Raw genomic sequence first — 70,610 nt, forward strand, 5'->3', positions numbered from 1 at the left:
AGAATGGGAAGGTAGTAAAAAACACTCGAAATTGCTAGTTTGCCTTCAACTTTCCATACTTGATGGGTGTTAATTAATATAGTAATTTTATTATTATGGATAAAATTAGAAAATAAATGTTACCGCACCTTTCTCCTTTTCTGCTAGAGCAAGTCTAACGGGTGACACTTATTCAGGTGCTAAGTTGAGCCTCACACGTGCTACATTAGTGCTACGTTAAAAAATAAGGCACCAACACTCAATAAAAAAAAAATCACTTTAATGGTTGCTCCCACGTTGAACCGCCGATTTAATATTTTTTTCCTCTCCTTTTCTTTCTCTCTCCTTGTGGTGTTTTGGGCTGGGAGGGGTTTCTATTTCGTTTGATTTGTAAATAACATTTTAAAATTATGTTGATGTAGAGAATTTATTAATTATGGAATTGTATTATAATAGAGTGATATAAATATTTATGTATAGAGTTCACCCTTTAATTTTATATGAGTTATTTTATTTTGTTGTTGATAGAGTTAATTTAAAGTAAGATTTTAAAATCTTATTTACAAAACAAACGAGTCAGAAAAGACTCTAACATATGATTCATAGAGTAGATTTTTAATTTGTAAACCACAATAAATTCAATTTCATATATTTAAGTTAACAATACGCAATTTTTGCTGTGTCACGCGGCAGCACAAATGTTTTTCTCCATTAATAACATCTAACATTCAACAAGTAGTTGCATTAAATCTATAACTAAGTATATTTTCCACAGTAATTAGGTACATTTACTTAATTATTGTAATACTATGATCACGAATCGTCAATATATATCAACCGTGTGTTTTATGTAAGATACAATTACTTTAATTATATTCTAATTTTCAAATGAAGCTCGCTTTTGAATTACAAAGAATAATAAAAGTTTGTAGAATTTAAATTATACAAGAAAGATAAAAGAGGAAGAAGAAAGGTATCATAAGAAACGAACTAAAAATAAGAGTGACCAAGTGTCCTCTTGTTTAGATGGACTAATTTCAAACTAAAAAATATATAATACAAACTTATGATAACAATGTGTTTGAAGCTACTAATTCCTTCGTTTAAACTCTTTATCCGTTATTTATATTCTGGTGGTAAATAAAACAATAAAATAAAATAGCAAAATATTACTAATCTATCTATATATCTATCTATCTATCGATAGAATCTATAAATTTGTAAAATTTGTCCAGTCTATCTATCTACCTATAAAATCTATAATCTATAATCTTCTATAAAATCTGTTTCGTTTGGTTTCGCAGTTAAAATCACAAAAATTTTAATTTTAACTTTAACTCAACGCACTACACAATCATTTGTCATTTTCCAAAATCAAAATCCAAATTACTTTAACTATGAAACCAAACGCACTATTATAAACTGCATCCTTTAAGCATCTGATGGAGAATACAAAAAAAATTATAATCTCATCATTTTTTTTCATTTAACGTCACCTCAATAATTTGTTTTATCATATTATATACTTATTTAATCTTTATATAGAATAAAAATAAAAAGAAAGAATTTTCGTAAGTATTTTGTTTTATTAGTAGATTCAAAATATAAAAAAAAAATTATTTCATTTATTAAAAGTTTCGTTGTCTTTATTTTCCTATACTCGAGTTCCCTTATTACCTTTCTCATCAAAAAATATAAAATCAAAGCCCAAAAAGTCCGTCGACTTCTTTGCTACTTGTGTTCTTTAATTTTTTCAGTTTAATGTTTCCTTCAAATTATTTTCACTCATTTTCGTCAACTCATTGAGATCGTGGCCACTATTTTGTGGTAAAAGATAATATTTTTCATATTATTAACATGAATTTTCTAAAAATTCTTGAGCATACGACAAGAAAACTTCATTAGTAAACTAGCAAGATAAAAATAGATAATATAATATAAAACTCATAAGCGAAGTAAAAAAATAGCGTTGTCCAACCGTGACAAAGCATGGGCAACAATATATTACTATATATATATATATATATATATATATATCAGTAACAAGTTTTTGAAAAATCTATCATTTACATAATAAGTGGTAGGTTTTTAAATATTGTTTTCCACTCTAGTGCAATTTTATTTTTCATTATAATAATAACATTAATTATTAATTAGATACCGCACAAATCATAACATATTATATTAGTGCTACTTAAGAATTCCTTGTTCGATTGAACCTTGCCAGCGGTGACATTTACTACGGATATATGCAACCCTATGGCAGAATCCTGACTGTGGGCATGCCAAGCAGATAATGATAAGCAATTGACCCTATAGAAAACAGCATGAGATCGATCGATCGATGGATCTGTCCCGTGGTCAACCGGGATTATGTATGTGTTGGATTCAAACAAGCTGTTTGATCACGTCCTTATTCTTCATTAAATTACATAAAAATGAGATCCAATAAAGACAGCTAGTGTATCTTTACGTATTGTATATATAGGTGGTCGAGTAATATGACCAAAAATAGGTCGATAAAAAAATAATAATAATAAACAACGTGGCTCCAATTGAATTCCTATCACGACAAGATTTTTGATATGTTGTCTCTTAAATTCTATCAGTTCTTTGACTTTATTTTTCGGAGCAAATATAATATGCATCAGCACATTCTTATACATACGTGCCAAATGCATAGGCATGGTGATGGATTCATCTCCAAGGATAAACGATGATCATTTCCGTAATAAATAATATCAAAATATAGAATTTTTGGGGCAGACAGAGCACATGAGGTCACGTACTTTGCCTCGAGGAAGCATGAAGAGACAAATACAAATATGAAAATGGCAATGGACTTATTCATCTATTTTTAACTAGCGTATATTGTTACCCATGCTTTGCCACGAGTGTTCAACTCTTTTTTTTTTTCCACTTCAAGTATGAGTTTTTATTCTCTACTCTTATTAAGTTACTAATGAAATTTTCTATTATAATATTCAAAAACCTTTCGGGAAAATATTTGTAAATTTTCTAGGGATATGTTGGATAAAGAATATGTTATGATAAATTGCTTGAAATATTATGAACTTTCGCTCCTATCCCAGATCTATCACGTATTATTATTCAATTTTTTTTATGATAAAGATAACGAGGGAATCGAGCAAAAAAAAAAAGTAGTAGGACTTGTTATTTTATTCTCCCTTTTTCATGAATTAAATAATATATTTACTTTTAATTTTAAATAGTCTAATAAAACAAAATGTGTATGTAATAAAATTTCTTTCGTTTTCTTATTTTATTTATCAAAAACTAAATAAAATATATAATACAATAAAATAAATTATTAAAATAATATAATTTTTTTGAATATTGTGAGAGTACGAAAAATGTTCGTATTCTCCCTCGTATTGCTCAAAAGTATGCAAGTTTATGGATTTCTATAGAGTTTGTTCTCCGGATATTTCTAACCGATGTCCCAAAGGCACAAATAAAATATAAAACAATCCATTGCCTTCACGCTTTGGCCAATCAAGCGACATGATTTCCTTAATAAAAGTTCTAAACTAAAATTACCATAAAATTATGCTGGAGAATATTCATTGCTACATTTTTTTTAAAAAGAAAGGCATGGGAATGGCAAGGGATGACTTCAGACCCTCGCAAGTCAAAGAGAAGGGCCGCACACATTTGATTTTGTCGGGAGAAAATTATAATAAGTAAAGATCACAAAATAATACAGTGATTTTTTTTTGGGGGGCTTATTTTGGGAATAATAGAGCTGGCACCGACCTGACAACCTCCGATTATGTCAAGCCACGTGTGATTCTTTACCTGGTAATTAAAGAATTAACCGAAATTAAATTTTACTTGGTCCAATTAGGAAGATAAACATGAAATCATCAAATCCTGCGGCCAACAAGACCAAAGACTCCACCAAATCCGTAGAGAACGACCTGTCTGGAATTTAGGTTTCCTGGTGAAGAGGAAGAAGAAGAACGAATGTTCCTAAGAGGCAAATGAACCTGTCAAAGTTTTACTTTTACCAAACTCGCGATCGTGAGCAGGAGAGTCTCGATCGAGCACCGGAACCGGCTGGCTCTCCTTGATATAACGTTAATATAGCCACCCCCATGACCACGCTCATCAAATCAATTTTTCTTCCCCTAACAATAGGAGAAGATCAACAGCCAATATTATTTTCTTCGCCTTCTCAGTCGCAAATCGATGATTCAAAAACAGTCAAATGGTTGAACTGCTAATTTTGGTACATGCTTAATGGTAACCACTCAAATAGATAAATCAAATCTACGTGGTTAGAGTCACTATAAATTAAAAATGGATTTAATCAATATTGGAAGAATGAGAATAATCTTGTGCGCCTGAATTATAGTGCAAGTGAATATTAACGAATGGCTGATCTGATAAATGGTAATATGTCCGATCTAATCTCAATATATAGCCATTAAAAAAGAGTACAAGATGATACGTAAATAAATAAAATGGATTCATCAAATTTATATATATATATATATATATATATATAATGGTCATATTCGATTTTAAGTAATGATAATACTCATTATTGCTGAGAAAAAAAGAAAAAATATATATAGAAAATTAAGAAAAACTTATATTTACCTAAATTTTATTATATATATATATATATATAAGTAGTCAAATAATAAGCAAAAGTTATGTCTTAATAAATGAAAAGATGTAAATATACCAAAAAATAAAAATTAGTTAAGCTGCGTTCACAAGGTTTTTGAATATCTGCCGTGAATAAAGTTAATCTATGGGTCGACCATTAAAATTTCGAAATGAAACCATCAATCTTATCTAGTTTTTAAACAAACTTGATAGCTCGGTTGGGGTGCCAAAGGGAAGAGACCATTCAGTGGACGGGACCGGATAATTTTTGAAATTGAAGACGGCCCTAGAGTCTGAAATGGATCGATCAGTATATAGATTTTAATTGTCGATGGATGCGTCTGAATTCTAAAAACAAATCTATTTTCGACCAAATAATTTCTCGCTTTTCCAAGTATTACATAAAGTTCGGTGATAAAATTAAATTTGATTTAATTTGATCTAGTTTGATTTGAGGGGATGTTGATAAACGTAACTAGAAAAAGTATATGAGAAAATTTTAAAAAAAAGATAAAAAAGTAATGATTGTATTATTAAATTGAGAAAAAAAAATTGAATAATAAAAGAATTTAATATTAAAAAATGATTATAATAGTTAGTAAAAAAATATATGAAAGAATTTGAATAAAACGTAAAAAGTACTGACTGTACTATTAAATTAAAAGAAAAATAAAATAAAATAAAGTTAATTTTAGGGTGTATTTGATCTTGGAGTAATATATATTACTTCACTTCACTAATTTTTAATTCATAATTATTATTTTCTATAGACTATTTATTATTTTTTTGTATTTTTTACGTGATTTAATAATATAATTATTACAATCATAAATAAAAAAAAATAGAATGGAACCAACGACATAATTGCATCTTCCAAGGTGGGCCCCCGACGGATTTCAAAGTCCAAGTTAAATATAGTTAATTGCCAGAAAAGAAAAAGGCGAAAGAAAATCAATTGAATAAATATTAAACAAAATAGAAAAAAGAAAAAGAAGGCTTAGATAAGTAAAGGACAGAACAATCCAAGTAGATAGAAGTGTACGTGATGGGTTTTTATGCCTTCGCGACCGCTCCACACGCTCGGGTCCACTCCCTCCCCCTATCAATCTACTTTCTTTTTTCTTTCCCTCATGCACGATGATATACCGAAATTTAATGGATTTCAATTAATATGATTCGGCCCGATTTACTTTAAAAAAATTCTTTCGATATGAATATTTTTTCATTTTCAAATTTAATATTTTATTTAAGAAAAATAAATACCGAATCATTTAATTTTTTTTCTGAGATTTGAACTGTTGTTCTCACCTTTTTTTTTCCTTAATTTTTGACTGATTTATTTATTTTTAAAATTAAATTAAAGGGAAATGGGAAATTGAGAGAAATTGGAAGGACAACTTCGCCATAACACTTCGGTCCTATATATACCCCTAGAAACCCACTTTCCCCTCTCGCATTCACATATCACCTTTTTACCCCCCCTCTCTCTCTGCACTCTGGACTTTCTCTCTCATCCTCACTTCCTCTGTATGAATCTCCGTCCACCCGAGTTTGCCCTTCGTTAAACCCTTGATTATATCTCTCTCTCTCTAGACCGACCTGCCTCTCATTTGCCCTGTGGAGAGCTCTTTCATGGAAGACGGTAACGACAAGGAGAAGAAGCGGCCGCGGTCCGAGTCAGGCCTCGACTCGCCCGTGTCTGATCTGACCCGGGCGGACTCGTTCAGCTCGTCCGGACCGGATCCGGACTCGCCCGAGTCCAAGCGGCTGAGGGTCGAGTCCGATCTGGACTCGCCGGAGGTGAAGAGGATCCAGGACGACCTCCTAAACATTCTCGACGACTCCGACGGCACCGCGGACCGAGATCCGGCGATCCAGGGTCTCGATTCGGTCATCCGGAGCTTCGAGGAGGAGATACTCGTCCCGGCCCAGCCGCCAGTGGCGTTAGACCGCGCCGACGCGCAGACGGAGCTTGGCTACCTCCTGGAAGCCTCCGACGACGAGCTAGGCCTCCCTCCCAGCTTCGGCCCGTTGGAGGATGAGAGGAAGAGCGAGGCTGCCGAGGCTCCGGCGACATCAGGCTTTGGGTTTAATGATTCGTTAGGATTTGACGACGAGTTGCCTAACTACGACTCCTTCGAGCTCGGAATGTGCGGCGGGCCGGAAGTCGGAAGTCATAATAATCATGAGAACGATGGCCAGTTTGTGACATTAGGAGGTCTGTTTGATTTTACGGATGACGGCGGCGATGGGTCGGAGTTGTTGTGGCGGCCGGAGTCGCTGCCGGCTATGTGACGGAGTATGCGGACATTTCGGTGGCTGGTTGTTGTGTGAACCGAACCGGAATGTCTTCGGACTGTTGATAACATTAAGATTAGATTTGTAAAAAGATCGAAATGGAAAAAAAGAAATTACAGGGGAAGAGGAATTTGTCGGTGCTATGTGAAATTGCAGGCCCAGAGTTAATTACTGATATTATTTAATTGGAAATTGCACACTATAATATTCAATTCGGAAATTTTCTAAATTGATCTGTTACTCCAACTTGGTAGACTGTTGTGAAAATCTCGGCTGTATTATTTTTTAGCCGACAGATTCATAACTTGTTGGTTGAAAACTTATTTTTTAGGGAAAAAGACAAAACAACTCGATTGTGGTTCGGATTTGGGGTAAATTGTACTCTATTTTATTTGTGATAATTAGTTCTTTGTTAGATATATAGGTGTTAATTTTTTTTTATTTTTAATTATCAATCTTTAATTTTTAATTTTTTTGATTTTTAATTTTTTACTTTTGTCATTCTTATTTTTCATTATGTTTCATTTTAGTTCTATAAAGAAAATTGAAGGGAAGGGGGGTGGGGATAGCCAATCGGCGATTTCGACCCCGAATCGATCGATGACTCCGAGTTGGAGGTTTTTGGTTGATTCGCGACGACCTTGACCCTTTCACCAAGGCCGTCGGCATTCTCCATGGATACCGGCGATCTTGGTGGAGGGGTCGAGGTCGTTGATTGACGGTCTCAATCTCGAATCGATCGGGGACTTTCGATTCAGAGTTCTCGGTTAATTCGGGGTTGGGGCTGTCTATTGGAGATCTCGACCCCTCCACTGAGGTCGTCGGCGTCCTTCATGGGTACGGACGATCTCGGTGGATGGATCGGGGTTGTTGATAGGCAGTCTCAACCCCTCCTTTTTTTTAAATTTTCTTTGTAGGATTAAAATGAAAAGTTAAGGATGTGAATGATAAAATAAAAAAATTTAGAATTAAAATAATTAAAAAGATAAAGATTAAAGATTGAAAATGGAAAAAAATAATTTTGTAATCTCTAATGAAGTAAATTATAAAAAGTTAATTGTCCTAAACAAAAGAACATGATACAATTTTGTCCCTTCCCCCTTTTATTTATATGCTGGTGCTATTTCAAAGCTGAAACGGCTTTGATATTAAAATATTATATTTGAGCTGGATCTCTTCGAGTTGGACCACTCATTAAAGAGTTTTTTTATCGTAAATTTTATTCTATTTATGAAACATAAATTTTACATGCTTATTTGAGATTAGAGTTGAATAGAGTTGAGTAAAGTTTAATTTTATTCTAATTATAATTGAATTGAAATGATGGTGATGTTGAATTATGAAAAAAAAAGTGAAAAAAAATTTGGAGAAAGTAATGATTGTGTTGAAATGTAAAAAAAGTAATGAATAGTTAAAAGAATTTAATATTAAAAATTCAATTAAATAGTTAAAAAATGAAGAAAAAAAATTAATAATTATATTGTTGAATTGAATATAAATGAAGTTAAGTTGAATATAATTAAAAATATTCTTAATACCAAACATGGCATAAGATTTTTCATAAAGGGATAGATTTTGGTTTTGAATCACATGATGGTATATGTTGGCTGATATTTTTAACCTTGATACTATAAGCAAAATTCACCCACCAACGTAAATTTTAATCCATTTAGAGCATAAATTGTCAATTGGACTGATGCATGCGAGATCTCGCACAACACTCTCTGAAATTTTGGGAGAAGTTGCATATGTCCGGAAGGATTTTTTTTTCTTTTTTCTTTTGGGGTTACAATTGTCGTTTATGGATCTTCCAACAGGATGGTCAATAAACGGGCACAAAAAATTACGTGAATTTTTTCTTTTCTTTTGCTTTTTTTTTTGTATGCCTTGTCATTTGAAAATTCAAAAGGAACTATTTTATTGGGTTCCAACTGAGTAGATTCATAAGAAGACAAAACTGTCTCGGTTAAATTTTTTCATTTATAAGATTTAAATGCGAAATTTTATTCTTTTTAATAAATTTAAAATCGCTTGAATTAATTTATGTCGATTAAATTTTTTCTTTTAAATTCACAGGCCGTGTATGAACCGAGATTAATCCAATTCGAATATTGGTTATCGCGACGGGTATGTATTGTATACGGTTCTTTTTCTTTCTGTTTAATCGAGCATCATACATTTTGTCGTATATACTTTCAAAATTCCTCACTTTTGACGGAGGATTCTCGTAGCACTCTGTTGGTATTTTTCCCCTTTTATCTATGGTATTTTTCCACATTTTGTAACGGGAGGGTGACGTTTTCCTGGGGATATGGTGGAGCGTACGAAGTTTGGCAGTTTTTGGTACAATGTTACTTATTTGTCGTGCGATAGTCTGCCGCTTCAGGCCAAAGATTTCCAATAGATTTTCAGGTGTGTTCACTTGTATTTTCATACATCCAATGTTGATTTAAGCGGATTAATATTTAATTATATTAAATAAAATTTTATATTTAAATTTTATAAATAAAAAAAAATTTATGTGGAAATAATTTTATTCGTAATGAACCATCTCCGAACTGAATTAATTAGGTATTAAATTTCTGATTATCAAGTACACATTGTAAAAATACAGCATAGTTGAGAAACGGGGTGTAGTGCATTGGTTAATACCCTCGTCTGATAACCTAGAGGTTACAAGTTCGATTCTCATCAATGGAACTAACCGTGCCCCTTTATTTAAATTTTTTTTTCATTTCTTTATACTAGATCATGAACCTTCTATTATAATCGGAAAAAAAAATACAGCATAGTTTCGTATAGCTTCATGTTTTGGAATCCTTTTTGGACTGTGTATGAGTGTATGAAAAATTAAAGTAGATGATCCTTCTAGCTGGATCGAGGGATTAGTCTCGGTATTGTCGTGCAGGAAACTTTCATTGTCACGTAGAAGAAAAGTGCAGGTCATTTTCGAATTTTCGATATTGTGAATAAATAAACTCCTTTTATCTATTTCAAGAGTCGCTTTAAAATATTTAAATAATTTGTTCAAAAAAAAAACAAAACAAAAAACTAACTATATTAATAAGTTCAGTACATTTTTTGGATCGAAATACGAGATATTAATAGCCGTTTCTAACGGTTGTTTCTTAAAAAAGAAAATTTTATACTCAAATTTGAATTTGTAATACCTCTAGCATATACAAGTCAATTTCTAAATTCTCGTGAGATTTTAAAAACCATCACTTACTCAACCAACCGCCTTCAATGATTTGTGCGTGGAAGGAGTTATCAAGATTGTGTGATATGATTCTTCTAACGTTGGGGACACTCTGTATCTAATTGTGCGTTTTGGTAGGAGTTTACACATACATGAATTGTTGTCACATACAGGTCCATAGGATGTTAAGGCGCTTTCAAAGAGTCAAACATCAACTTGGTATGAGCGGCGGGTGGATGAGATAGTGTCACCTCGACCCCTCCCCGGCCACGATGTTTCGTGGTCTGACTTTAGCTAAGTCACCTCCTGTCCGAACCGGGATGTAAGAGGTTAATGACTGTCCATATTTGGTGGCCAAGTATGTGCCAGAGGTTGCTACAAAATCACGATCCATCCACCAAAAAGCGTAGAGCACAATCTTCTTGAAATAGATTCAACTGTTGAGTTATCTAAATGGATTCAACTGCCAGTTATGAGAACGTTTCTTCCTAATCCTTCCACGAGGAGACCTAAACTCATGTCCTATTATTATACAGTAATTTCGAGCCTTCTAATTTAACCACTTTCCTATGACAATTAGTTGGCAGTTTCGTTTGTCTTTATTTCTCCTTTCCTAGCTAGATCCTACTCCTAGTCCCCTCAATTAAATTAAGTGGCCACGTATGGAGAAAGAGGGCTATTGAGCTAACAAAAGGGTTTAAAGAAACAAGAAAAGATTAAAAAAAAAGGGTAGAAAATGAAAGATTTGAAAAACAGGATTATGGATTCACGGGATTTGATAATTATAAATGACCAATTGCTTCACTGAACCTATTTAGACTTGATCTGCTCCTACAGATTCAAACTACTTCCTGTTGCCCGTTGTCTTCTTTTTCTAATCCTCCTTTAAGAAGGGAGTACGTGTTTTCGAATAACTGTAATGACAGAGCGATGTTTGATTATTTAAATTACACATTGAAATTAAATTTTTAACTTTTAATTTAATTCACGTCTTAATAATTTTTTTTCTCTTTTAAATCGTTCCATCAACCATCTAGTTTTTAGAAATTCACAACAATGCCCCTCGATCTTTTACAATTGCAAAATTACGACGCACTTTTTTTTTTATTTTTGATTTAGAGGCCGAAGTCCTAAATTCGATAAAAAAAAAAATTCTAAGCAATACAATAGTAGGGCATTGAAACCCTAGAAGCATCAGCAAATAGCAGTAAACTAAGCCCAATTGGGCAAGCACTCAACCTATGAACTCTAATGGACAGAAAGCAAAATTAGATAGTCAGTTTACGCATGCTTTTCCTTCACGGTAGGTGTATCGTATGCAACTGTTTATTCATGCGTCAACAATTGATGAATATATCTAAGAAGAGCACCAGACCATCCACCTCCAAGCTGCCTCACGGAGAGTAAACGTGCCGCAACATCATAGTCCACCTCTAAGATTAGTCTCCGATGATCCTAGTCCCAAGCCATGTTGAGTCTAGACCTCACCGCCCACAGCTCAGTCTTCATGGAAGAAGTAAACCCAACATTCTGAACAAAACCACCTAGCCATAGTCACCATCCATCACGGATCAAGCCTCTTGCCCCTGCCATACCCGAGTTACCTTTGGATGCGCCTTCTGTATTTAATTTAATCCTACTGAACTTTAGCAGCAACCACCGAATATCCTTCCAAACATGCTGAATCTTGGTTTTAATCCCCCGTAAACCACATGTTGCCGTTAACATACCATATCAAGTTTTTTCTATTGAAATTAACAACTTGGGTCATGTGTGTAGTAGATGTGAAATCAAGCAATAGTTGAAAGAATCTCTCAAGTCAGAAGAAGTCCCAACTTCGCCGACAATCTTCGTCGAAGGTTGAATGGCCGACGGAGGCCCTCCCACCCCCTGATGTCTCTTGACTTTAGGAGAAGTCAGTGGCTGGATCACTGTACGGCAAGGTCACTTGAAACTTCAGAGTTCAATAGCGACCACGATAAAGGGCAAGCTAGTTAACAATTCGGAACCATCTTTAGCTTTAAAAATCATATTTTTAATTATAGAATTCAAGAAAAGAATATGAAAATAAAGAATAATTCTTCAACCACGCCTCTTTTATGCAAAGGCTAAAAATAATTTCTTTTGGCAATAATTCAAACATTATGGTACTTTTGAAATGAGAGTAAATGTTTGGACTTCATTCCCAATATCATCTTTTCGACATTTTATATGGTAAATGGGACATCTCAACTAAATGCTACTTGTCTACCAATCTAATGGGCTTCGAGTGAAGGAAATATAGGTTAGATTGGTTTGGAATTATAGGACCGTGGATGGGATCGAAGAATTTGGCACACAATAGTTTTGATTGATCGGTTCCATTATTCTTCCAAAGACCATCTCCGTTGGGCAAGAGACGTGCCTCTCCACGCCACGTGGCGTATGGAGAGACGCGTCGCATGTCTCTCCCCGGTAAAGCGATCTCCATGCACGCGTGCGTGGAGATGCGTCTCTTTGCAGAGAGACACCTTAGGGCCAATCTAGGGCCGCCACAATTTGATTCTTTTTCCTTGTTTAATCATTCTAATTCAATTAAAACTTCTTGAAGCATGCCATTGAAAGGCTCTATTGAAACAAAGATGGGCCATCAAGAATGTAGAGGAGGTAGGATGGGTAGTTGGTCATATCTAGTATGAATCATAGATGGACAATAGTTGGAGCCGATAGCTCTCCTAGGGTTTCCTCATTTAGGATCCCCGGGGAAGATGATCAAGTTGGCCCTTGCAAACAGCTTAATACACTATCTCCCTTCAATCCTTTGAGCGAAATATGGCAAAAGGAAGGAAAATCCATGGACCACCCCATTGTCTCCACCTCGGAGGAACTACGAGATCACTCCAAGAACGCCTTTGACATCCTGGGGTCGCAAAGCGACCATAAAATCATGTTCAATAAGTGGAATGCATTAGCCGTCCGCTCTTAAGTAGCAGCTATGCATCATTTTTTTATTTATTATTTTTTTGGCTCTTTTTTGTTATTGGGCCATTGCTTTAGATCACATGGTGGGCAGTGATTCACACATTTTAAAGCAATTTTGTTCCTTTTTTTTAAACAATTAAAAACTGTAGGGACCACAATAGAGGCCTGATGAGCGACCGATCATTAAAATTTCGAGTCTTTCATTTTCTTGGAAGAGTCTCTGTTTGACGTGACGCTTATGTGGTGAAAATTGGGCTCACTTAAGAAACCCATAGGGTCTCTGACGGTGAAGGTGGTCTAACTATAGCAAGGAGTCTCCATACATTAACTAAAGCTTACGTTTAGACCTAGCGAAAGTAGGAATGACAGTACATTAGATATTGACCTGAGGTCACCCAGTACAAATATAAGCCAACGGAAGATGGTGTTTGTTTACTTCCATTAAATAAATTAATTTTCAGCAGATAATGGATTTAGCTTTTTTATTTAGCACAAAAGAAATCAATTTCATTTAATAAATTAAGTAAAAAACAATTTAATTAAGTAACTAAAAATCTACTTATTCGCTCAGCCAAAGGGGCAATTTTTAAAATATTGCAGCAAGTGCCCCTCAACTTTCTTTGAAATACAAATAGATCCCACTCGGTCAGATCTAATAGGGGAGGAGAGAGGAAGGGCGGCAACATCTTAAGAGGGGCGGTGGGCTGCTATTGCCACAAACGAGGTCACCTATAGGCTCTGCGCTTGCTAGCGACTCCGTTTGGGCGGTGGCGGCTGAAATCGAGGACACCGCATGGAGTCCCTCCCTTTGAGAGAGTGAGAGAGAGAGATCCCCAAGGGGAGGGGGGTGGAGATTACGACTGGTGGTGGCTTGTTACAAACCACCATAACTCCCTCCATCATTGATATGCACTTTTTATTTGTAAATTACGTTAGACTAAATATATCATTTGTCTCCAATTTCGTCACGATTTCTGACATGATAATTAATGATTTTTGATGTGATTAATCCCTTTTCTAAGCGCTTTATTTAAGCTCTGAAATTTTACTTTCATATAAACACCACTGAGTCTATTATGATCGAAACGTGATTCCTCGTCCACGAGATTGGACATTTCTTGGTCCAAACCCTTATGATCATTGGATCTCCGCAGCCTTTCGTCGAGTATGATAACTTTTTGTTACTCAAACCCCCTTAGTCCATGGTTTCCTTGGGTACCGATCGAATCCTCATGGACCGTTCCTCTATATCCCCCGACCGATCCATGGGTAAGGACTTCAATGGATTGGATCGGATCTGATCCGGTCCAACAACGTGAACCGCAATCCTTTGGATAGATAAATAATGAGAACATAAACAATTCAATCTCCTACGTGCATTATACCTACTCCTTCACTTCTTTAATCGAAGAGACCTGCAGCATAACTACATGACTTTGTCATCAGCTGCTGAGATGTCCTGCTCTTCCCTCTCGTGACCTGTCGTCTTCTCCATTTTTCGGCATTACAGGTCTAATCTCTTTGTTGTTGTTGTTTTTATTCCCTTTAAATACAAAAAAATTATTCTCCCCATCCCATGAATATCCACAAATCTACTGTATAGCTGACTTATTGTGTGGGTAGCACGCACTAGGTGGCTTCGACGGTGTCCATGTTGGGGGAAATTAGGAGGGTTTCTTTATCCCATGTCACTGTCTGCTGCTAGCTTCCAAATTTAAAACCTGCACTTGACTCAGCAACCTGTACCCAACCGACATGCACAGTGCTTCATAATTTCTTTCCAATATCCCCAGCTCACTTTATCGAACTCCTGATTTTGATAGATGCAAATTAGAACTCGCCCCCCCACCCCAAAAACAAATAAATAGAAGAAAAGACGAGAAAAGGAAAAAGCATTTCTTGACCAACAACAGAAATTTTTTCTATGGAGTTTTTCGGCTCGGGTACGTGTTCACCTCTCGTCCGTTACCATATGATACTTTCATAGTCCAGTTCGACTCGCTCCTACTCTCAGTCGATTACGTTCTTTCGCTAGTTCCTCGCACTATTCCGACTCATATGCAAGGGTTTGTATTAAGTAATAAAACGCTTAATAAAACAAAAGGAAACACGGAGTGATTGGACAGCGATATGATTCCGATTAAAATGGGATTCTAACATCATCAATCCCAATCACTAGGATCTTCAATCGCACTCAAAAGCGTCGGCGAATCCCTCACGTTAGGTTGGAAATATCATGTGAAGCCGGACGGAGCAACGGTCCCAGTCCCGATCCTAGCTCTGGCAAAGCATACAAAACCCAATCAACTCCTCCGTTTGTCTCGGTATTTTGTTCTTCTTGCCAAAAAGCAGCTTGGAAAAGAATTTCGTTATACTGGGCCCATAAGATAATATGCCGGTCCAAAGGCCCAATGGGATTATGGGCCTAATAGTGGGCCCACTCTGGATTTACCGATTCGGCCTGGTGTTACCCTTACTGGGCTAACCGGTTCGGGTCGGATGGGGGAAAAACCGGGCACGCGGGGTTCCGAATTCCCGGCACTGTCTGTCTCCTTCCTCGGCCGTAGATTTCCCGTCATTTGAATCATTCAAAGCTCTCAACCTGAAATCTGCAAATTCCGATTTCCAATTCGCAGATCTCTCTGCTCTGGGCACTGTCCGCCTCACAGATCTCCGTCGTCCGGCCATTTACTGCTCCGGCGAGGTACGATCTCGGTCGGCCGATTCTCCATTTCCATTCATTTCCCATGTCTTGATCTGTTCCCTCATTTGCATGAATCTATAGATCGGTGCGATGCTGTATTTGATCAGTATCCACGACTGTGTCTCAATTATGCATCCCTTAATGTCCGATCTATAGAAATTTCGATATTTGGCGTCGGAAATTTGGAAACTTCCCCGGATTTGTTATGAATTTGAGTTCTCCGTTTAACCCTAGATTCAATCATTGATGGGGGCAATTCTTATACTTTGAACTTGGGAACCGAAATTAGGGACCCCTTTTTTTTGGGGGGGGGCTGAAAGAGAGTGCCAAAACCTTGTGTTCAAAAGAATGCTGGTTAAGGTCTTCTTTCTTCCAAGGCTGTAAACATATGCCCGGAGGAGATCTAAGATTGTGACGTTACGTATGCATTGCGGTGAATGCTTTTCCTGTTGTACTCAGTAATTTAGTTAGAGAGCTGTTTCTGGCTTACACATCGGCAGTGTTATTTGAGAACCTGTTCTTGGCTTGCAGCTTGAGTGTTTGTGTTAATTAAGATGGCCATGGTTGACGAGCCATTATATCCAATTGCTGTGTTGATTGACGAGTTAAAGAATGAGGACATTCAACTTCGCTTGAACTCGATTCGCCGCCTCTCCACAATTGCCCGTGCCCTTGGTGAGGAAAGGACGAGGAGAGAGTTGATTCCATTCCTTAGCGAGAACAACGATGACGATGATGAGGTGCTCCTCGCATTAGCAGAAGAATTAGGGGTTTTTATCCCCTATGTTGGTGGTGTTGATCATGCTAATTTTTTGTTATCACCACTGGAAACGCTTTGCACTGTCGAGGAAACCTGTGTTAGGGACAAGGCAGTCGAGTCCCTCTGTAGAATTGGGGCTCAAATGAAGGAGCAGGATGTTGTCGACCATTTCATTCCGATGGTGAAGGTCAGTGGATCTCGTGCTACCGTTTTTGCTTAAATAGGCATTGGTAGTTGATTTTGTTATGCTGCTTTCATAATATGAATGTGATTAGGTGGAGTTGGGCCCTTGTGTGCGGATGTGATTGATAATGAAGTAAGTGTCTAGGCTGTTTGAACACCTATCTGCTGCTCAGTTTTGTATGTTCTAGATTAAGAATTAACTCTGTATGGTCAAGCAATGAATATGATATTCTATGGCAAAGCATACCTATTGATGTGGATTTCCTTTAATATATCATACGACGCATCTATGCTGTATCCTGTTGCACAACCATAACGGGCTTTTATTGTTGTTTTAAACATGTAGAGACTGGCTGCTGGTGAATGGTTCACAGCTCGTGTTTCATCTTGTGGCTTGTTTCATATTGCTTACCCAAGTGCCCCAGAAGGACTCAAAACTGAACTGCGAAGCATATACAACCAATTATGTCAAGATGATATGCCAATGGTTAGGAGGTCTGCTGCTTCAAACCTGGGGAAATTTGCTGCTACAGTTGAAGCTGCCCATCTAAAAACTGATATCATGTCTATATTTGAGGATCTTACTCAGGACGGTATGCAAACTTTCACTTGCAAACTCCATATTGGGGGATAATTTCTAATAGCTTTTTCTTGCCATTCTTTTTTCCAAAGAAGTCATCTAAGTAAATCTTATTGGGAACTTTTATCCTTTTGTGCTTTTACTCACTAGTCTGTGGTGTTGCAACTGATAATATTACCTTCAGACTACTGGAAAATTACTCATTTGTCTAAAGTCATACTGGCACTATTTTCCTTTATCCTGGGGAATAAGTAATTTTTTTTGAAAACTTTCCCTATTGCAGACCAAGATTCAGTGCGTCTATTGGCGGTTGAGGGTTGTGCAGCTCTTGGGAAATTATTGGAGCCACAGGATTGTGTCGCACATATTCTACCTGTCATTGTTAACTTTTCACAGGTATAATTAGTTCAGCAAGATTATCTACATTTACATTTTCTGTTTAAAACCACATATACATGACTTAAAAAGGATATAACCTTGTAAGGAATGTATTTGCTATACAGAAATTATGCATTTACAGTTAATTAGTCCCCACAAATTTGTGATATGGTTGATAGAGCAACTATTTTTATCTGAATATGAGCTAACTTGATATTTTCTCTTGAACAGGACAAATCCTGGCGTGTCCGTTACATGGTTGCAAACCAATTATATGAGCTATGTGAGGCTGTTGGTCCTGAACCAACCAGGTACTTTTCTCCCAGCTGCCAGTGTTCTTTTTCCTGTGATTCTTAGATATTAGTCTTCTCTTTGAGTCTTGATGAGAACTTGACCGGATTTTCTACCAGCGGTGGTTGGTATTAATAATATCCTCTTTCTTCCCTTTTTCTCTTTTAATTGGAAAACTTGCTGCCTGATTTCTTATGGCTTGTTACGGGAATTCTGGTTGATGTAGATCAGAACTAGTTCCTGCATATGTTCGCCTGCTTCGTGATAATGAAGCTGAAGTACGGATAGCTGCCGCTGGAAAGGTGACAAAATTTTGCAAGATTTTGAATCCAGAACTTGCAATCCAGCACATTCTTCCCTGTGTCAAGGTAAGCCTATACTATAAGTTTCTTCTTGTGAATATGTGGCTGCTATTATGCGATATAATTCTACTTGTGCATTAGATGATACATCTATTGCTGCACTTTATCCTTTGTTCCTTTACTTATTATCTATCTCTGCTTTATCACTGGGCTATCACAGGAATTGTCCACAGATTCATCACAGCATGTTCGCTCTGCTCTGGCCTCTGTGATAATGGGAATGGCGCCAGTTTTAGGAAAGGTGTGTATCTTGTTAGAGCAGGCAAGAGTAATACAACTGGAAGAAGAATGAACCGTGAATCTTCTCTATAATACGTGGTGGTTTTCACTTGTTGTATGTCTATTTGTTTAGTATTCTAATTGCATGGTGAGCTCACTCACATATTGATAGTATGTGCCATGTGCCATGTTATGGGAAGCTTTGATGGCTGATAGTCCTAGCTGATAACTGTAGCAATCTTCTGCTGCAAAAGGATTTTTGAACCTGTTTATACTGAGAAAAGATTGGAATATTATAGTGTCAAGTGAATAGGGATCCCTGAGACTATTAAATTATCTTTATAGACTGTTAAATGTGTCTTCATTCGTCAGTTGCCACGAAAAAAATGGCAAAGGGAAGAGAACAGAGCATATTACCTTCATTTTCTAGCTATCTGGGACTTTTGCTTGTAACAACTCTTCTAGTGTTTCACCAAATACCGACTATTTTTTATTTTTTGTTTTTACATCTTCTAAGCTTCTCTCTGAATATTAAAGCATTTTTATCCAAGGCATTATCTCTTCCATCATAAAATGATGTGCTTTTGTTTTATTTGCTGCAGGAAGCCACAATAGAGCAGCTGCTACCAATCTTCCTCTCTCTTCTAAAAGATGAATTTCCTGATGTTAGGCTGAACATCATTAGCAAGCTCGATCAAGTTAACCAGGTCGGTGGCTGTTATTAGACACAGTTTTTTTTCCGATGTTTGAATATGACATTAGATTATATATGAAATGAGCAAGTGCGCATCTGCTGGCATTTTCTTGTATTGGACCAATGTTTGCTGGTCTCTTTTAACATTCTTTCAATGTGAAACTGTGGATGCAGGTAATTGGAATTGATCTACTTTCCCAGTCCCTGTTACCAGCAATTGTTGAGCTTGCGGAGGATCGACACTGGAGGGTTAGGCTTGCAATAATTGAGTACATACCATTGTTAGCGAGTCAGTTGGGCGTGAGGTTTTTTGACGATAAGCTTGGTGCGCTTTGCATGCAATGGTTGAAGGATAAGGTTTATTCATCCTCTTTTTTTGGAATAACTCTTCTATTTTTTACATGTGAATATTAATTTTATACTGCCCTTCTGATGTAATGTTTCTCTCTGTTAATACTATTAAATTAGGAGCACTATCATGTTTTGCATTTAAATTACATCCTCCTTGGTTATTGCAGGTTTATTCCATCCGTGATGCAGCTGCTAATAATGTGAAACGCCTAGCAGAAGAATTTGGTCCTGACTGGGCAATGGAGCATATAGTTCCTCAGGTATCTTTGATTTACTAACAGTAAGTTTTAGGTTTTCTCAATTAATTTGCAAGTAACTGATCTAGTGTGATAAAGCTTATTATGCTTAAATTCTTCTTTCCCGTTGCTCGTAATTTAAACATTTCCCCATGTGGTGATATATTTACAGGTTTTGGATATGATAAACAACCCACATTACTTGTACCGGATGACCATTCTCCACGCAATTTCCCTGCTTGCCCCAGTTATGGGCCCAGAAATTACTTGCTCAAAACTTCTTCCCGTGGTCATTAATGCATCAAAGGATAGGTCAGGCTTCATTCGATTTGGGGAAATATAATTTCCATATCAGTTGCATGTCGGGGTTCCTTTTAGCTTTCCTTGAGATTACTTAGAGGATGAGACTGAAAATCATTGATGTGGGCTTTTATACAGGGTACCCAATATTAGGTTTAATGTAGCCAAGGTGTTGCAGTCTCTTATTCCGATAGTTGATCAATCTGTAAGTCAACTATCTATACTTTCTGCGTATGAGCATCAAGATCTATTGAAATCAGAAGACATGAATACTTGTTGGAAAATTGCAGGTGGTGGAAAAGACAGTTCGCCCCTGTTTGGTGGAGCTAAACGAGGACCCAGATGTGGACGTAAGATTTTTCGCAAGCCAAGCACTGCAGTCGAGCGATCAGGTCATGATGTCTTAGTTAGAGAGATCGTTAATCACTGGTTCGTTTTCATTCTGTCTTCCCCTGTTTTGATATCATCACGTCTGTCCCTCTTATTATTTCTTTTTGCATTTTTATCCCATGTTTGAACTCAAGGTGAGCTTGAAACTCAGTGATCCACCAATGTTTGTAAAGCCGTCAGTTTCAACCTTAGGGGCCAGAGAGTCCTTCCAGTTGCATAGCAGTTGCGTTTTCTGTTCAAGCTTGATCGAGTTTGCTCAAATACTGCATGAAGTTGATATAGTTATCGATTAACATCAACAGTGTTCTGTTTTCCACCCTTTTGATGTTTTACCTTCCTATACGGGCTCTGGATTTTGCTGTCTCTATTGAAAAGGCCATTTAGAATTAGGTAATCTCTGATATCCAACCCAGTCATGCCCTGGTAAAACTCTTCAATCATTATTACTGCAAAAAAATCCGTGCCAATTGATCTAATGAAGGACCTGATTTTATATAATAAGAGAAAATTTGACATAGCGAGGGATCAAATTGATTTAGTGAGGAACCAAACTGATGTAGTGAGGAGACGAAGTACGAAGTTAGAGACAATTTGATGTAGTGACGGATGAAGTACGGAGTTTGAGGTAAAATTTGACGTAGTGAGGGAACCAATTGATGTAGGGAGAGACGAAGTACGGAGTTAAACGGTATATAAAGACTCAACCTGGTTCAGAGCGGACTTTCTGGGCCAGCAGTTTCATCCCAGCCATTATATTTACATTGCAGTATCGCACCGCAATCCCATCAGATATCATATATACTTTTCAACTGAGCAAAACATCCCCGGGAAGTACTCTACGGCAGGCAGGGCCTTCCCTCTCGGGACTGGAAAGACTCAATTTATGCTTTTCAACAGAGCAAACATCCCCGGATAGTATTTTACAGCAGGGCCTTTCCTCTCGGGACCGGAAAACTTATTAGGTTCGTTGTATAGAACAAGATTTAAAGACATAATAATCACAACAAAAAGTTCTCGTATATATAGCCAGCCAGGCACGAGGATGTAAAATTACATGCCAACAGGCAAGTCAATATAGTGTACGCATTACGAAAAACCATGGTAGGTATACGTTTGATAAAGTAATATAGCTGGTAAGTTACTGCGATTTCAGCAGAAGAGGGGATAGAGTGGGATGAAGAAAAGGGTTATTCACAAAGCGGAGAGATACATCTTTATATGCATGTGAACTAAATAGAAAAATTCTGATCACGTGGAGAAGAGCGGTGTCTTGTACCTCTGGGGCTTGATACAATCTGAATGCGCCCAACCGATTCTCTCGTTCACGTTATTGTACACAACCAGTTTCCCCCGCAACGATATATCTGAAAATGGCCATAGCAGTATATCACAATTAGGCACCACAAGAACTGGAGGAAATAGCCACCCTGTCCAGGTTCTGATGTTTGTCAACGGGGTAAATAATTAAAGTTTACTCTCTAGATTGGTCATTCCGTACAATTTCTTAGCTGGCAGAAGACAAAAACAGTAGGACTAGGAACGACGCCGAAAATGCTTATGATCAGCGGTCTGGGAAACAAAAACGGAATGGAAGTGTTACCTCCAATTACAGTGGTGGATCCATTGAGCACTTCACTGCCATCAAGGATACCCAAGCACACATTGCCTTTGTTCTGTAAATATCAAAATTATCCGTTTTAAGGGATTGAAGATGCGCATAACGTTTCCCCTGTTTCAATATGGAATCTCATAGAGCCCTTACACTAATGATCAAATAGCCTTCTGGAGGAATGTGAAGTTTTGTGGAGAGAATCCACCACCTGCTCCCAAACTGAAGAGTTATAGTCTTGAAGAAATGCTTAACATCTTTCACTGACCTGCACACCTCAAACAGAAGCTTCATTAACTACAGCCTCGATAAAGTAAAATTACTTTCTAATGGAGGAGAATGTCTATCAGTTCTTATTTCATGATTTCTTCACATTAAAAATGCATACAAATTCTTTCCTGTTACTGATCCATAGGGGGGGAAGACATGTCTTGTACAGTAATACCTCAGAGGGAGCTCAGATCTCCAGCAAATGGGCAATGTATGATCGGACGCATCTTGAACAAGTCCCGAGTCCAAGACTTCTTCGAGCTGCATCAATGGTTAATATTTTCAAACCACGTTAGATATAGTGAACATATTAATTGATTAACTATGGTCGAAGATTTTGACGAGTAGTTACCAAGGCAACCAAATGGGAATACGCTTGCTTAGTGAAGTACGTATAAGAACTCCCACTATCAAAGACTACCCGACCAACTTCTCCATCCTGCTGACCAAAACTGAGGGGGCTGCTCCCATATTTCATTCTCACAATGTTTGAGTGGTAGAAGTTCCTGCATGGACGAGGTGTGTACTAAGTCAAATTGTACGCAAAAGAAGATCAGAGGAAACAATATTTGAGCTGTATAAATGATTAAGTAGCTGTTAGCAATGAAACATTTAAAGATAAAAGTGATGGAGAGCACATGGGTAATCGAATATTTAACAGAAGATTCCTAGAAAATAGAAAAATGGTTGACGAACAAGTCCACAATAGTATTCAAAGACCTTCTACACACGATCAAAACAGTATTCACTTAGAAAACTCAAAAGATGTTTTCTTTTTCTTTTCCAACTGTAACAAGAAGTTGGGTTAAAAAATTATTGTATTTTTTAGCTTTCAGACTAAATAAAACCATTGACAAAAACCTAGATACAAAATGTAGAAGCATTGAATATAGCTTTTTGGGGGAAAAATTTGGGAAAGAAAAACAGCTTTCAGAAAAATGTTCAGAAAAGGTGCAGCAAAATGTAGCAGAATAAAGAGAAAAGTTAAAACTTACACAGAAGGGCTGTTGAGCATAGGTATCCATGACATGCCCCGGTTAGGTACGAAGTCATCACCCAAGAACATATAGCCCCCTCCGATGGTATCTGAGGTGAGACAATGGCCTACAACATTATTAATCACACCAAGGCTCGCCAATTGAGAAGGCAAGCTTACTGGGGACCTACTTAGACCCAGTATGCCATCTGTCTTTGCAAGAGTATTCAGAAGCAGGCCTTGCTGGTCATAGGCACACCTTCGAATCAAAAGCATGTACTAATCAACATTTTTATTTAAAATATTATGTAGAGGTCAGCTGCCTATTCCTGCCGGGAGCCAACCAAACCCAAGCCTAATGGGCAGGGAGATTTCAGGGCCATGCTTAGGAACATATAAGCTGAAATGGGGGAATGCTCATAAAGAAGACTGAGTTTGGACTTGCCTAGTTAAAGAAACTGAACTAGCAGAATATGTAAATTATGAATTGTATAGAATCTAATGCATTTTCAGAAAATCCTAATTTTATTAAAAGTGGCTTGAGATTAAAAATATTCAAGCCTGCTCAACAAGCTAGGCATTGCTTGGGTTGGCTCTGACAAATTTGGGCTGGACTTTAGCTTTGGCTAAATGATCAATTTTACTGCTAGCAGCATTTTATATATAATCAATGCAGAATTCCTACCCGAAAACAACATTCAACTTGGCCAACGATCCATTTGCAGCTCTTAGATGAAGTTCGTCTCTTGCAAGAACCCCCATAGAGGAACTATGATCTGCATATTCAATCTCATAGTCACACTGCCGGCATGTTGGGCAGTATCCGGTCGTCTGAGTCCTTTGAACTTCTTTGCACAATGAGTCCTTTGGTGGAAGTATTTTGCTACTTTTTGGCTTGTACAAAGGGTTGGCACCCTATAGAAACTGGTTGTATCAGTGTGAATTTTAACATCATTCCTCTTAGAGTGAAGGCAATCGTCATGAAGAAGACTTTTTCTACTCTTCTTTCATGATCCTCTTACCAATTACTTGTTTCTTGAGGATTAACTTTTATCATTCGCAAGTCTAATGCAAGATAAAAGGGAAATACTTATATTAAACAATGCTAAAGATGAAAAATAGAATATGAAAATGGAGATGCCAATCACTCGATGGAAAATTTCTGAAAAGGAAACAGTTGAAAATATCATATTACACACCCAAAAAACAAAAACGTAATACTCAGAAGATAAAGCCACAATAATCTAGAAGATACTGCTCATAGGTCAAATGTGCACATAATAGAGAACTATGGCTTCATTAGGGGCAATTAATTACCCTAGAAATGCAAACGAAATAATATCAGAGTCTGATGCTGTGAAACTGCATTCCTTTTATAGCCTCGTTATACCAAACAAGTCATTAGTGTAATAAAAATCCGTGACAGTGAAGCAACAAGCAAACAACTTAAAATGCAGGGATGAGGGACATAGCATACCTTGCCACAGCTTGTGCATGGAGCATCGCACTGGATCCATGTTAAGTCGCTCCCGGTATCCATATCTACATGATACCGTCTTGGTGGACTCCCCACAAGCATATAAGTGTAATACAGTCTGTACCAACAACAATAATGTCACTTGAGTCTTTGTAACTAACCACTGGATGAAGGCAAGAATGAACTCATGGAAAACTGTACAGGATACTTCATTTTATCTTTTTTTCATAACATACAAGATCATCCAATTTAGCCCATGTAATTACACAATCAACGTGCTTGCTTCCTACTGAACACGGGGTTGGTGCTGGACTTGAATTACTCTCTCTGATACCAGTTTGCCATCCTAGTTTCGCTCTCACGACAACTTAATATTGAATATAATTCACTATAACCAATGACCTAAAGAGTAACATCAGGCAAGCTATCCATCGATTAGAAAAGGAGATTCCCCACCAATCTTCCTCAGCAAGAATCCCCAGACAACAGATAGATAAAAGAAGGAAGATAATGAAAGAAACCACTTCTATTGAATTTAGTGGTTCTTCACTCAGCAATCGAGAAAGGTATGTGCTAAAACTCCAAATGGACTGAACAGAGAAACTTCGTAATGGCATAGCAAGAAACCAAATTTAGCAATGCGTTCGGCACATACCCGTCAGGATACACATTACCCCGAACCGGCAAAACCGTAGAAGAATCAGCCATATTGTTCTTGGAAGCAGCCAATTTATTGAGCTTGGACCCTCGGGCATCTGTTAAACCCCCGCCAATTGCCTCCGCAATCCTCCGGTGGCTTTCAAACCCCACAAACCTCCCGAGCTTGAGCTCCACGTCCCCGCCCGACACAGCCCCATTACCTGATTTCGGGAGCAGCGGGAAGATGAACGACCTCGGCCCGTCCTCGTCCTCGCGACCCCGCAATTCCCGAAGGGCACTCGAGAAGACAGAGGAGTAGAGGATGAAGGCGAAGAGCGAGATGCCGAGAAAGCCGAGAATAGCTCTCGGGTTCCCGAGGAGGAGCCTCCGGAGGGAGAATCTGATCGCAGGGTTATGCGGCAGGTGAACCGGGAGATGATTCCGAGGTTCAGGACTGTGGGTCTGTGGGGTATGGGCAATCGAGGGGAGGGCGGGATCGGAGACAGTGAAGGCCGTGATGGTCTTGCCCAGAGAAGGGTTGTCCGGTGGCGGGAGAGTGATGATCACTACGCCCTTCAACGGAGGTGGGCGATCGTCAGACTCCATGTGATCTCTCAACTCAAGTGAAGAAGGCTTCTCCTCTGGGCAGTCTCCTCCTCCGCCTTCTTCTTCGTCTTCCACTGCGATGGTGCAGTGTGGAATGGAGAGAAGAGAAGAAGGGAGGGAAGCTTGGAAGTCAAGTCAATGGATTGATGGAACGAGTCGGAGTCGTCGCCGGAGAGATTTCAAACAAAGGGAAAAAGCTCGGAACTTTGCTCTGATCACTGTCGACTTCTTCACTGCTGCGGAATCGTTGACTTTGTTCGGCCCGGTCCAATCTTATTGGTCCGGTTGGTTCGGCTGAACCGAGCTTGAACACTCGGCCCAATTTGGAGGAATGCGCATTCCTCCGTTTGGTTGTCCTTTTGAGCTCGGATTCGCAAATCCGACGCTCCCTTGTTCTCTTGTCCAAAAGCCCATAACAGCAATCACCACTTCCCCCCATCGATTTGCTAATTTTCGTCCAAACCAAGTCTCCATCATCGCCGCCGTGCCCTCTGTGACCCAATACTTTCCTCGAACCTATTCCCGATTCCATCATCAGCACGAGAAGGAGATTGTTAATTAGATATTATTGTTCAAGCTTGTTCTTGTGAGGCTAATTAAGCTAAGCTAATGCATTGCTTTCAGGTTGTGGGATGCTGACCGCTACTTAGATATGGCATAAAAGTTTGGCCTATCGAACCCTGGCTTGGTGTAAGTGTTAACTGATTATATGCTCTTGATCGATGACCACTCAAAAAAGAAAGATTTAATATAAATCCTTAGTTTCATAAAGAGTATCAAATCTGAAACCTATTGATTATCAGGCGAAGATGCGCGCCTCTACGCTAGAATTCTCATGTTTTCAGTATTTATAACACATGAGACCATGAGAATTAGGGGACAAGTATATGCGCATGCAATTTTCATCGGAACTGTTACAGTCCTTTGATGTGGTCTAGTTTGCATCATCAGACAGATTTATCCATTAGTACAAATATTGGTCGGAAAAGAGTACGTGACAACAACATCAAATAAAACGTGATAAACCACACGCACGGGTAAACATTTAAGCCTTATATATGAATTGTAACTCTCGTCTTCTGTGTGTATATGTACTATTCTTATAAGCCTTTGAACGTATTACACTATTAGGAACAAATAAAAAATCGACTGAATAAAAAATTCGATTCCCTTTTTAGCGTGTACTCTGGTATCCGGGAGTCCATTGAACTCCGACTAATTCAATCTAACTAAATCGGCCCACTAAAGAATAAAACTCTTATATGGTGGATTCCCTCCATCTACTGATTTGGTTTGGTTTGATTCGGTTCACAAAATTCCCTTACATATAATTTCCTTTCTGATTTCGATTTTCTTATATGCTCTTGATTGATGACCACTCAAAAAGAAGGACTTCATAGAAATCCTTAGTTTCATAAGGAGTATCAAATTTGAAACCTATTGATTATTAGGCGAAGGTGCGCGCCTCTGCACTACATTATCTTTGATAAAAATAAAGAATTTCGATTCCCATGAACCAAACATCCGAAGATATTACATTGTAAGAAAGTCGGCACGTTAATGATCAATTTTTCTTAATACAAGTCCGGGATTTCGTGTGAGATTTATCAATGAAAAACTTATAATTACCATGAAATTAACCTTCTGTAAATCTTTTTTCATGTCTATACACTTCTTTTATCAACTTATTCCTTTTAGTTTTCTCGAAATCTAAGAATAAAATCATATCATAATATATGTCGAGATCAGATCATATTTCTTAATACCCAAATGGATCTCATGATGAAAACTTCTTTACTTTGGAATTCATTAAATGCTTGTAGTTGTGGATTACTTTCCTCTAAGCTAGCCTACGGTTTGAGAGATGAAATTTATAATAACTAATATTCTTGTCCGCTTTTTTGTGATTTAGAAATGCAGTCAAATGATAACTTATAATATTTTCAGTTGCATTTTTATAAATTACATTAACAAATATATTATTGATCATAGAGAACATGAAATATGTAATGTTTTTCAAATTAGCCATATAGTCTCTACAAGTTGTACGAATGTTTGTATTTCTTTGCTTTATTTTCTCATCATTATTACTTTGTGAAAAGAATTTGCATAGCCTATCGAAAAAAAAGAGATTGATTAACTTAATTCTTTTTCTTTGGTAGATAATCTAATTTTTTATTTATTTTTTGGAGAATATGTAATCGTGAAACATAGAGAGTGATATTTGATCAATTTATTACATCAAAGAATTATTAAATTCATCCTTTCCCTTGTTTATGTCTCACGATAAAGAAGGTGAATGAAGAGACACTCGATTAGGGGTCAGAAATGGTAAAAATTCTATGTGGCAATTTCTCATCGAACAAACAGAGGTCTTTTATCGCACAAAATGAAAGATTATGTTTTAGTAATATATATATATATATATATAGAGAGAGAGAGAGAGAGAGAAAGAGAGAGAGAGAGAGAGAGAGTATATAAAGAAAAGGCAAAAACAAAGTTGCAATAATAAAGCAAAAGAAAAATTTGAGGGGAAATTCGATGTATTGACATGCGTGTGATACGTATCGGTAGGTCCGATACATACACACACATATATATATAATGTGGCACGGGCCCCAATATAGTAAATTGCGGTAAGGACCTCAACTGTTGTTCCATGGAGTACCAAAAAGTAAATGGGCAATTTAGCCTAACGAGTCATGATATTTACGTAGCAAAACCCCACCAAATACTAGCTAGAAGACCACCAGATAAATGAGTTGGATCTATACATATATATACACATGGCTATATATTACCAAAATGACAATAAAGAGTTGTCCATATATATATATTTATTTATTTTGCTATCAATTCTTTTTTCGAAATAAATTTTCTTGGCTGCATGTTCAATTTAATCCAAAATGCATTTGGATTATAAGAGAGGAAGTAGCGTAGTAAAGTATGATTTCGCTTAGTAATTAAAACATTTCAGATTCGATACTCGTTGTAAGAAAATATGTGTTCTTTTATTTTGACCTATTAAAAATTTCTATTTCATTACATTAAATTCAAGAACTTCCCTTGTAATTAAAAAAAAAAAATTTTGGCTTTCTTTTCCTACTTCCATTATTAATATACTAGTATATTGAACTCGTGCGTTGAATTGAATTTGTAAAGTTCCCTTGAAAATATGTGTTCTTTTATTTTGACCTATTAAAAATTTCTATTTCATTACATTAAATTCAAGAACTTCCCTTGTAATTAAAAAAAAAACTTTTGGCTTTCTTTTCCTACTTCCCTTATTAATATACTAGTATATTGAACTCGTGCGTTGAATTGAATTTGTAAAGAAAATTTTATGATGAGAAGTATATGAAGACGATAATTAAAATCAATTTGTAGTTATAGAAAAATTATTCTTATGTATTACATAAACTTTAGTACGGAAAATTTCATTGTCATGTTGGATAATAGTTATTCAAGAGCTCACAAGCAAATAATTCATGTTAAATATTACATATACATAATCTCGATTCTCAATCTAATTTATAAACAAAATTTAATATCCTAAAATTTCAAAATTCGTAACTTTAGTTAATGAAAGAATAAAAATCATATCTTCTATAAAATTTATAGTTACGTATTATTTTCACTCACATTTTATATAATTAGTTTTGTGTATCATTTAATATTTGATTGAAGTCACGATGGATCATAAGGTGCAAGTTGCCATGTATGAATAAGCCTCGACTGATTAACTATTGTGAAGTCATTTGATTCTACTTTAAAACTTGTGAAGAGTAAATGTCAACCTAATTATATATATATATATATATATATTTTGGACACTATCTGTCAACATATTCCCAGCATGCCAATACATATTTGGTTGGATTTCAAAATTTTGGTCGGGTGAGAAATTTCCCGTGCGACTTTTTTTTTTTAATTTAAGATTTTGCGCACATGGAAGTTTCAAACTAAATTAGAAAACATATTTTTGCACAAAAATTAGTACACTGCATATATGTCATCATCGTGATGTTCTTCGAAATGGGCTTCAAATCCGTTCATGTACAAATCCATTGACTTTTTCGCCATAACATGATGTCATCCCGCGTTCTTTGCATCTTTCTTATAGAAAACTTGTTATACTTGTGAAGTAAATAAAAATGGATCATAAGATGCAAGTTTCTATGTGTGAATTAGCCTCGACAAGTTAACATTGTGAAGCCATTTGAATCCCAGCTTCTTCACCTTTAGACGAGTTGATGTCAATCCAATCCTCATAGACATTCATATTGAACACGAACTGGCAGTACGTTGACAGCTTGTTGTCAGTACGCATTTGGTTCATGACCACAAAGATTTAATTTGGGCTTCAAATTTTTGGCTCGGGGTGAGCGAGAAATTTCCCACTCAACTGGCAGCACGTTGATAGTACCTCTCCCGACCCATACGTATCGACGTTTTCGTAAGCATCGGGAGAAGGTCAACCAAGACAACCCATAGCGAGACGTCGCTGAAGACTCCAACCTGCCTTACCTTAGTTGACGCTTACCCAAACGTCGGCAAATATCCGTCGCACTAGGGTGTTTTTTTTTTTTTGTGGTGTGCTTGTCCATTGTCAACTGAATGGCCAAAATTATTTAGCTTTGATTTTTTGCTAAATCCCCCCGGGAATGGCAAACATCTCATGTGATCAATAACCTGAAGAGACAAGGAGGAGTGGGTTTTAAGGAAAATAGATGAAATGCAGTGTTTTCATTATATTAGATTTATGAACTTTTTTTATTAAAAAGAAAAAAAAAGTGAGTTTCCACTATTAGGAAATTTGTATTATACATGCATAATTTGGTAACGTCACATGTTACGCGTGTCCTCTGAGCTGGATGTACGGGGGGACAAGCATTAATCTATTCGGCACGAGCACAATAATTATCATGTTTTCGGTATTTATAACACATGAGACCATGAGAATTAGGGGACAACCACACTAGGGGACAAGTATATGCGCATGCAAGGTGTTTTTTTTTTTTTTTTTGTGGTGTGCTTGTCCATTGTCAACTGAATGGCCAAAATTATTTAGCTTTGATTTTTTGCTAAATCCCCCCGGGAATGGCAAACATCTCATGTGATCAATAACCTGAAGAGACAAGGAGGAGTGGGTTTCAAGGAAAATAGATGAAATGCAGTGATATACACTTTCATTATATTAGACTCATAAACTTTTTTTTATTAAAAAGAAAAAAAGTGAGTTTCCACTATTAGGAAATTTGTATTATACATGCATAATTTGGTAACGTCACATGTTACGCGTGTCCTCTGAGCTGGATGTACCGGGGGACAAGCATTAATCTATTCGGCACAAGCACAATAATTCTCATGTTTTCGGTATTTATAACACATGAGACCATGAGAATTAGGGGACAACCACAATAGGGGACAAGTATATGCGCATGCAATTTTCAACGGAACTGTTACAGTCCTTTGACGTGGTCTAGTTGTGCATCATGGGACACATTTATCCATTAGTACAAATATTGGTCGGAAAAGAGTACGTGGCAACAACATCAAATAAAACGTGCTAAACAACATCAAATAAAACGTGATAAACCACACGCACGGGTAAACATTTAAGCCTTATATATGAATTGTAACTCTCGTCTTCTGTGTGTATATGTACTATTCTTATAATCCTTTGAACGAATTACACTATTAGGAACAAATAAAAAATTTGATTCCCTTTTTCGTGTGTACTCTGGTATCCGAAAGTTTATTGAACTCCGACTAATTCAGTCTAACCGAATCGGCCCACTAAAGAATAAAACTCTTATATGGTGGATTCCCCCCATCTACTGGTTTGGTTTGGTTTGATTCGGTTCACAAAATTCCCTTACATATAATTTCCTTTCTGGTTTCCATTTCTAATATTTTGAAACCGAGCCGAACGGAAGACCGAGTTTTTAAAACACATATTAAGCCCAGCAGCCCTTTAGTCCAAACGCAGCCCCTTCAATATTTTGCCTCAATCACTACCCGATTGTTTCAGCAAAGCTGGTTCTTTTTTGCGGATAGTCTAGAATAAATGCCACTATACCAATAAACGATTAAAGCGGTTAGGTGTTTATTTTCTTTAAATAAAATTTTGAGTTTGCATCTTATGAATGGATAAAATTCTTGACTTGGAGAGTTTTATTTCTTAAAAGGCGATTCGACTCGAACTAAATTAGTCAATAATTTATTAGACTTTTGAATACATCAGGGTAGACACTAGAAAAAGAGAAAAGAATAATACCCCAGGGAGATGGAAAATGTTTCCTACTCAAAACCTAACTTTTGGGGGAAAAATTGGTGCATATGTGGTACTTCTAATACGAAATTTCCTCCTCTTCTTTTCACCAAAAAAATATTTCTTCTAATTTTTCATAATAAAAATTGTGAAAAAAAAATATTTTTTTGGAAATAAGTGGTCTTACTGTAATGATCAGATCATTTGGCCTAACGGATTGACCAAACTACCTAATATCTTATTTGGGTCGGATTTGAAAAAATGAGAAAGGGAGATAGCAAAAGAGATAATAAATGGCGTACACTGAAATAAAAATATATATCAAATGGTAAAGAAAAAAAGAGTCCAAATGAAATAATGTGAGTTAGTTCAAGTGGTGGGACACTTTTTTCTTTAAATATAGTTTCAGGTTTGAGTTGGTTCAAGGTTAAGAAAAAAAAGTTCAAATGAAATAATATTAGTTGGTTCAAATGATTTGACTAGTTTTTTCTTAGGTTTAAGTCTCATGTGAATGGAGCCAACGATTTGGAGAGGTTTATCATTTATTGGGCATCGGGTTCATTAGTTTCTAAATAATAGGTGATAATAGGTGGTGCCTGCCGAAAATAAAATATATTCCAAAAAAATGGGAAAAGTAAAAAAAAAAAAAAGAGGTGTGCGTTTGTAAATGGTGGCCAGCCACCTGTTTCACCACTTAGTTAATAATAATACTATATTCAGCAAAAAAAAAGAGTTAATAATAATACTAGTATGAAGACCCGCACTACGTTGCGGGTTTAGTTTTTATTTTTTATTTTTAAGAACTATAGAAAGTAAGATTATATCTTTAATTACACTTAAATGTTTAATGATGATTTTTTATATGAAAATCTTCAACTTTATATATATTTATACAGTATCTTATATAATTTGTTGTAAACTACTAAAAAATAATTTGTCATATAGTCACTCTCAAATTTTTCGTGCCGTTCCCTCTTTTTCATTTAAAATTTTACTATAATATATATATGTGTTATATGTATGTTATATATCTATATTATATATACTAGTAAAAAAGACATTTAAAATAGAATAATAAATAAAGGAAAAGAAAGATAAGGATTTAAATGTGGGAAAGATAAATAAATAAAAAAAGAAAGAAGGATTTTTTTTCCCCGATAGATAAGAAGGATTTAAATATGATCATTATAACTTGTAGGAGAAAAGATCTTTTTCTTTTGATATAATTTGCGGGATAAAAGGTCAAAAAGAAAAAAAGAGAGAAAAGGGGGAAAGGTCGAAGGAGTTTCGAACCTAGAAAATGAAGGTGAAAGATAGATTATGGTGTGATGAAATGAATCTGAATTTTGTCTTTATGGATCACTTAATTTCTATTTGTCAAAAACTTGACAACGAAGACACAAAAATGAAAACCAAAAAAGCACCAAAAGCATGCGTCTGTGTAAGGAAAATCTTCACACTTGCCAGAAGCATCATATGGACGAGTTTTTATGTATTACTATATAATAATAATGATGATGATGATGAATTTATGTGTGTGTGTGTGTATATATATATATATATAATAACACTTCAGAGCTCTCAAACTGAGAGTCAATTGCATATAACCAATTTTATAAATGGATCTTTATACATCAGTGGCCACCCTCTTTGCTATCCTCGGAGCTCTTCAATTGCTTCTCCATTACTTCTGGCGAGCCAGGAAGCTGCCGCCGGGTCCTTGGCCGCTTCCGGTGATCGGAAACCTCCACATGCTGGGCAAACTGCCCCACCAAAGTCTGCGCAAACTGGCCAAGACATATGGCCCCATCATGTCCATCCATCTTGGCACTGTGCCTGCCATCGTGGCCTCGTCCCGTGAAGCCGCTGAGCTATTCCTCAAAACCCATGACCGGGCCTTTGCAGGCCGCCCTAAAACCCTAGCCATTGAGCACGTATTTTACAGCGGGAAGGGCATCGCCTTCACAGACTATGGGCCCTACTGGCAGAATGTCAGGAAACTATGCATTTCGCAACTCTTTAGCCCATCGAAGATTGATCGCTTTGGGGCGATGAGGAAGGAGGGGCTCTGCCATATTGTGAGGAAGATCAAGGAGGCTGCTGTGGCGGACCAGGTGGTGGACGTTAGCGCGCTAGTGGAGGAGCTTATCGGAGACATGTCCTTTAGAATGATCTTAGGGAGCAGTTTCAAGGACAGGTCCAATTTGAAGGCTATTATTCATGAGGGACTACGCTTAGCTGGTACCTTTAATCTTGCTGATTACGTGCCATTATTCCGGGCATTTGATCTTCAGGTACTAATTAATTTTTCGAATTTTTTTAAAATTGTGTCTATATCCTGCTATGATCTCTCCATTTCGATATAGCGTGTCCCTTGCTCTTTCTCTACAGTTGATAATTCAGATTTTCATTCTGAGTATACATGGTGTTGCTTCCCCAGGGAATAACTCAACGGTCCAAGGAAATCCATGTGAGCATTGACAAAGTGCTGGAGGAGATTATTGACGAACACGAAAGAAATGATGTGGAATCAGAAAGCGTCGGAGTCTTTGTGGACGTGTTACTCTCCATGATGAACCAGTCATTAGATACGGACAACAATAAACTTACAGTTTCACTCAACCGAACCAACCTCAAGGCTATCCTACTAGATATGATCACAGGTTCCTACGAGTCCTCGTCAATCGCGATCAACTGGGCATTCTCGGAACTCCTGAGGAATCCACATGTGATGGCTCAGCTCCAGGAAGAGCTCAATACGGTTGTCGGGATGGATCGGATGGTTGAGGAAGCAGATTTAATGAAGTTAAACTATCTAGAGATGGTAGTGAAGGAAACCCTGAGACTTCATCCTGTTGAGCCACTGCTACTTCCCCACGAATGCAAGGAGGATACAGTAATCAACGGATATCATATACCCAAGAAGTCGCGGATCATTGTGAATGTTGGGGCTATCGGGAGAGACCCAAAAATTTGGTCAGGCAATGCTGAAGAGTTTATTCCTGAGAGATTCATCGACAACGATATAGATCTCAAAGGACATGACTTCCAGCTCATCCCGTTCGGATCCGGAAGGAGAATTTGCCCTGGAATGGTGCTAGGGTTAATAAATGTCCAACTCGTTGCTGCACAGTTGGTGCATTGTTTCAAGTGGGAACTACCCCATGGAATGTTGCCGTGTGAGTTGGATATGACAGAGGAGTATGGCATGTCATGTTCTAGGGCTAATCATCTTCTTTTGAAGCCTACTTATCGTTTGCTAGTTTAAATTCAGACATTTAAAGGAAGATGTTTTAGTGCAGTCGCAGAAGATGTCTACGACTCAGACACCAAAAGGTCTCAAGTTCGATCATCACCAGTGGGTTCTATGTATCCTATATTTCGCTTTGATTTCCTATCATTATTAGCTCATCGGCTCCCTCATGACGGGAAAAAATAAAATTAGGACATTTATTTTCAGTCCTATTACTTATACAAATATATATAATTCCGTAGTAGTAGTAGTCAATATGATGCTTGGCAAGGTATTCAAAATATATTAGATGTAAGAAAAGATTCTGCAATGCAAGTCGATATATATCTTTATATATATATACACACACACACATATAAAGATATTGTGCAATATAATTTTTATGTAGTTTTTCACCCCAATCCACCTCATACAATCATCTGTATCAGCCCTCGGAATAACTAATGTAGACCCGCCGCGCATCGCTATGGCCGCATTAATATAATCAGTGCTACATTAAGCACATTGATGGATTAGTGTGTATTTATAACATTATCATATTTACATTATCATTCAAAAGCATAGATGAAAATATCAGGTTACATATCTCAAATCATTTAGTCTAATGACATGGCATTTGTTTCTTATATTTCCGTAGAACTACAAATATATAGAAAATCAGCAGCATCAGACAAAATATATCAACATATTCTTGTATCTTAGACTATCAGGAAATTCATAAAATACAAAAAAAGAAAGAAATAAAACAAAAAACATTCGCACTCCTCCTTTGTAATAAAAGGTTGAAACCTCCAATGGACATGTAAAACACAAAAGCACTGGCAATATTCCATATTCATCAAAATCTCTCATTCGACTCGAATGTTTGCTTTGTGACTCCCTACTTCTCTTCTTTGACAAACCTACCAATAATATAGAAGATACGCAATTACTGAATTCGATAGCAATAAGAGCATGAGCTAACTCATACTCTATTTAGGGTAAAAACAAATGACCAAATCCCTCAAATCCGTGGAATATTTTGAAAGATTGACTGAAATGGTTGAAATTCTGATTTGGTAGAAGAAAAAGATATGATAGGTGACGGTCAAATTGCATAGAGAAATACAGTGTCAAAGATTGTAGAGAATGTCATTTCTTTGGTCACATGGAGGAACAGTGAGAAGCAAGATAACGGGAAATAGTAGAAAAGTAAAAAAGAACCAACTTAAAGATCATAAGTACAGAGAGTAAGAGTTGGGGATATTAGCAAATTCATAAACTTTGCCCATCACATATCTGAGTTATTTGATGTTTTCTATTAGATAAATATAATTGATAGCAAATTAAGAAAATTAGTAATTAATAAATTCATAAACATATTGAATTTTCAAGATTGACCATGTATTTTTCAGGAAGGATTCACAGTCAATTAAATTACCAAGTAAAAAATAATTCCAATTAAAAAGGAATAAAATAAGGAAAGATTGCAATTTAAATTATCAACTCATTGAAATTCTAAAATGATAGAAGCGATTGTTATAAATATTACCATAGTATTATCAACTGCCAAAATAGGTTGATTTGATAGGAAAATATGTGTGATATAACCAAACCAGGTGATCACAATACAATTGAAGTAGTTCATCCTTCACTGTAAGCCTACAAGCATTCTATACAGACCCCAGTTAAAAAAAAAATGTGAAGGGGATTTTCAGTCCAGTCCATCATTCATATCGAATTCTACTCCTCTGTGGTATCGGGAGGAAATCACAAAAGAGTAGTGAAATGAGGGATCTTGGGCCGGTAACCAGGCGCAGGAGCTCTTTATAAAAGAGTAATGAAAAGGAAAGGAGGTCGGGATGTCGTGCCCAAGCCGATGGCCCTGCTGACCAGGTGGTCCGACCCAGTCCGGTAGGGTTGAATATGACCCGAGCGACCCGAATCTGGATCCAACCAGATCTGGTCGGGTCGAGCAAGATCCGACCATATCTGGTCAGATCTTGATCAGCACTGATCAGATCTGGGCCGGCTCCCGGAGAGGTTGCGCCAAGCGGTGGTGGCACAACAGTAGCAGCAGTGGCACGCGGCGGAGCAGCAACAACAACCACAGACCACAAACTGCAACGAACGGCAGTCGGACCAGGTGAAAGATATAAATAAATAAATATATATATATATGTATATGTATATATTTATTCTACATGGAAACTAAATAAATATGTGTACAAGTTCTAGCCACTAGGTGACTTGGAGCACCTAGCTTGAAATGGACCAATTATTGAAGATAAAAGATGTGGTGATGATCAAACAAACTATTCCATCTGAGCAGAGATGTGGTGATGATTATTAATACACAAGGTGCTTCATAGTTTGTCAAATTTTATGGATAAATATCTTATTTTGGTAGATAAAATATAAATTAAATGATTGTATCTTCGAGGTTATATCATTCATATCTATTTCTTCCGCAACTTAATTGTCTGAGGATTGTTGCTTTTTCAATCATATACGGGATCACTAAACACAACGATTATTACGCGTATGCATGCTTTTTTTTCCTCGATTCATATCAAATCACCCATGAATTAACCTATTGTATACTTAGCTTGGAAGATACCTTGTCGCGAAAATAATTGTGTAGAATTTGACTCATAACCATACGAAAAGTCTCTTTTGCATTTGCTTCATAGTTTGAGAAGATTCAGACTCCAATTTTTCCATTCATCGAGCACACTTTCCAACAAAGTTTAAATCCACATCGGGCCAACGGACACAAACTTCCATTGGCTTATCCGTTCCGTGAATTCGCAAGTGTTTCACGAGGCCAAGTAGGACGAAACCCGAATATTCCCGTTTAGAAAGGGAAACAAATATATATCTTTTATTTTATTTTTTAACAAAAAAGGCCTCGATTTCTTGAGCACGAGGGTAGATAATTCTTTGACCAAAAAAAAAAGAGAGAGTAGAAAGTTCATATATAAATCATTAATTTAACATTTGGCCCGACTATAGTATACAAAGTCACATGTCACCATCAATTTTATTTTCTCTATTTTATCACCTGACTTCCAAATTTCTTGATGGGACACGAGCAATTTAATTAATGCAATCAGATCTCCATGCTCTTGTTCTCTTGAGAGGTATTCTACTATAAATTTCTGTAGATGGAAAAGATTCGAGTATGGGCCCACCGATTGATGCTGTAGTTTCTGATATCTTAAAACGTTGTCGCGAATACGTATGAAATATGTAAGTGAAAGACAATGGAAGAATTCTTTTCACATTCATCAAGGAAAACAATACACGTATATGTACAAACTCTGCCCAACTAAAATACTGTCTTTTTATTTTTTATTTTCCCTTTCTCGACAATGACAAAAACGAGTACGAGGAAAAAATGTTTAAGAGGGCAAATTACAGCAATCCACCCAGATCACCATGCTGCCTAAAATACTCTGTCTATTTCCTAAGATGAATGGCAATGGAATAGAAAGAATTGGTACGTAGTATACATAGAATATACATTCGATGATTGTGCCCCGTAGATATAGTAATACTCCCCTCAAGTTGGATTAGGAATGGCAAGAATGCTCAATTTGCAAAGAAGAAACTGGAAACGATCACGACCCAAGACTTTCGTAAAAATATCTGCGAGTTGGAGGTTGCTGGAGACATGAAGCATAGAAATTCGACCCTACTTGAAATGATCGCGAACGAAATGGCAGTCAATCTCGATGTGCTTCTTCTGTTCATGAAACACCGGATCGGTGGCAATAGGAATAGTTGCCGGTTGTCACAAAATAGGAAAATGATTGGCTAACAAGTCCACAATAGTATTCGAGGATCTTCTGGCTTCTAGACATCGATGAAATAAGTACTCACTGCTTAGAAAACTCAAAAGATTATTTTTTTCCCAACTGAAACAAGAAATTGGAAAAGCTTAAAATGTTACTGTATTTTATTAGCTTTCAGACTAAGACAGTGAGATGAAAACCATTGAAAAAACCTAGACACAAAATGTGGAAGCATGGAATATATAGCTTTTGGGTGTTGGTTTAGTGTTTTGGGTTGGGGGGTGGTGGGAATTGGAAAAGGAATTCAGCTTCTAGAAAAATGTTCAAAAAATGTGCAGCAAAAAACGTGCAAAATAAAGAGAAAAGTTAGAACTTACACTGAAGGGCTGTTAAGCATAGGTATCCATGACATGCCTCAGTAAGGGACAAAGTCATCACCCAATAACATATAGCCACCTCCGATGGCATCTGAGGTGAGACAATGGCCTACGGCATTATTAATCAGGCTTAGGCTCGCCAACTGAGAAGGTAAGCTTACTGGGGCCCTACTTAGACCCAGTATACCATCAGTCGTTGCAAGAGTATTCAGAAGCAGGCCTTGCTGATCATAGGCACACCTTCAAATCAAAAGCATGAACTAATCAACATTTTGTTAAGAATATTATGCTGAGGCCAGCTGTCTATTCCCGCCAGGAGCCAACCAAGCCCAAGCCTTGCAGGCAGGGGGCTTCAGGGCCATGCTTGGGAACGTATAAGCTGAAATGGCGGCATGCTTATAAACGGAACTAGCAGAATATATAATTATGAATTGCATAGAATCTAATACATTGTCAGAAACCTCTAATTTTAATTATAGTTGCTTGAGATTAAATATGTTCAAGCTTGCTCACCAAGCTAGGCATCGCTTGGGTTGGCTCTGGCAAATTTGGGCTGGACCTTAGCTTCAGCCAAATGATCACTTTTACTGCTAGCAGCATTTTATATATTATCAATGCAGAATTCCTACCCGAAAAAAAACATTCAACTCGGCCAATGATCCATTTGCAGCTCTTAGATGAAGTTCGTCTCTTGCAAGAACCCCCATAGAGGAACTATGATCTGCATATTCAATCTCATAGCCACACCGCCGGCATGTTGGGCAGTATCCGGTCCTCTGAGTCCTTTGAACTTCTTTGCACAATGAGTCCTTTGGTGGAACTATTTTGCTACTTGGTTGGCACCCTATAGAAACTAGTCATATCAGTGTGAATTTTTACATCATTACTCTTAAAGCTAAGGCAATATCCTCATGAAGAAGACTTTTTCTACACGTCTTTCATGATCCTCTTACCAACTACTTATCTCTTGAGGATTAACTTTTAACAAGTCTAATGCAAGATAATACTTATATTCAACAATACTAAAGATGAAAAATTGAATATGAAAACGGAGATGCCATGTTTCTTTTAATCACTCATAGGAAAATATCAGAAAAGGAAACGATTAAAAATATCATATAAAAAAAAGGTAATATTCAGGAGACAAAGCCACAATAATCTAGAAGATACCACTGAGAGATCAATTACCCCAGAAATGCAAAAGATATAATATTACATTCAAATGCCGTGAAACTGCATCCTATAACCCGACTATACCTAACAAGTCATTAGTTTATCCTAAACCCGTGACCGTGAAGCTACAAGCAGACAACTTAAAATGCTGGGTTGAGGGGTATAGCATACCTTGCCACAGCTTGTGCATGGAGCATCGCATTGGATCCATGTTAAGTCGCTCCCAGTATCCATATCTACATGACGCCTTGGTGGACTCCCCACAGAAGGACTTAGGTGTAGCTACCTACGTGCAAGGTATCGGGATCTATAGAGATAGATCCACGAGAATGCTTAGCCAAAGTCAAAGTGCATACATGAACAAAGTGTTTCGGCGCTTTAGCATGCATGATTCTAAGAAAGGATCGTTGCCTATATTGCATGGCATAAGCCTTTCAAAGGCTCAGTCCTTCTACTCAAGAGGAGAGGGACCACATGATTAGGATTTCATATGCATCAGTTGTTGGATCCATCATGTATGTTATGCTATGTACTCGACCCGATGTCTCGTATGCTTGGAACATGACGAGTCGGTACCAATCAGATCCAGGTGAGAGACATTGGATCGCTGTAAAGAACATCCTTAAGTACTTACGAAGGACTAAGGGAATGTTCTTGGTAAATGAAAGTGAAGAAGAGCTCGTTGTAAGAGGTTACGCCGATGCTAACTTCTAGTCTGATAAGGACGATAGTAGATCGCAGTCAGGGTATGTGTTTTGCCTGAATGGAAGTACTGTCAGTTGGAAGAATTCCAAGCAAGAGACAGTAGCCCACTCTTCCACAGAGGTCGAATATATTGCTGCCTCTAATGTTGCAAAAGATGCCGTTTGGATCAAGAAGTTCGTAACAGAACTTGTCGTAGTTCCTAGCATTGCAGATTCAATGGATCTCTATTGTGACAACAATGGAGCCATTGTGCATGCTAAGTAACCCAAGTCTCACCAGTGATCCAAGTATATACTCACGCGCTTCCATCTCATCTATAGAATTGTTGACATAGGAGATGTGAAGGTATACAGAATACCAACGGATGAGAATATTATTGACCCACATACGAAACCTCTTCCACAGCGCAAGCTTGAAGTGCACACTAGGTCTGTGGGCATAAGTGAGATGCTAGATTAACTCTAGTGCAAGTAGGAGATTATTGGGATTGATGTGTGCCTTAGAGATAATATGTCATCAATTCTGTATTATGACATTTATATACCATGAGACATTTTTGTGATCGTGTGGTTGCATTTTCATTTTACAGGATAACGTCCTTGGATAGTAGGTTCGATAGGTATCAAGTATGACTTAATTGTGAGATCCTATCAATGATGAACAATATTCCTAAACGTCCATGGTCGAAGTATTATTGTTAATTAAGACGACGATAATGCAGCAAGGCTAATGTGATGGTGATTAATGACCAAATCTCACATATCATGGATATAGAGACATCAATTTACACCATAGGTATGCATTAAAGGTAATGCGTACTGGACTGACTCGCCACGAGACTACTACATGGTCGTTACAAGATTGTGATTAACAGTTCTCATAGTGACTATGGTGTAGAGGTCCTTTGACTTGAGTTCACCATGGATTCCTACATGTAATATCATATACTTTGATGTTGGCAAACGCCACCATAACAGCTTGGTTATAAAGACAGTTATTGGGTATGCCACAGAGCATGGAGCGGAATGTGAGTGACCAAGATATGATTTGTCCATCCTTCGTAATGGGAGCGATATCTCATTGGGCCATTTGGTGGGAGAAGTCTGGAAGTGTATGCGCACACCCAAATGAGTCAATGTAGAGATATCAAGCTCATTTGCTCTGACAGACTTACCCGAAACTAAGAAAAGAGATTGAGCCATACAAAGGATGACATCGACCATGCCTTGGGCTAGATTGAGGTATAGAGGACAAAGGGACATTGTTGCACGGTAACATAGTCCATAGGTTCATCCAACAGTTGACTTTCCGATTGCTTGGATAATAGTGATGCATTGCTAGATACCGCTCACTGTTTGTAATGTCGAAATGGAGATTTCGATATTATTGCCAATATAATTGGGAGCCTACAAGGTCACATGCAACGACCGAATCAGTGGATGATGAAGGCAACATCATCTAATATAGATTGGATAAGGTTAAGCACAAGACGGAAATATTAGAAGTTTAATGAAATTAAACTTCTCGATTGATTGGATTTCGATTATTAGATTAAATGGATTGAATAAGGGAGCGAATCGGGTAACAACGTTTGGACCAATCATGTGATGACAAGTGGACCGATCATATGTCAACATGTAGCATAGTCATGCAATGATAAGTGGCCAAATTATAAGTTGATACTTGGACAAATCATATGACGACATGTGGTCCAATCACATGATGACAGGTGGCCTAACAAGTTGTCGACACTTGGTGCGATCATACGATGATATGTGGCCTCATGAGAAGTCGACACGTGGCATGGAGGGAAGCCGGCCGCTTGGCCAAATAAGGATGTGACAAATGGCACATAGAGAACTTACTCTTGGCAATCTTACATCGATTTGAGAACCCATCCATCCCTTTTCCAAAGCTCTATAAATAGGCACCTAGGTCCATGCTCTAAGGCATCAATATTCAGGTTCAAGAATTTCCCAATTCGATCTCAGTAAGTTGTAATATGATTACAACTTGCTCAAGGGCCATATTTGGGTTCATTAGTCTAAAAGTTTTATCTTGTGCGAGGCCTTCCTTCGGGTATAGGCCGCTAGCAGCGCTACTCCTGGAGTTCCGTCAATGCAGTTGGTGTCGATACCGGTAGAGGCGTGACATATGGAGTTCTTGGTTTGGTGAGCCGATATCAGTTCTGCGCGATAAGATCACGCCCAGGTACGCTTTTCTGCCTCTATTCTTCTAGTATGATCCTGTTCATAGGTTTCGTGCAGTAGAAAATTTTGAATTTTCTACTTTCCGTTGCTTCCGCTGTTGCTCTGTTAGGCGCGCAAGTCCTACACTTATTCCTTGTAGTTTTCTCGAAATTTAAGAATAAAATTTTATCATAATATATGTTGAGATCACATATTTCTTAATACCCAAATGGATCTCAATGATGAAAACTTCTTTACTTTAGAATTCATTAAATGCTTGTAGTTGTGGATTACTTTCCTCTAAGCTAGCTTATGGTTTGAAAGGTGAAATTTATAATAAATAATCTTCTTGTTTGCTTTTTTGTGATTTAGAAATGCAGTGAAATGATAACTTATAATATTTTCAGTTGCATTTTTATAAATTACATTACCTAATATATTATTGATGATAGAGAACATGAAATATGTAATGTTTTTCAAATTAGTCATATAGTCTATGCAAGTTATACGAATGTTTATATTTCTTTGCTTTATTTTCTCATCATTATTACTTTGTGAAAAGAATTTGCATAGCCTACCTGAAAAAAAGAAAAGAAATGTAGATTGATTAATTTAATTCTTTTTTTCTTTGGTAGATAATCTAATTTTTTATTTAGTTTTTGGAGAATATGTAATGGTGAAACATAGAGAGTGATATTTGATCAATTTATTGCACCAAAGGATTATTAAATTCATCCTTTCCCCTGTTTATGTATCACGTTAAAGAAGATAAGTAAAGAGACACTCGATCAGAGGCAAAAAATGGTAAAAATTCTATGTGATAAACTCTCATTGAACAAACAGAGGTTTTTCATAGCACAAAATCAAGGATTATATTTTAGTAACACATATATATATATATATATATTATATAAAGAAAAGGCAAAAAAAGTAGTAATAATAAAGCAAACGAAAAATTTGAGGGAAAATTTGATATACTGAGATGAGTGTAAAATGTATCATTAGGTCCAATGCATGTGTGTGTATATATATATATATATATATATATATATATGATGTGGCACCCAATATAGTAAATTGCAGTAAGGACCTCAACTATTGATCCATAGAGTACCAAAAAGTAAATGGGCAATTTAGCCTAACAAGTCATGATATTTACGTAGCAAAACCCCACCAAATACTAGCTAGAAGACCATCAGATAAATGAGTTGGATCTATACATATATATACACATGGCTATATATTCCCAAAATGACAATAAAGAGGTATCCACATATATTTATTTTGCTATCATTTTTTTTTTCGAAATAAATTTTCTAGGTTTTAGGTTCAACTTAATCCAAAATGCTTTTGAATTATCAGAGAAGATGTAGTGTAGTAGCGTATGAATTTGCTTAGTAATTAAGTGACGCAGCGTACACGCGAACAACCTGTCACAAACCCGTTGATTTCGCAGAATACCGGAACTACGACTTTCAATCTTTATTGATTCTTCGAATTCTTAGGAAATTAGCATCCAATTCGAATCGAATCCGAGAATGGGCAAAGAGCACGGTAGCTCCAAACTTTATTGAATGATAAAAAGACAACTATCTAAACCCTAGGGCTTACATCGCTTAAATAGAAAAAAAATGAAATTATAACGAAGGAAATAAAATATTCTCTAAAATAAATTATTCCTTAAAAATTGTAAAAACGCACAAATAATATAAAATTGCCTATTTGAGGCCCTAAATGATGGAATTTGGCATAAATCTCGTCTTGTCATAGCTAAAGGCAATGAGTTGTGCTCTGAAGGTCATTTCCCTTGAGACAAGGTTGTCATAATCTATTTTCTCGAAATACTGATTTGCCACTTCTTCTGTCGCATCATTCTCTCATGGATGGAGAAAATTCGCCATCGAATTGTCATCGTCGGAGCTATCACCTTGATCTTCACGAATAGAGAGATTAATATGCTTATGCTGCTTTCTCATTTGCCATTTGAATGCCTTTTTTTCTTTGCGAACTCTTTCTCTTAATTCGTTGCACATAAAATTCCGTATACCTCTTAGCCAATAAACACTTTCACTGAATCTTTACTTTCTTGATCAAGTCCTGTGCATTTCGACCAACTTTGGCAACTGAATAACCGTCGAAATCGGCACCGCAAGCATCTATACATTTTTCTTTGCATTGAAAATTTCTTCATCTAGAATATCCTCAATTTAAGCACAATAATGAAAAAGTTTATCACCTTCAATATCCTTTAATACAGATTTGTTGACAACAAACGTTGGTTTTCCTTGATCATCAAATACAAATTCTGTAACTTCTTCTTGATCTTCATTTGGATATATATCGAAAACTGAATTGGCTTCATCATATGATATGTTTTCGAAGTAATATGCTGGCATGAAACTGAAACTTCTCATTGGTAGATCTTGATTCTGTCGGTTGACTTGATGCGTAAATGAATTGTCACTTAATTCAGAAACACGATTGCGATGAAAAGAATTGCCATTCTCGTCGTCATTATTAGCATAACAAGCTTCGTAATGCTCGAGACGTTGTTGCAGCCCCTCAATCTGACGACACAACTCCACTACCTCCAAATCACGAGCGTCACCTTCCGAATGATTCTCCACAATGCGCCGTCGAATTGGATTCCTAACCTAACTCTGATACCAACTGACGCAGCGTACACACAAATAACCTGTCACAGACCCGTTGATTCCGCAGAATACCGGAACTACGACCTTCAATCCCTATTGATTTTTTGAATTCCTAGGAAATTGGCATCCAACTCGAATCGAATCCGAGAATGGGCAAAGAGCAGGGTAACTCCAAACTTTATTGAATGATCAAAAGACAACTATCTTTAGCCCTTAGGCTTATATCGTTTAAATAGAAAAAAAAAACGAAATTATAACGAATGAAATAAAATATTCTCTAAAAAAACTATTTCCTAAAAATTGTAAAAACGCCCAAATAACATAAAATTACCTGTTTGAGACCATAAACGATAGAATTCGGCCTAAATCTCGTCTTTTCAAAGCCAAAGACAGTGATTTATGCTCCGGATGCCGTTTCTCTTGAGACAAGATCGTCAGAACCTATTTTTCTCGAGGTACCGATTTGCCACTTCTTCTGCCGCATCATTAAGATATTCTGGATTCGATACTTATTGTGAGAAATTATGTACTCTTTTATTTTGACTATTAAGAATTTATATTTCATTACATTAAATTCACGCACATTCCTTGTAATTAAATTAACTTTTGGCTTTCTTTTCCTACTTCCCTTATTAATATACTAGTATATTGAACTCGTGTGTTGCAATGAATTTGTAAAGAAAATTTTATGATGAGAAGTTAAATATGAAGATGATAATTAAAATCAATTTGTAGTTGCCGAAAAATTATTCTTATGTATTATATCAACTTTAGTACGAAAAGTTTCATTGTCATGTTGGATAATAGTTATTCAAGAGCTCGCAAGCAAATAATTCATGTAAAATATTACATATTCATCATCTCGATTCTCAATCTAATTTATAAACAAAATTTAATATCATAAAAATTTACAATTACGTATTATTTTCACTCACATTTTATATAATAAGTTTTGTGTATCCCTTTAATTTTTTATTGAATATATTTTCTTTAATTATAATTACTATTATTTAGTTTCTGTATAAATTATATCTACCTTCTACGTATGTAGAGATGTTTATGTTCTTATGGATATACCGTATGCACTCTTATGAACCATATAATGATTATATGAATTATATTAGAAACATTTATAAAAAGTGAATCTTTTTTTTCAAATGTACTTATTTTCTGATTATAATTACATTAAATGTGGAGAATTATATAAAATAAAGTACATTATATTTTGGTAACATAAATTTAAATAAACTAATAAACATAGATTTTTTTTATATATCTAGAATTGTCAACCAATAATTATAAAAGCAATTATCAAAGTAGATTGTATGTATGCATGACGTCTGTATTTCCAACAGATATATATGTATATATATTTTCTGAATATATATTTATTTTATTATCTTAATTATTTGATAAATATTTTGTTAATGTGAATTAATTGTATATATATTTACATTGATGCCACTATTAAATGCACATATATATTTCCTGAATATATATATATTTTATTATTTTATTATACGATAAATATTTTTTAATTTAAATTAATTGTATATATACTTACATTAATTCTACTATTTAATGAACATATATATTACCTTTAATTATATTTATTTTATTATTTTATTATTTGATAAATATTTAGTTAATTTGAATTAATTGTAAATACAGTTATGCCACTATTTAATGCACATATATATTTCCTGAGCATATATTTATTTTATTATTTTATTAATATTTTGTTAATGTGAATTAACTGTATGTGTATTTAAATTTATGCCACTATTTAATGACTTGTTTTCAAGTTTATGTATAGATTATTCTATTATTTGATAAATATTTTGTTAATGTGAATTAATTGTATAGGTATTTACATGTACTCCACTCTTTAATGTACATATATATTCCCTAATAAATTATTTATAATATTATATTTGATAAATATTTTGTTAATGTGAATTAATTGTATAGGTATTTACATGTACTCCATTATTTAATGTACATATATATTCCCTAATATATATTTATTATATTATATTTGATAAATATTTGTTAATGTGCATTAATTGTATATTTATTTACATTTATGCAACTATTTAATGCACATATATATTTATTTTATTATTTTACTATTTGATAAATATTATATTAATATTAATTAATTGTATATGTATTTATATTTATGCAACTATTTAATATCTTGTTTACATTTATGGCATGCGTCTAGTTTCACACTTGCCAAAGCATCATATCGACGAGTTTTTATATAATAATAATAATAATAATAATAATAATAATAATAATTAATAAGAGTGTTATTTATGTGTGTGTGTGTGTATATATATAACACTTCAAAGCTCTCAAACTGAGAGTCATTTCATCTAGCCAATTTTATAAATGGATCTTTATACATCAGTGGCCACTCTCTTTGCTATCCTCGGAGCTCTCCAATTGCTTCTCCATTACTTCCGGCATGCCAGGAAGCTGCCACCGGGTCCTTGGCCGTTTCCTGTGATCGGAAACCTCCACATGCTGGGCAAACTGCCCCACCAAAGTCTGCGCAAACTGGCCAAGACATATGGCCCCATCATGTCCATCCATCTTGGCACTGTGCCTGCCATCGTGGCCTCGTCCCGTGAAGCCGCCGATCTATTCCTCAAAACCCATGACCGGGCCTTTGCAGGCCGCCCTAAAACCCTAGCCATTGAGCACGTATTTTACAGCGGGAAGGGCATCGCCTTCACAGACTATGGGCCCTACTGGCAGAATGTCAGGAAACTGTGCATTTCGCAGCTCTTTAGCCCATCCAAGATTGATCGCTTTGGGACGATGAGGAAGGAGGGGCTCTGCCATCTCGTGAGGAAGATCAAGGACGCTGCTGTGGCGCACCAGGTGGTGGACATTAGCGCGCCAGTGGAGGAGCTCATGGGAGACATGTCCTTTAGAATGATATTAGGGAGCAGTTTCAAGGACAGGTCCAATTTGAAGGCTATTATTCATGAGGGACTACGCTTAGCTGGTACCTTTAATCTTGCTGATTACATGCCATTATTCCGGGCATTTGATCTTCAGGTACTAATTAATTTTCGAATTTTTTCAAATTGTGTCTATCGGCCTGCTAAGATCTCTCCATTTCGATATCGCGTGTCCCTTGCTCTTTCTCTACAGTTGATAATTAAGATTTTCATTCTGAGTATACATGGTGTTGCTTCCCCAGGGAATAACTCAACGGTCCAAGGAAATCCATGTGAGCATCGACAAAGTGCTGGAGGAGATTATCGACGAACACGAAAGAAATGATGTGGAATCAGAAAGCGTCGGAGTCTTTGTGGACGTGTTACTCTCCATGATGAACCAGTCATTAGATACGGACAACAATAAACTTACAGTTTCACTCAACCGAACCAACCTCAAGGCTATCCTACTAGATATGATCACAGGTTCCTACGAGTCCTCGTCAATCGCGATCAACTGGGCATTCTCGGAACTCCTGAGGAATCCACATGTGATGGCTCAGCTCCAGGAAGAGCTCAATACGGTTGTCGGGATGGATCGGATGGTTGAGGAAGCAGATTTAATGAAGTTAAACTATCTAGAGATGGTAGTGAAGGAAACCCTAAGACTTCATCCTGTTGAGCCACTGCTACTTCCCCACGAATGCAAGGAGGATACAGTAATCAACGGATATCATATACCCAAGAAGTCGCGGATCATTGTGAATGTTGGGGCTATCGGGAGAGACCCAAAAATTTGGTCAGGCAATGCTGAAGAGTTTATTCCTGAGAGATTCATCGACAACGATATAGATCTCAAAGGACATGACTTCCAGCTCATCCCGTTCGGATCCGGAAGGAGAATTTGCCCTGGAATGGTGCTAGGGTTAATAAATGTCCAACTCGTTGTTGCACAGTTGGTGCATTGTTTCAAGTGGGAACTACCCCATGGAATGTTGCCGTGTGAGTTGGATATGACAGAGGAGTATGGCATGTCATGTTCTAGGGCTAATCATCTTCTTTTGAAGCCTACTTATCGTTTGCTAGTTTAAATTCAGACATTTAAAGGAAGATGTTTTAGTGCAGTCGCAGAAGATGTCTACGACTCAGACACCAAAAGGTCTCAAGTTCGATCCTCACTAGTGGAATCTATGTATCCTATATTTCGCTTTGATTTCCTATCATCTCATCGGCTCCCTCATGACAAGAAAAAATAAAATCAGGACATTTATTTTCAGTCCTATTACTTATACAAATATATATAATTCCGTAGTAGTAGTAGTCAATATGATGCTTGGCAAGGTATTTAAAATATATTAGATGTAAGAAAAGATTCTGCAATGCAAGTCGATATATATCTTTATATATATATATACACACACACATATATAAAGATATTGTGCAATATAATTTTTATGCAGTTTTTCACCCCCAATCCACCTCATACAATCATCTTTATCAGCCCTCAGAATAACTAATGTAGACCCGCTGCGCATTGCTATGGCTGCATTAATATAATCAGTGCTGCATTAAGTACATTGATGGATTAGTGTGTATTTATAACATTATCATATTTACATTATCATTCAAAAGCATTGATGAAAATATCAGGTTACATATCTTAAATCATTAAGTCTAATGAAATGGCACTTGTTTCTTATATTTCCGTAGAACTACAAATATATAGAAAATCAGCAGCATCAGACAAAATATATCAACATATTCTTGTATCTTAGACTATCAGGAACTTCATAAAATACAAAAAAAAGAAAGAAATAAAACAAAAAACATTCTCACTCCTCCTTTGCAATAAAAGGTTGAAACCTCCAATGGACATGTAAAACACAAAAGCACTGGCAATATTCCATATTCATCAAAATCTCTCATTCGACTCTAATGTTTGCTTTGTGACTCCCTACTTCTCTTCTTTGACAAACCTACCAATAATATAGAAGATACGCAATTACTATTACTGAATTCGATAGCAATAAGAGCATGAGCTAACTCATACTCTATTTAGGGTAAAAACAAATAACCAAATTTTATATTAATAAACACTAAAGTAGACATACTGAGGAATGATGGAGGTATGGGGTGAAGGACAACCAAATCCCTCAAATCCGTGGAATATTTTGAAAGATTGACTGAAATGGTTGAAATTCTGATTTGGTAGAAGAAAAAGATATGATAGGTGGTGGTCAAATTGGATAGAGAAATACTGTGTCAAAGATTGTAGAGAATGTCATTTCTTTGGTCACATGGAGGAACAGTGAGAAGCAAGATAGCGGGAAATAGTGGAAAAGTAAAAAAGAACCAACTTAAATATCATAAGTACAGAGAGTAAGAGTTGGTGATATTAGCAAATTCATAAACTTTGCCCATCACATATCTGAGTTATTTGATGTTTTCTATTAGATAAATTTAATTGATAGCAAATTAAGAAAATTAGTAATTAGTAATTCATAACCATATTGAATTTTCGAGATTGACCATGTATTTTTAGGAAGGATTCACAGTCAATTAAATTACCAAGTCAAAAATAAGTCCATTAAAAAGGAATAAAATAAGGAAAGATTGCAATTTAAATTATCAACTCATTGAAATTCTAAAATGATAGAAACGATTGTTATAAATATTACCATAGTATTATCAACTGCCAAAATAGGTTGATTTGATAGGAAAATATGTGTGATATAACCAAACCAGGTGATCACAATACAATTGAAGTAGTTCATCCTTCACCGTAAGCCTAATTCTTGACCTCCTACAAGCATTCTATACAGACCCCAGTTAAAAAAAAATGTGAAGGGGATCTTCAGTCCAGTCCATCATTCATATCGAATTCTACTCCTCTATGGTATCGGGAGGAAATCACAAAAGAGTAGTGAAATGAGGGGTCTTGGGCTGGTAACCAAGCGTAGGAGCTCTTTACAAAAGAGTAGTGAAAAGGAAAGGAGGTCGGGATGTCGTGCCCAAGCCGATGGCCCTGCTGACCAGGTGGTCCGACCCGGTCCGGTAGGGTTGAATATGACTCGAGCGACCCGAATCTGGATCCAACCAGATCTGGTCGGGTCGAGCAAGATCCGACCATATCTGGTTAGATCTTGATCTGCACTGATCAGATCTGGGCTGGTTCCTGGAGACATTGCGCCAAGCGGTGGTGGCACAACAGTAGCAGCAGCGGTACGCGGCGGAGCAACAACAACAACCACAGGCCACAAACTGCAACGAACAGCAGTCGGACCCAGGTGAAAGACATAAATATATATATATATATGTATGTATATATATGTATATATTTATTCTACATGGAAATTAAATAAATATGTGTACAAGTTCTAGCCACTTGGTGACTTGGAGCACCCAGCTTGAAATGGACCAATTATTGAAGATAAAAGATGCGGTGATGATCAAACAAACTATTCCATCTAAGCAGAGATGTGGTGATGATTATTAATACACAAGGTGCTTCATAGTTTTTCAAATTTTCTGGATAAATATCTTATTTTGGTAGATAAAATATAAATTAAATGATTGTATCTTCGAGGTTATATCATTCATATCTATTTCTTCCGCAACTTAATTGTCCGAGGATTGTTGCTCTTCCAATCATATACGGGATCACTAAACACAACGATTATTACGCGTATGCATGCTTTTTTTTCCTCGATTCATATCAAATCACCCATGAATTAACCTATTGTATACTTAGCTTGGAAGATACCTTGTCGCGAAAATAATTGTGTAGAATTTGACTCATAACCATACGAAAAGTCCCTTTTGCATTTGCTTCATAGTTTGAGAAGATTCAGACTCCAATTTTTCCAATCATCGACCACACTTTCCAACAAAGTTTAAATCTTCATCGGGCCAACCGACACAAACTCCCATTGGCTTATCCATTCCGTGAATTCGCAGGCGTTTCACAAGGCCAAGTAGGACGAAACCCGAATATTTCCGTTTAGAAAGAGAAACGAATATATATCTTTTATTTTATTTTTTAACAAAAAAGGCCTCGATTTCTTGAGCACGAGGGTAGATAATTCTTTGACCAAAAAAAAAGAAGAGTAGAAAGCTCATATTTAAATCATTAATTTAACATTTGGCCCGACTATAGTATACAAAGTCACTTGTCACCATCAATTTTATTTTCTCTATTTTATCACCTGACTTCCAAATTTCTTGATGGGACGCGAGCAATTTAATTAAGGCAATCAGATCTCCATGCTCTTGTTCTCTTGAGAGGTATTCTACTATAAATTTCTGTAGATGGAAAAGATTCGAGTATGAGCCCAACGATTGATGCTGTAGTTTTCGATATTTTAAAATGTTGTCGTGAAGACGCAGTTACGTATGAAATATGTAAATGAAAGACAATGGAAGAATTCTTTTCACATTCATCAAGGAAAAGGATACACGTATATGTACAAACTCTGCCCAACTAAATTGCCTAAAATACTGTCTTTTTTTTTTTCCCTTTCTCAACGATGACAAAAACGAGTACAGGGAAAAAATGTCTACGAGGGCAAATTACAGCAATCCACCTAGATCACCATTCTGCCTAAAATACTTTGTCTATTTCCTAAGATGAATGGCAATGGAATAGAAAGAATTGGTACATAGTATACATAGAATATACATTTGATGATTGTGCCCCGTAGATACAGTAATACTCCCCCTCAAGTTGGATTAGGAATGTCAATAATGCCCAACTTGCAAAGAAGAAACTGGAAATGATCACGACCCAGGACCTTCGTAAAAATATCCGCGAGTTGGAGGTTGTTGGAGACATGAAGCACAGAAATTTGACCCTACTTGAAATGATCGCGAACGAAATGGCAGTCAATCTCGATGTGCTTCTTCTGTTCATGAAACACTGGATTGGTGGCAATAGGGATAGTTGCCGGTTGTGACAAAATAGGAAAATGATTGGCTAACAAGTCCACAATAGTATTTGAGGAGGCGTTTGATTTCAGAATTAAAGTAACTTTAATTTTGATTTTGATTTTGATTGTGAAAAAAAACAAATGAGATGGTATTATAAATTTGACTTGGGAAACGTGTATTTTTGTTTTGTAGTGAGTAGAGTTAAAATCAAAATTATGATTCTAAAATTTGACCCTAAAATCAAACATGCCCTGAGGATCTTCTGGCTACTAGACATCGATGAAATAAGTACTCACTTCTTAGAAAACCCGAAAGAATTTTTTTTTTTTTCCAAACTGAAACAAGGAATTGGAAAAGCTTAAAATGTTACGTCATTTTATTAGCTTTCAGACTAAGACAGTGAGATGAAAACCATTGAAAAAACCTAGAAACAAAATGTGGAAGCATGGAATATATAGCTAATTGGTGTTGGTTTAGGGTTGGGGCTTGTGGGTGGGGGGGTATGTTTTGGGTTGAGGTGGGGTAGGGTGGGGGGTGGGAATTGGAAAAGCAAAACAGCTTCTAGAAAAATGTTCTAAAAAGGCGCAGCAGAAAACGTGAACCAAAATGTACAGCAAAATAAAGAGAGAAGTTAGAACTTACACTGAAAGGCTGTTAAGCATAGGTATCCATGACCTGCCCCAGTTAGGGACGAAGTCATCACCCAATAACATATAGCCACCTCCGATGGCATCTGAGGTGAGACAATGGCCTACGGCGTTATTAATCAGGCCAAGGCTTGCCAACTGAGAAGTTAAGCTTACTGGGAACCTATTTGTACAGAAGTACCCGAACTTGAAGCCCGACATTGCCACTCTTATCTCTCGTCTTTGCCCAATGAAGTCAGTGTAAAGAACCTCTGTTTCACCCCTACAAAGTTCCTGCCAATAAGATGAAAACGGATTAACGAAATAGAAGAAGTTAAAAGCAGTACACAGAGAGTATGGGTAGAAAATTGCAGAGAAAACCAATCGTTGATGTCTTATATCTATCTCGGAAGTGCATAAAGGAAATTGAGTCGCAACCCACTTCGATATTTTTAGGGTTTCCGCTCCATCGCTGTTCTACCCTTCTCTCTCTCTCTTCGTTTCTCCCATTTAAGCTATTCTTTTCATTTTCAATCAGAAGAATAATTTTTTTCCCCTAAAAGATCTCTTGAGACACATGGATGGCCGGAGAGGGTCTCTTTGACATTCTCCTTTAGCCTAAAAAAAGGAGATGCTCTTGCCAATGGATCTTTACGCATCAATGGCCACTCTCTTTGCTATCCTAGGAGTCCTCCACTAGGTACTCCGCCTCTTCCAACGCGCAGAGAAGCAGCCGCCCGGTCCTTGGCCACTTCCGGTGATCTGGAATCTCCACGTGCTGGGCAAACTGCCCCACCAAAGCCTGCGCAAACTGGCCAAGGGATATGGTCCCATCATGTGCCTGCGCGTTGGGAATGTTCCCGCCATCGTGGTGTCATCCCCCGAGGCCGCCAAGCTGTTCCTCCAAACCCATGATCGGATCGTTGCAGGCCACCCTAAAACCCACGCCACCGATCACATTTTTTACCGTGGGAAGGGTATTGCCCTTATAGATTATGGGCCTCACAGGCAGAGTGTCAGGAGACTATGCATTTCACAACTCTTGAGCCCGTCGAAGATCAATCTCTTTGGGCCGGTGAGGAAGGAGGAGCTTCGGCATCTCGTGAGGAAGATTAAGGAGGCTGCAGCGGTTCGCGAGGTGATGGACCTTAGCGCGGCAGTGGGGCAACTTATTGGAGACGTGGCCTTTAGAATGATATTAGGAGGCAGCAGTTATAAGGACACGGCCAATTCGAGGGCTATGATTCGTGAGGGTCTAACTTTAGTCGGTGCCTTTAATCTTGCTGATTATGTGCCCTTATTAAGGGCATTCGCTCTTCGGATACTTAACTTTGTGTACCTCTGAAAAAAATTAAATTTCCAACACTTATATTTTTTTTTCCATATAGCCGGTGAGTTCAAGAAATTAACTTTTGGAATAGAAAATCGTAAACATATTTTTACCTAAAAATGAAGAACAATTTTTTAGGAAAAGGAATTTGTCTAATTTCCCAAATTCAAAACAATTTAGAGAAGTATTTCTAATAGTTTCCCAACTTTATTCTCCTTAATTGGAAGGTTCTGTATTGTTTTTTTCCTATTTAATTATATCTTTATCCTTCCTTTAATTGGAAAGTCTCCAATAGTTATTAGACATTGAATATAAGGTTGAACTTTCTAAATTTTGAGTTTGTAAATGTAAACATGATTTATCAATTTTATGTAGAGAAATAAATCAAGAAAAGGTTAAGAAAAATAGAAATGAAAAATAAAGAAGACTTTTCTAAAAGTAAACGAGCCAAATATGCCAAGAAGACCTAACAATGGGCCGCATTGAATATGAAGGAATGCAGCATTGAAGGATGGAAACCATTTTTTTTTAATAAAGTACTAAACTATTAGTCCGCATAAAGACAAAAAAAACTTTGGCTAATAGAAATCACTAATAGCTAATAAATCAGTATAAATAGTTTCAATAAATACCGAATTTGAAATCTCTTAGTTACAGCGAAGGCGTACGCCATTAAGTTACATCATCTTGTTTTTTTCAAATTTTCTGTGACATTCACAAAGGTTTCTCTTCGCTTTCGCCTCTCTCCAACTTTTTTCTATAATTAATAATTTCATTCCAAAATTAATGCATGTGTTTATTGCCCTAAAGAATCACTCAGCGATCTAAGGCAATACCTGAGAGCATCGACAAAGTACTCGAGGAGATTATGGACGAACATGAAAGGAATGCGGCATTAAGAAGCACTAAAGACTTTGTGGATGTGCTACTCTCGATGTTGAACCGACCAATAATAGATCCCGACAATGAACGTCAACTTTCTTTTGATCATACCAACCTCAAGGCTATCCTACTAGATATGATCACTGGTTCCTGTGAGTCCTCGTCAAACGCGATCAACTGGGCATTCTCGGCACTCTTGAGGAATCCGCATGTGATGGCTCAGCTCCAGGAAGAGCTCAATACGGTTGTTGGGATGGATCGGATGGTTGAGGAAGCAGATTTAATGAAGTTAAACTATCTAGAGATGGTAGTTAAGGAAACTCTAAGACTTCATCCCGTCGAGCCACTGCTACTTCCCCACGAATGCATGGAGGATACAGTAATCAACGGATATCACATACTCAAGAAGTCGCGGATCATTCTAAATGACGTTTGCACTTTTATTTTGGTTGTTTTTAGCTAGATTCGATATATACTTTTGCCAAAAGCTGATAGACATTCTAACGCCGGAATTCAATATTTGCGTTAATTAGCTCAATCGATAAACAAGGTACAGACAACTATAAATGGCTTAGATGTAGAGAAAGTGGCTTTTAATACAATGGCACATGCATGCTCAAGGTCAGATTATATGAATTCCAGGTTCTATTATCATAAGTGAAATCGTCCGTAAATTGTACTATTCTCCTTTTTTTTTATAAATTATTTTTCTATTCGTAAATTGCACTTTTCTCTTTTTTTTATAAATTATTTTTCGATTCATTTACTAAAAATATAAACCTTTCCTTTGTAACAGAAAAGCCCAAATACTATCAAGTTGTCCCATAAAATTTTTTTTTTTTAACAGTTGCAGAAAATTCGTCTTGCGACTTCCCTCTTACGACCGATATTAGGAGACAACCTTTTTGATTGGTAGTTGTTTTTAATAGATGCAGAGAACCAAACATTACAAAAGCTTCATATAATTAATTAAAATGCAAGATGAATTTTTAGGGTTTCGGATGATATAACCAATGACGGTGTTAATGTAGAATGTGTTACGGGTTAAAAGAGGGCAAAGGAGTCGATTGTAATAAAAGAGGAATTGCGGGGTCAAATTATAAGAAAAGAAGAGTGAGAGACGAGAATATAACAAATAGGAGAGTAGGGGTATATTTCATAAGTCTGAAGAAGTTAGTTACAGAGAAGCAAGAATAGCGTGAGTCAGTAATTCCTAGTATAAAGGATCACTGATGTAATCACAACTCTATTCAGGAATGAAGAATATTGTTTTCTGGAAATTCTCTGAATTTCTCTGCTTCTCTTCGATCTTCTTTCCCTCTTCTATCTTCTCTTCTTCTCAGCTGTATCTTCATCAGTCTAGTCCATCACAGTTGGTATCAGAGCCACCTCCTGGCACCTATGGGGACACGGGCACAGGAAGTTAGCAAGATGGCCACAGCGTTGGAAGAGCAAGATAAGGCAATCATCGAGCTCAAAAGCAGCACAAGCAACACCAATAGCAGGATCGATCAACTGACTGAGATGATCAGTGGACTCGCACTACAGCAGAGTCGCCTGATGCAGCATCTGCAAATTGGTGAGTCGAAATCTGTCTCTCATCAAACTAGTGGATCTGATGTGGGACACTATTCTGCTACTGCCAGAATAGGCAAGCTCGAATTTCCTAGGTTCAGTGGTGAGGGAGTAAGAGAATGGTTGTATAGGTGCGAACAATTTTTCGAAGTAGACATGACTCCTGATGATGTTAAGGTGAAATTGGTGGCTATCCACCTCGAGGGAAGGGCATTACAGTGGTACCAGGCGTATGTGAGGTCACTGGGAGTAGAAGGGAAGGCAGTGATCTGGAGTGAATATGTGACAGCGGTGGTATCGAGGTTTGGTGATTCGGGGTATGAAGACCCTATGGCAGATTTAAAAAACCTTAGACAGGTTGGATTTGTGCAAGACTACATGACGGAATTCGACGCCTTACTGAACAGGGTTACAATCACTGAATCTGATGCTCTTAGCCATTTTCTGGGGGGACTGAAAAGCGAAATCCAGCTACCCATTCGCATGTTTCATCCTACCACACTAACTCAAGCTTATTCCCTAGCCAAACTACAAGAATCAACCTACACAGTCCTACACAAACCAGGCTCTCCCATTCCAAAGCTACATAATCCTTTCACCAGCAACAACCACACACACTCCCCAAGCATTACTACAAATACTCTTAAAAGCAACCCACTTATCACTTCCAGAAACACCATGACCAGCAACTACAAGAACACTGGCAATGGCCTACTGCCACTGCCAAGCCATAATTCCCCACGAAATACACCACCATTACACAACCACCCCCACAGAACACTGACTCAAAAGGAAATGGATGAGAAAAGGGCTAAGAATCTTTGTTTTTGGTGTGAGGAGAAGTTCGTACCTGGGCACAAATGTTCAAGAAGGCAGGCCTTCCTTATTGAAGTGGAAGCAGTCGAAGAAGATCAAGAAGTGTCAACAGAGGAAGAATTGGAGGAGATTCCACCACCACAGATATCCTTAAATGCTCTCTTGGGCACTCAAAGTTTTCAAACCATGAGGGTGGTGGGTACTGTGGGCAGACGATTGCTACACATTCTGGTGGACTCTGGTAGTACTCACAATTTCCTTAATGAGGAGGTAGGAGGAAGGCTGGGGTGTCTAACTGAGCCTATGCCAATGGTGAAGGTGGCAGTGGCTAATGGTAATGAACTGAATTGTAAAAAAGTGTGCAAGAAGTTCAGGTGGAAGATGCAAGGCAGAGAGTATGAGGCAGATATGCTACTGCTTCCCTTGGAAAGTTACGATATGGTCCTAGGGGTACAGTGGCTATCGACCTTGGGGGATATACTGTGGAATTTCAAGGAATTGCAGATGAAATTTGTGGTAGGAGATGAGGAGAGTATATTACAAGGGAGTAATTCTGAAGAACTCAAGACCATCGGAGAGGAACAAATGGAGAAACTGTTACAAAAAAAGGATCAGCTATCCAGGGTGCAGCTCTGCACGTTGGAATTAACTTGTACCAGCAAGGTGCAAGTCAGCAGCAGTCAGGAAAATAAAAAAACACCTGAACTGGAGTTACTGCTCAGAGAATTTGAAGATGTTTTTAGGGAACCTCAAGGCCTACCTCCCAAAAGGGCACATGATCACAGGATTCCACTCAAAGAAGGGGGTCAGGCAGTAAACATCAGACCCTACAGGTACCCTGCACTACAGAAAGACGTTATTGAGAAGATGACAAGAGAGATGATAGAGTCGGGAATTATACAGTCCAGTCATAGCCCATTCTCATCTCCTGTGGTGTTAGTGAAGAAGAAGGATGGTTCATGGAGGATGTGTGTTGATTACAGGAGTCTCAACAACTTGACTATTAAAGACAAGTTCCCTATTCCCCTGGTGGAAGAATTACTGGATGAGTTGCATGGGTCCTCAGTCTTTTCAAAAATCGACTTGAGGTCTGGTTACCACCAGATTCGAATGTATGAAAGAGATGTGCATAAGACAGCCTTCCGAACTCATGAGGGACATTATGAGTTTCTGGTTATGCCCTTCGGGCTCACTAATGCACCCTCAACATTCCAGGGTCTGATGAATGAGGTATTCAGACCATATCTCAGAAAATTTGTATTAGTTTTTTTTGATGATATTCTGGTGTTCAGTCAGGATTGGAGAAGACATATGGAACACCTGAGGAAGGTATTCATGCTGCTACGAGAGCACTCCCTCTTTGCAAAGCAATCTAAATGCAATTTTGGGGAGGATAAGGTGGAGTACCTAGGACATTATGTCTCGGCTGCAGGGGTATCAACAGACCCCAGGAAATTAAGGGCAGTACAAGAGTGGCCTTTACCTACTACTGTGAAACAGTTAAGGGGATTCTTGGGTCTCACAGGGTACTATAGGAGGTTTGTGAAGAATTATGGAGGTATAAGTAGACCTCTCACAGATCTTCTCAAGAAGGATTCTTTCAGGTGGAATGAGGCAGCTCAGGAAGCTTTCGAGGAGCTTAAGAAGGCCATGACCTCTACTCCTGTACTAGCTTTACCTGACTTCTCAAGAGAGTTTGTGGTGGAGACAGATGCTTCGGGAATAGGGATTGGGGCTGTGTTGCAGCAAGGGGGGCATCCTATAGCATATATCAGCAAGGTGCTAGCTCCTAAACATCAAGCACTCTCAGTGTATGAAAGAGAACTCTTTGCCATACTCTATGCAGTCAAAAAGTGGAGTCATTATTTGAGTGGAAGACATTTCATCATCAAAACAGATCACCAAAGCTTAAAATACCTCCTGGAACAGAGGCTCAACACCCCTCTCCAACACACATGGCTGGCCAAGCTATTGGGGTATGATTACGAGATAAGCTATAAAAGGGGTAAGGAGAACGTGGCAGCAGACGCACTCTCTCGCATATCAGGATAGGAACTCTGTTCTATGGCACTATCTACGATGTCTACAAGTTTTTTTAGCAGAATTCAAGAAAGTTGGAGCTCGGATCATAAGATGCAACAGCTAATAGTAGCTATAAGGGAAGAATCAAACTCACACCCAAAGTTCACATGGCAGGATGGGCAACTAAGAAGAAATGGGAGACTCGTAGTAGGTAATGACATTTCCTTACAACAGGATATCATTGCAGCTTACCACTCAAGTCCCATAGGAGGGCATTCTGGGGCACAAGCAACTGCTAAGAGAATAGCAAGTCTCATGTACTGGAAGGGACTGTGGAGACAAGTCAGGCAGTTCGTGAGGGAATGTCAGATTTGTCAACAAAATAAGGCAGAACACCTCGCTTACCCTGGTCTCCTCCAACCATTACCTATGCCCAGGTCAGTCTTCACCGACATTACCATGGACTTTATCGAGGGTCTCCCTAAGTCTATGGGGAAGGAAGTAATATTCGTGGTAGTCGACAGGTGCACCAAATACGCCCATTTCATGTCTCTCTCTCACCCCTATTCAGCCTCAACAGTAGCCCAAGCTTTTTTGGACAATGTTTTTAAACTACACGGGATGCCGGAAACTATCGTAAGTGACCGAGACCCTGTGTTTCTGAGCAAGTTTTGGCAGGACTTATTCAGACTTCAAGGGGTGGAGCTGCTAGCATCCACGGCCTACCACCCACAGACAGATGGGCAGTCGGAGGCTGTCAACAAGTGCCTGGAGACCTATTTAAGGTGTATGACCGGAGATAAGCCATCTATGTGGGCTAAATGGATACCCCTGGCAGAGTGGTGGTATAACACTACCTATCACAATTCTACAGGGAGGACACCCTTTGAAGCACTCTACGGGTTTCAACCCCCCTTGAACATGCCCTACTTCCCTCATGACTCAACGGTAGCAGCAGTCGACACATATATGACTGACAGAGAAGGTATGATCAGAACCCTCAAGTTTCATCTAAAAAGGGCACAGGAGAGGATGAAAGTGCAGGCAGACAAGAAAAGAACCGAGAGGGAGTTTTCAATTGGAGATTCCGTATACCTAAAGCTACAACCATACAGACAACATACAGCAGCTAATCGAATATCAGAGAAGCTTTCTCCCCGATTTTATGGCCCTTACGAAATCATGGACAAAATCGGTAAAGTAGCTTACAAATTAAAGTTACCTGCTTCAGCACAGATCCACCCTGTATTCCACGTCTCGCAATTGAAGAAAGCTATCGGGGTCGCTAATTGTTCAACTGAGCTACCCATATCGGCTGACGACTCAGAAGCTCTAACGATGCAGCCATCTGCAATAATGGAAAGAAGGATGGTGAGAAGAGGAAATAAGGCGGCCGCCCAAGTGCTTGTCCACTGGACCCACACTTCCCCAGCAGAGGCAACCTGGGAGTACGCCGATGAGCTCAGATGGCGATTTCCGTGGTTCGACCTTGAGGGCAAGGGTTTTGAAGGGGAGGGGAATGTTACGGGTTAAAAGAGGGCAAAGGAGTCGATTGTAATAAAAGAGGAATTGCGGGGTCAAATTATAAGAAAAGAAGAGTGAGAGACGAGAATATAACAAATAGGAGAGTAGGGGTATATTTCATAAGTCTGAAGAAGTTAGTTACAGAGAAGCAAGAATAGCGTGAGTCAGTAATTCCTAGTATAAAGGATCACTGATGTAATCACAACTCTATTCAGGAATGAAGAATATTGTTTTCTGGAAATCCTCTGAATTTCTCTGCTTCTCTTCGATCTTCTTTCCCTCTTCTATCTTCTCTTCTTCTCAGCTGTATCTTCATCAGTCTAGTCCATCACAGAATGTGATTAACAATTATGCCAACTTGTGATTTCATAATTTAAATTAGAGTCACGGACATATTTTATATTTATGATCGTTTATATGTTCTATTGACATCTTTGTTTTGCAACCAAACTCAATTTAAGTTTTAAAATACTTCATATTTGTATAGGAGACGAGGGAATTGTTTTCTCCGGAAGAATAGGAAATCTGGAGGGGGCGGAGAAAACGACGGGCAAAGAACATTAGCAGCATCTAAATTTGCAGTCCCGAAATTCGATCGAGCAACATTAATTTCCTGCATGTTTTTGGTTCTTCTCTTCAACTCAGAAAATCGTTCAACAATGAAACAGTCGATGTTTACATAGTCAATTTTGAACAACATTTTTTCTTTTCAACTTTGTCCTCAACTTTGGAAAATTCACCTTTTCGTTTCCCTTCTGATAATTTCACGGGCGGAGAATTCGATAAATATTATATGGTTTTCTCTAAGTAGAAAACATAATATATAGGAAACCATTTTTGATAGCTCCCCACAACATTTCTTCAATTAACAACAATCGGTTTTCTGTTTCTTTTTTAAGCAAGAGGGGAACAAGTCCTATCAAAGCCGAAGGCAACGCAAAACCGGAGCCGAATACTGTTGCCACGATGTTGCCTCCAGCAGCAGCACAAGGATTTGTTGGGCAGGCACCGAAAGCGGTCGAGACATGGACTACTGATCTTTGTGGTTGTTTTGACGACGCATCGAATTGTAAATCTCTAATTAAGACTATCACTATTCTACATCACCTGCAGAATATCCTAAGTTTGTGTCACTTTTTCTTCCGGCTATCTGATTTGTTTTTCTTATAATGGTGATTGATCGGAAGGCTGCATTACTTACTGCTGTCCCTGCATCACATTCGGCCAGAACGCGGAGGTCATTGACCGAGGAAACACTTGTAAGTGACTATTACGACGACCGCTCTCAAACTAATTTGATCGTTAATTAATTATTAGTTTAGCTTTTAGCTTTAGACTTTATTGTTTCGAACTTTCGATGTAGTCACTCGTAAATGAATTGGCACAATCGACTTCGGCATACAATATGTAAATGTCCCAACAAAAAAAAAATTAAAAAAGAAGAAGAAGAAGAAGAAGAAGAAGAAGAAAGGGAGGCAACTATAGATTTTACTAGAGAGAGAAAGAGTGAGTATTTTCCGACTCGAGTTGACCATACCCGATCACAGGCCAGGCCGGGATTTCTCTGGGCTCCAGCTAAGCCTGCCGAGGCCCATTTAGAATAAAGGCAGGCCCAAGACGGCCCATCAAATGCTGACAGTTTGACTTTTTTGGGGTTGCGATCTGGGACAATGAAGCTTGCTTGTGCGCGGGGGCAATATGCGTGGTGTTAGGGCACCTTGGCTGTTTTGCCTGGATGTACACCTGCACTTACCGGACCAAACTCCGAGGCCAGTTCTCATTGCCCGGCGACCAGTGCGGGGACTGCTGCATACACTTCTGGTGCCCATTGTGCGCCCTATGCCAGGAGTACCGGGAGCTCAAAAACCGGGGTCTTGATCCGTCCATCGGTAAGTTCAACAATCTCGCATGGAACTTACCATTACATACCCAGCATACTATGATACATAGTTATTGGCTTACTGATTGTTTACCTTTGGCCCGTTGATGCGATAACAGGGTGGGTTGCTAATCAACAAAAGATGGAACAGCAAGTCCCGGCTGCCATTGGTGTGCCCCCCGTGGTTCAAATGGGGATGACCCGTTAAGCTTGAAGTTTCTCCAGTCTTTCGGTTCAGATCGGTCGAAGTTTGCAGGGGAGTAGATCATACGCTCTCCCGCCCTATAAAGAATATTATCTTTTTATTTGGGTAAAATAAAAAGACAATAGAGGTTCTACATTTTCAAACATTTCCCATGTTAATAAGTAATACAATATAAATATCGGCCATAATGGTTTAATTATGTTCTCCCGATGACGGTGGAATCATCAAGGAATTAGAATAAATAATATTAATCCTCCTACTGTCCTTTTTTTAATGTGAAATTATAAGATATTCTTAACTTATTGACTCAGTATAATTTCTATTAAAATATCGATTGGACTTTGGTTACGAGGAATTTAACCACTATTTTTTGGACAAATGTTTTGACATGAGTTTTACGTGATAATTAGTAGCTTATTGACAAGTAACTTTTAATCATTCAGCAAAAAAGACAAGTAACTTTTTTTTTTTTGGGTAAATTAGGACGAGTAACTTAATTCAACTTTTCGCATAAAAGCAATTTGCAAAACGGAAAACATATACGCACAGAGCCTGCTAATAGCAAGGCCACTTTTCCCCACACACACACACACACACACATATCGCTATATCACCGAGTGATTGGAAGGTGTAATCACGGAACAATAAGGCTGATGTGATAATACCGCTATGATAGATACTTTCTCCTAACTATGACCCTCTCCTTAAGTTATTTGGGCGAGGTACACTTAATAGATTTTTTTTTTCGATAGATAAACGGTGCAAATGCTCAAAATAAATTAAGCAGAAGAGAGGCATATGATAGCCAATGCAATTAATGGAATTTAATTCTCATATTCTTCGTGTTCTTTAATTTTTTGTTTTGGAGATAATTATGGCCAAAAAGGTACGAGAAGACTTCCCGTTTTGCAGGTTAATGGCAAGCAAGACGGTCGGATCCATCAACTTTTCTTTTTTTAATCCAGTGATACCACAACCATCTTCAATCTTTTAACTGAGATTAATGATATTTGGACATCGATCTAATCCTGTCCTCAATACTTCTAGTGAATTTTGAATTCATATTACTACAGATAAAATTTTTCCATTGAGAGTTCAATTTATTGTTGAATCACATTCTCGTGCTCCATCCTATTCCTTTCAACATATATCGCCGTTTATACGAGTCTTGCCATCATCGATCATTCGGTGAAGAGGCCCTGATCAATGATTATGTTAACGTTTGCCCTGAATTTTATAGTGGAGACACTAATTCACGGACAATTTTGTAGAATATATACAGGGAAACAATCCTACAATTACGGAGTCCTCGACGGATTAAAGATAAAATAATGCTAGGTATAATGTGACATAATATTGACTAGGTTTCTGTCTATTTTTCTAAGAGCATGTCAACAAGCCTCTCCATCGATCATGTGAAAGATACAAGAATCAAGGTATACTTAATAGAATTAAATTTAATAAACGTTGACTTAGATTTGAGTGCGAACATATCATTGGGTTATTTGCACTGGTCAACTTCTATATATAAAAAAATAATAATAACTAAAATTATGAAAATCCCAATCCACTAGGCGCGCCCAAACTTAATCACTATTCAACTTTCAATTTGTTTCTAATTACTGATTCCATGGGCTGGCTGAAGTTAGTCGCCACCTCGTTTATACTAATTAAGTACTGTAGAAAATAACATTTGTATATTCTTTGGTCTAGTAGACAAATAATATATATGCGACCGGCCTTATGGATAGATCTCCAAAGCATTGTTGCCTAAACTCATCCTTCTCGGCTCCCTTGATCATCTCCAAAAAGACAATCATGTGTCCGAGGGACGCTGGTGCAGACACAAAGTCGGCTCCGCAGTCAGGGCAACCGTTTCACGCCCCACCACCTCCTTCAGCGCCAGGATTTGTGGTTGTTGCTCCTCCTACCCCGAGCCAAGTGCCTAAGGGATGGACCACGGGCCTCTGTGATTGTTTCGACGATCCATCCAACTGTAAGTTGTAAAGTTTCAGGCCAAAAAAGTGAAATGTTGTCCAGCCCAAAATAGACGAGAAACGTCGTCGTATGTGATTTCGATTTATTACTCTTTTGATCCGGTTGTGAATTTCTAATCATGGATTAGGCTGCATCACCTTCTTCTGCCCCTGCGTCACTTTTGGCCAGACTGCGGAGGTCATTGACAAGGGAAACACTTGTGAGTTAACTAATTTTAATCCCATAGATGTTTTTATTTTCTCATAACTATGCCGAGGTCATTAATTAATTTATTATATCATCTAATATTCCATTTATTATTTATCTTTTTTTTGGGGGGGGGGGGGGGAATTTCGGCGATGAATTAAAGCCTGCTTCTGTGCGGGAACGATATGCGTGCTGTTGTGGTACTTCTTCGGGGTTTTCTGCTGCTACACATGCACTTATCGGACCAAGCTCCGGGGCCTCTACTCGTTGCCTGGCGACATGTGCGACGACTGCTGCACTCACTGTTTGTGCACCTACTGCGCCCTCTGCCAGGAGTACCGTGAGCTCAAGAACCGTGACCTCGATCCATCCATTGGTAAGTTCCCATGAGTACCCGTCCGGCCAGATTAACGATGATCTCGATATCGATATGCTTACTTTTGTTGGTTTTGTGTGATGTATGGGATATGATCAACTTGTAAAAGGATGGGTTGCGAACCAGCAAAAGATGCAACAGCCAATCCCAGATGTTCTGCCCCCAGCGGTTCCAATGGGCATGATGCGTAATTAAGTCTATCAAAAGCTTCCCAGTCAGCCTTTTCATCTAGGACGATCAAGTTTGGAGCTATCGTTTGTAATCGAGTTTGCTTATATATACTTTTAATCTTATTTTGATCAAATATTGTGTACGTACTTGTTAATGGTTTGTGATGGTTGTTAGTTCTATGCCCTAGAGTCGATATATGTATTTGGAGAATTCCTATTTATGACAATGATATTTATTCTGTTATTTATTAATTGTTTATGTTACTCCATAAGATACTTGACAGATGCTTTATTCTCAAATAGTTGAGAATATGAGTGGCAGAGTATTCTGGTACCAATTTCTTTAAACCATTCACAGTCGTATGAATCTTAGCAGGGCACTATCATTCCGGATAGACCGTCACCTTTGTTTGCATCCATGATATGTATAGAAAACCTAATAAAAATGGAATAGTGAGCCTCATGCTATTTGATATTTGATATCGAGACAGACACGTAGACACTTACAGAGATAAGTAAGTCGAATTGTGACGCGTAGATAATATTCATGTGGCACTTTACTGTTATCAATGAATATTATCTGGACCGTGTCAGTGCATATAGTCCTTAGACCTGAGATTGCACGGTTATCTCATACATGGGTAATTAGGATTTGGTTTTGCTTATATACTTGTGCTAAGCATAGATATCCGACAGACGGTGGTCCTAATTAGTTGTGTATGGAAGTAAGTGTCTAGTCAAGAAGGGATTCATTGACTTGAGTAAACAGGGAAAGATCCTATGGGTTTGAGTTCTGTTCTTGACTGAAAAATCTTTGACCAAGGAGAATAAACTTAAATAGAAAAGAGTTTCCAGTTTAAGTTCTATTGATCTATGAATAGAAGCTCAGAGATTCCACATGATCAGTTATAGGATTTGACATTAACCATGACTCTGGTTAGCTCAAGATTTGCAATGAAGGGATTCAAGTGCATAACATATATTGGTTCATTAAAATGTCTTAATCGCACATTCGTCACTAATTGGATTATCGTGATATGCTACTAGGCGTCACTCATGATCTTTGGGAACCAAAGGCATTTTGGAAATCGTGGTTTTGGTTGTGGAAAGGAGTTCCCGACAATGTCAAAGTGGTTGACATTATAGTCTCATTGTCATTTAGTGATGAACATAATTAGTCACACACAATGAACGTGTTTGAGCTAAGAACTAATTGATTCTAATTAAGGCAGTTAATTAGTAATCAATTATCGGATTAGACTTGCAATGTAGTGCTAGCACATCCCGAAGTCAAATCCAACATTGAGGTAGACTCGTTGAAGGAATTATTATATTCAATATAATAATGTCCTTAATTGGGAAGTTACTATATATATAGAACGTGATGCGGCAGATGACCTGGCAAGTCGGTACCTGGAGAAAAATAGGTTTTGACGACCCTATTTCGAAGGAAACGGCCTCAAGAGCAAAACTCACGGCCTTTGGCCGTGAAAAGACGAGATTTAGGCCGAATTTCATCGTGGAGGGCTTCAAATGGGCAATTTATGTTAATTAGGGCGTTTTTTGCTATTTTAGGAAATAGTTTATCTTTAAGAATATTTCGATATTTTAGGAGATAGTTTATCTTTAAGGATATTTTGTTTCTTTCGATTTATTCTCATTTTCTCTATTTAAACGTTGTAAGTCCTAGGGCAAAAAAATTCGTCTTTTGGATTATCAATAAAATTCAGAACTTTCGTGTTTTGTCCAATCTCGGATCGATTCGAGTTTGATGCCTATTTCCTGGTATTCGTAGAATCAACAGGTATAGAAGGTCGTAGTTCCAGTATTCGTGCACGAATCAAAGGGTCTGTGACGGTTAGTCGCGTTGTATGATGCGTCAGTTGGTATCAAAGCCGCGTTCGCTCTTGGATCAGCTATGCCACCCCGAAGAACGGCTAATCAACGTCGTGTTGCGGAGGAGAACGAACTGGATTGGAAGATCGAAGACATATCATATGATGAAGCCAATCCAGTTTTCGATATATATCCAGATGAAGATCAAGAAGAAGTTGCAGAATTTGTATTTGATGATCAAGGAAAACCAACGTTCGTTGTCAATAAATCCGTATTAAAGGATATTGGAGGTGATAAACTTTTTCATTATTGTGCTCATATTGAGGATATTCTAGATGAAGAAATTTCCAATGCAAGGAAAGATGCATGGATGCTTACGGTGCCGATTTCAGAGGTTATTCAGTTGCCAAAGTTAGTCGAAGTGCACGTGTCTCGATCAAGAAAGCAAAGATTCAATGAAAGTGTTTATTAGCTAATAGGTGTACGGAATTTTATGTACGAAGAATTAAGAGAAAGAGTTCGCAAAGAGAATGAGGCATTCAAGTGGCAAATGAGAAAGCAGCAGAAGCATATTAGTCTTTCTATTCGTGAAGATCAAGGTGATAGCTCGAACGATGACAATTCGATGGCGAATTCTTTCCATTCATGGGAGAATGATACGGCAGACGAGCTGGAAAATTGGTACATAAAGAAAAATAGGCTCCGATAACCTTATCTCATTGAAAACGGCCTCTTGAACAAAACTCACAGCCTATGGCTGTGAAATTTCGATATTTTAGGCGAATTCTATAGTTTAGGGCCTCA

The 70,610-nt window shown here is 37.5% G+C and overlaps 8 protein-coding genes across 9 annotated transcripts; 7 read left to right on the forward strand and 1 right to left on the reverse strand.

The window, feature by feature from the left end:
- The first annotated feature begins 6,054 nt into the window (after positions 1-6,054).
- LOC116189120 lies at positions 6,055-7,219 on the forward strand. Its single transcript, XM_031518653.1, has one exon. The coding sequence runs from the start codon at positions 6,250-6,252 to the stop codon at positions 6,910-6,912; it is 663 nt and encodes a 220-aa protein (XP_031374513.1). The 5' UTR covers positions 6,055-6,249; the 3' UTR covers positions 6,913-7,219.
- An 8,402-nt stretch (positions 7,220-15,621) lies between these two features.
- LOC116188593 (serine/threonine-protein phosphatase 2A 65 kDa regulatory subunit A beta isoform-like) lies at positions 15,622-20,839 on the forward strand. Its single transcript, XM_031518046.1, has 13 exons — positions 15,622-15,779; positions 16,311-16,726; positions 17,069-17,315; positions 17,586-17,698; positions 17,912-17,991; positions 18,198-18,339; positions 18,494-18,574; positions 19,155-19,259; positions 19,421-19,603; positions 19,765-19,857; positions 20,006-20,145; positions 20,272-20,338; positions 20,424-20,839. Exons 2-13 carry the CDS (start codon positions 16,334-16,336, stop codon positions 20,538-20,540), a joined length of 1,761 nt encoding a protein of 586 aa, XP_031373906.1. The 5' UTR covers positions 15,622-15,779; positions 16,311-16,333; the 3' UTR covers positions 20,541-20,839.
- A 679-nt stretch (positions 20,840-21,518) lies between these two features.
- Positions 21,519-26,316, reverse strand: LOC116188964 (aspartyl protease APCB1). Of its 2 annotated transcripts, XM_031518421.1 has the most exons (10): positions 25,511-26,316; positions 24,856-24,973; positions 24,064-24,293; positions 23,570-23,637; positions 23,398-23,488; positions 22,755-22,908; positions 22,578-22,663; positions 22,286-22,400; positions 22,124-22,196; positions 21,519-21,887 (listed from the first exon to the last, which is right to left on the reverse strand). In XM_031518421.1, the coding sequence occupies exons 1-10, from the start codon at positions 26,098-26,100 to the stop codon at positions 21,772-21,774; spliced, it is 1,641 nt and encodes a 546-aa protein (XP_031374281.1). In that variant the 5' UTR covers positions 26,101-26,316; the 3' UTR covers positions 21,519-21,771. The 2 variants fall into 2 exon arrangements, with proteins under 2 accessions (XP_031374281.1, XP_031374280.1); XM_031518420.1 differs by having other exon boundaries at positions 23,398-23,637; positions 25,511-26,315.
- Positions 26,317-33,939: 7,623 nt separating this feature from the next.
- Positions 33,940-35,971, forward strand: LOC116187261 (cytochrome P450 CYP736A12-like). Its single transcript, XM_031515919.1, has 2 exons — positions 33,940-34,668; positions 34,815-35,971. The coding sequence occupies exons 1-2, from the start codon at positions 33,994-33,996 to the stop codon at positions 35,640-35,642; spliced, it is 1,503 nt and encodes a 500-aa protein (XP_031371779.1). The 5' UTR covers positions 33,940-33,993; the 3' UTR covers positions 35,643-35,971.
- A 12,914-nt stretch (positions 35,972-48,885) lies between these two features.
- Positions 48,886-50,725, forward strand: LOC116187468 (cytochrome P450 CYP736A12-like). Its single transcript, XM_031516168.1, has 2 exons — positions 48,886-49,573; positions 49,719-50,725. Exons 1-2 carry the CDS (start codon positions 48,899-48,901, stop codon positions 50,544-50,546), a joined length of 1,503 nt encoding a protein of 500 aa, XP_031372028.1. The 5' UTR covers positions 48,886-48,898; the 3' UTR covers positions 50,547-50,725.
- Positions 50,726-52,474: 1,749 nt separating this feature from the next.
- On the forward strand, positions 52,475-56,352 carry LOC116188890 (cytochrome P450 CYP736A12-like). The gene is made up of 3 exons (XM_031518349.1): positions 52,475-52,509; positions 52,617-52,677; positions 55,708-56,352. Exons 1-3 carry the CDS (start codon positions 52,475-52,477, stop codon positions 56,350-56,352), a joined length of 741 nt encoding a protein of 246 aa, XP_031374209.1.
- Positions 56,353-64,031: 7,679 nt separating this feature from the next.
- LOC116189319 (protein PLANT CADMIUM RESISTANCE 3-like) lies at positions 64,032-65,505 on the forward strand. Its single transcript, XM_031518942.1, has 4 exons — positions 64,032-64,225; positions 64,344-64,415; positions 64,833-65,045; positions 65,155-65,505. Exons 1-4 carry the CDS (start codon positions 64,123-64,125, stop codon positions 65,241-65,243), a joined length of 477 nt encoding a protein of 158 aa, XP_031374802.1. The 5' UTR covers positions 64,032-64,122; the 3' UTR covers positions 65,244-65,505.
- A 1,479-nt stretch (positions 65,506-66,984) lies between these two features.
- Positions 66,985-68,198, forward strand: LOC116189223 (protein PLANT CADMIUM RESISTANCE 3-like). Its single transcript, XM_031518790.1, has 4 exons — positions 66,985-67,236; positions 67,366-67,437; positions 67,588-67,800; positions 67,910-68,198. Exons 1-4 carry the CDS (start codon positions 67,059-67,061, stop codon positions 67,993-67,995), a joined length of 549 nt encoding a protein of 182 aa, XP_031374650.1. The 5' UTR covers positions 66,985-67,058; the 3' UTR covers positions 67,996-68,198.
- Positions 68,199-70,610: the final 2,412 nt, after the last annotated feature.

Source organism: Punica granatum, chromosome 8, assembly GCF_007655135.1.
Source record: "Punica granatum isolate Tunisia-2019 chromosome 8, ASM765513v2, whole genome shotgun sequence".
In the NCBI taxonomy this organism is placed as follows: Eukaryota; Viridiplantae; Streptophyta; class Magnoliopsida; order Myrtales; family Lythraceae; genus Punica; species Punica granatum.

What these genes read in the sequence shown, in the direction of transcription:
- LOC116189223 (XM_031518790.1), top strand. Translation starts at nt 67,059, where the DNA reads ATGTGTCCGAGGGACGCTGGTGCAGACACAAAGTCGGCTCCGCAGTCA. An exon ending in TTTCGACGATCCATCCAACT is followed by an intron (nt 67,237 to 67,365) that starts GTAAGTTGTAAA and finishes ATCATGGATTAG; the next exon opens with GCTGCATCACCTTCTTCTGC. An exon ending in TGACCTCGATCCATCCATTG is followed by an intron (nt 67,801 to 67,909) that starts GTAAGTTCCCAT and finishes AACTTGTAAAAG; the next exon opens with GATGGGTTGCGAACCAGCAA.
- LOC116187261 (XM_031515919.1), top strand. Translation starts at nt 33,994, where the DNA reads ATGGATCTTTATACATCAGTGGCCACCCTCTTTGCTATCCTCGGAGCT. An exon ending in TCCGGGCATTTGATCTTCAG is followed by an intron (nt 34,669 to 34,814) that starts GTACTAATTAAT and finishes TTGCTTCCCCAG; the next exon opens with GGAATAACTCAACGGTCCAA.
- LOC116189120 (XM_031518653.1), top strand. Translation starts at nt 6,250, where the DNA reads ATGGAAGACGGTAACGACAAGGAGAAGAAGCGGCCGCGGTCCGAGTCA.
- LOC116189319 (XM_031518942.1), top strand. Translation starts at nt 64,123, where the DNA reads ATGTTGCCTCCAGCAGCAGCACAAGGATTTGTTGGGCAGGCACCGAAA. An exon ending in TTTTGACGACGCATCGAATT is followed by an intron (nt 64,226 to 64,343) that starts GTAAATCTCTAA and finishes ATTGATCGGAAG; the next exon opens with GCTGCATTACTTACTGCTGT. An exon ending in CATTGACCGAGGAAACACTT is followed by an intron (nt 64,416 to 64,832) that starts GTAAGTGACTAT and finishes GGGACAATGAAG; the next exon opens with CTTGCTTGTGCGCGGGGGCA.
- LOC116188964 (XM_031518420.1), bottom strand. Translation starts at nt 26,100, where the DNA reads ATGGAGTCTGACGATCGCCCACCTCCGTTGAAGGGCGTAGTGATCATC. An exon ending in CATGCACAAGCTGTGGCAAG is followed by an intron (nt 24,294 to 24,855) that starts GTATGCTATGTC and finishes CAGTTTCTATAG; the next exon opens with GGTGCCAACCCTTTGTACAA. An exon ending in AGATCTGAGCTCCCTCTGAG is followed by an intron (nt 22,401 to 22,577) that starts GTATTACTGTAC and finishes TGAGGTGTGCAG; the next exon opens with GTCAGTGAAAGATGTTAAGC.
- LOC116188890 (XM_031518349.1), top strand. Translation starts at nt 52,475, where the DNA reads ATGGCCCTGCTGACCAGGTGGTCCGACCCGGTCCG. An exon ending in AGGTGGTCCGACCCGGTCCG is followed by an intron (nt 52,510 to 52,616) that starts GTAGGGTTGAAT and finishes TGCACTGATCAG; the next exon opens with ATCTGGGCTGGTTCCTGGAG. An exon ending in GCACAACAGTAGCAGCAGCG is followed by an intron (nt 52,678 to 55,707) that starts GTACGCGGCGGA and finishes GTCCTCCACTAG; the next exon opens with GTACTCCGCCTCTTCCAACG.
- LOC116188593 (XM_031518046.1), top strand. Translation starts at nt 16,334, where the DNA reads ATGGCCATGGTTGACGAGCCATTATATCCAATTGCTGTGTTGATTGAC. An exon ending in TGCAATGGTTGAAGGATAAG is followed by an intron (nt 19,604 to 19,764) that starts GTTTATTCATCC and finishes TGGTTATTGCAG; the next exon opens with GTTTATTCCATCCGTGATGC. An exon ending in TTCCGATAGTTGATCAATCT is followed by an intron (nt 20,339 to 20,423) that starts GTAAGTCAACTA and finishes GGAAAATTGCAG; the next exon opens with GTGGTGGAAAAGACAGTTCG.
- LOC116187468 (XM_031516168.1), top strand. Translation starts at nt 48,899, where the DNA reads ATGGATCTTTATACATCAGTGGCCACTCTCTTTGCTATCCTCGGAGCT. An exon ending in TCCGGGCATTTGATCTTCAG is followed by an intron (nt 49,574 to 49,718) that starts GTACTAATTAAT and finishes TTGCTTCCCCAG; the next exon opens with GGAATAACTCAACGGTCCAA.